The following is a 72,089-nucleotide window of genomic DNA, read 5'->3' on the forward strand; positions in this document are numbered from 1 at the left end:
CACAAAACCGAGTCATAAAATTTAGTTAAAATTTTATTTGCATATCTTATATGTGTGATAGTACTTGTATAAAAATTTGATGTTTTAATTTTATCTTAGGAATGTGAATTTTGCTTGAAAGGATCTAGTTGAGAGACTTAGAAAATTATGATAGGTAAATAAGTAAGGACCAAATAGTATTAAAATAGGAAAGTTTGGGTTTGCATGTCAAAGTGCCCAATTCATGTTAAGTGGCCGGCCAAGCATGGTTCCATTCCTCCAAGTTTATGTTGTTTATTATTTAATATTGGTAAGTAAATTAGAATAAATTAAAGAAAGGAATGAAAAAGGAAAAAGATGAATAAAATAAGGGAGGAAGAAGGAGTGTTCATCCTTTTCCTTGTTACAATTGCCGTGAGTAAAGAAAACAAAGGTGAAGGAAGGCTCATCTTCCATCTTCTTCATTTGCCGAAATTGAGAAAGGAAAGATTGAAAAAAAAGAAACCAAGGCATTCGGCCATGGCTATTTCAATGGAAAGGTATGCATTGTGATTTTTATTCTAATTGATATTGAGATTTAGTTGATATGGGTATAGTCTAGTTAACCCATGGAAAAATTCATGGATTCATTGTTGGGAGAAAAGAATGGAAGTTGCCGTATGTATGGGTATGTATGTACTTTGGAAAGGAGATTTTTGTGTCATTGAGTTCTTGTTGTTATGTGTGTATGTGCATGAGTATTCGGCCATGCTATAGAATTCATGTTGCAAAATGATTAATGCTTAATGTGATATATAATTGTACGTGTGAATGAACTTGAGAATATCTAAATTATTGGTTGGAGGTGCCGAATGTGGTCTTGGATGAGTTTTAAAGAATAAAAATTTAGGTGACTAGAGGTTAAGGACATTCGGTCAAAGGCTTGTGTGCTAGCAAAATCGGCCTAAATGTTGTGTTGATATGTTGAATTGAGTAAGCTAGATGTTGGAACACATAAGGATTCGACCTTCTAAAACAATAGAGATAAGTGTATGAAAGGCTAAGTTTAAGTAGTAAGGCCGAATAAGTTGTAGATAAGGCACTTGTGAGTTCTTGGCCAAGCAATTGACAAATTAAATTAGAGTTCTTGTGACGTATAATGTCAAGTCTAACTTGGTATATTCGGCCACCTAATTAAGTACATAGGTGGTGTTGAATTTAATCTTGCACATTCGGCCATATGGGGTAAAAATGGGTCAAGTGTTCATGAGATGAAATTTTGTGATTTGATGAATTATAGGTGATAGTATAGATATACATATTCGGCCATCACTTGGGAGCTTATGTGATGTTGAGTTTAAAATTAGCAAGGTGATTGCCGAATGTCCAAGTATGCATATGCATGTGTGATTAGGTTATTGAAAGTATGGTAATTGCATAAGGTTATTAGCCGAATAGCTAAGAACATGAGGTAGCAAGATAAAAATTTTACCATGCCGTTCCGTATGTCATAAAATCATTAAAATGTGAATATCAATATATGTAGCAAAGCGGTTGAATGAGTTAATTTATTTGTTTAAGCTCAAGATCCAAAAGGAGAGGCGTCCAACAAGGGGAAATCGAAGGTCATCGAGTAGCCAACTTGGAATTATTTTACCCAACACAAGGTAAGTCATTAAGCATATAGTTGGTATTGATTTAAATGATCGTAATACCTATGCAATTGTGTTTAATGAGATGAAATGTATACAAATGTATATGTATGTAGAGATAAAATTGTCGAATGTAAAAAGGCAGTGAAGCGTATAGAGTGGTTGGTTTTCGGCACTAAGTGTGCGGGCAATAAGTGTTCACGGTTGTGAGATTGGCACTAAGTGTGCGGGCTTGAAATGCATGGCACTAAGTGTGCGAGTTGAAAGTACATGGCACTAAGTGTGCGTGGTTGATTATTAAGCACTATGTGTGCGAACCCACTATATATATATTTTCTATCAATTATTTATATTAAGGGTGCGACCTTACCGAGTCGATTTCGGACAGCGGAAAGGGGTAAGTGTCTTGAGTTCATGGCTAATAGGCGCTATGTTTATATTTGGAGTTGAGCTTGGTAAGTTTTGAACCTATGTGACAATTATAATTGAAGTCACGTGCATAAGGTTCATCTTGGAATAGGTGAAAGGTTATTTAGTTGTATGATTGTAACGAAAATAAAATGATGTATGAAAATGCCTCAAATATCCTATTGATTAGTATATGGAATGTGAATGTATGACTTGGTATGAGATTGAACCGAAAGGTCTAAGGAACTATGGTATAGTTCGGTTTGGATGGAGTAATTAGCCTCGTTCCATTTTGTTTCCACTTGTGATAATGTTATTAATGGATGGTAGTGCATTTCTTATGACTTACTGAGTTATATACTCATTCGGTGTTTGCTTGTCACCTATTTTAGGTTTCTTGGACTCGACTTTTTGCGTACTCGGGACCGTCATCGAAGTCATCACACCGGCTAGCAACTTTTGGTATTTTCTTCTTAGTTGGTCTAGGAGAACATTTCGGCATGTATAGGCTATTATGTTTTGTTGAAATTTGGTATGTAAACTTTTAGCCATGCGAAAATGGCATAAATGTTCAGTTGGATTTGGTTCTATGATGTTTGGACACAAGTCTTGGTAATTCGGTTTTGGTTGAGTATTGGTTGAGGCCTACTCGGTTATTATGCCATATGTCATGGCTGATTATTTTCGGTGTTAAATTCATGATTTGGTAATAGTGTAGTAGGGAGACGCTCGGTGATGATTAGCCTTTGGCATGGCTAGTCATGGTCATAAATTGTGACATGTATGATGAATTATTAGTTAGATCAAGGAGAAATCATGAAATAGGCATAGTTTGTTTTAGTAACAGATGCTGACAGCAGCAGTGATGTGAGATTGAAAAATCACTAAAAATAGTACAAATGGAGTTAAATAATGAATAAATTATGAAATCGAAGCTTGATGAGTCTGTTTTCATATGGAAGAAACGAAACGACCAGATGAGCTGTATGTTAGGAGTTAATTAAATTCTTGTGAAACAGGGCCAGAGCGATTTCTAGATCCCCTGTTTTGACTTAGAAAATTCACCATAAATTTTATCGAGATAATTAGAGGTCGTATCTTATATGTACAAATTCATTATCGAGTCTAGTTTCATTAGAGACAAACGGCATAGGCATTGAAGCCCTGTACAGGGAGATATTTAAATCGTAAATTACAGAGGTCAGTGTAGTCGAACCTTGAAACAGGGGAGACTTTAACAAATAAAAGTACTAATTTGCCCAACCAAAAATTCTAAAAAAATTCCCCCAGAAATATATATGAGTCTAGTTTGGGGGAAAATTTATGGAATTGGATTTGGAGTTTCATAACTCAAAATATGATTTTTAAAGCGACCACGATACAGTAGCCAGCTTGCCTGGAACAAAAAAAATATAGGGGGAAATAAATGAAGTAAGCCGGTAACACCTCGTGTTCGATTTCCGGTAACGGCCATGAGTTCGGGGTGTTACATGCATGTAATATGTCCGATAAATTAGTTGTTGTGGTAGAGGAAACCATTATTGATGTAACCATAGTAAGCCCCTTAGGATAATCAGTTATTATAAATAAAGTCTATAGGAGATGTCCATTAGAGGTTTAAGGGGTAGTGTTTCCAGTAGACCTTATGGAGTTACCATTTGGGGAGTTTAATTTAATTATAGGTATGGATTGGTTATCAGAACACCAGTTTCCTTATTGGTTGTTACAACCTATAAAAATACCTTAGTGGAAGTGGGAGCGAATAACGATGGACTTTGTTAGTGGGTTACCCTTAACACCCACTAAGGAAGATCTAATTTGGGTAATAGTAGACCGATTGACTAAGTCAACACACTTTTTTCCTGTTCGTAAAGATTACTCATTGAAAAACCTGGTTTAGTTCAATATTTCCAAGATAGTGCGGTTGTATAAGGTGCCCATATCGATTATGTGACAGCCCTAAATTGACCCTAGTCGGAAAGTGGTTTCGGGACCACAAAACCGAGTCATAAAAATAATTAACCATTACATTTGATGCTTATTATATGTATATAGGCATGTGTGAAAATTTCATGTTTGAATTTTGTTAATTGTAAGTGAATTTTGCTAAATAGGACTTGTGTGAGAAAATTTAGAAATGTGCTAGGCAAATGTTAAAGTGGCCTATTGATGCATGTTAGAAAATGTTGTCCTTGCATGTCAAAATACCCAAAAGATGAACTAGTGGCCGACCATGCTATGGGATTAACCATATTATAAACACTTTGTGTTAATGTGGTATGTAGGAAACAATAAAATAAAAAAAAGTTAGTAATAAAGAAAGGGAAAAAGGAAAATGATGAAAAAAAAAAGAAAAAAGTTATCATGTTGCTCAAGTTGGCCGAATAGAGGAAAGAAAGGAAGGGAAAAAGCTTGGAGAAAATCGGCTATGGTGGTTCACTAGATTAAGGTATGTTTAGTGTTGCTTTGAAAGTTCATACATCCCTTGGATGATTAGTCTAAATTCTAACTATCTTATGGATGGATTTGGGGTTATTAGAGAGTTAGTATTCGACTAAGAGGCTTCAAAAGTTTTAGTTGAAGCCTTGATACCATTAGCATGTTAGCTATATGGATATGTTATGATGCTTGAGGTGTTAGATAAATTTGAACTCATCACCAAGTTCTTTAAGCAACCCAAGTTAAAAGTTTCGGTATTGAGGTATCTTGAGCATTCGGCCATGGTAGGAGGTAGAAGAGAAATATGGTTGTTGTTAGATGAAGTAGAGTCTAACAAATGAGCTCATATGTGCATTAGTTGCTAGATGGAGAAGAATCGGCTAGCAAGTTGTGTGCTAAGGCCGAATATAATTTTGAACATTATTGAGTAATGTATGTGTTTTGAAATTCATGGAATGGAGAGTATGCTTAAATTGTATTATGAAAAATTATATGTTAAATCAAGGTTTGCTAAGCTAGCTATTAAGGTGAAGTGCAAATGTTAGTATTTGATTACTAGTGTATATATATGTGTATTAGCCGAGTTTTGAACTTGAAACAAAATGGTACTTAGTCAATACAAGTGACCATATTTGTAGAATGTATTAAGTATACAATCGGCCTCAACATAGACATGCTTATTCGGCCACATGAATGAGTACATAGGTTGATGTGTATGTTCGGCCATAGGTAAGCATATTGATGGCTTTATCTCAACTTAGAAAATTCGGCTAAGGAGAATATTGGCTAATATGTTGAATTTGATTCGTGATTTCATACATATATGACTCTAATGCCTAATATATAACGGCTAAGTACCTTGAATTCCTCTTTGATGTTCAAAATGATTAAATCAATTTATTTGTTGATATTAAGCTCAAGAGCAAAGGGGAACTAAATCCGATAAAGAAAAGGGAAAGGGTGATCGAATAGTCGTTGAAATCGTTCAACAGCATCCGAGGTAAGTTTTAAGTGATTAAACGTTGAGTAAATTCAGTCATAATAGGACATAATGAGTTGATTTAATAAGATATGATGTGGCCATGATATGTCTTAAACTCAAATGGTAAGTTCATAAGTATTTGGACTTGGAAATTTAAGAGCAAATTGTAATAATTTGCTTAGGACAGCAGCAGTAACATGATTTTAGAAAATCACTATAAATTGTTGGTGTGGAATTATAGGCTGAATAAAATATGTAATCAAAGCTTAATTAGTCTAGTTTCTTATAAAAGAGACCGTGTAAGCAAAGAAACTTCCTCTAAAGAGATATTTAAAGTTGTGTGAGACAGTGTCAGAATGACTCCGAAATCCCCTGTTCTGTTTTTAGAAAATCATTATAATTTGTACAAAAATGGTTATAAGATAAAATTTATGTGCTTAGACTCCTTAATGAGTCTAGTTTCAAATGAAATCAAATAGAACATATTTTGAATTCTGTACAATGAGAAATTTGATTCGTAGTGAAGAGTGGTCAGGTTAGTCAAACAGTGAAATAGGGGAAACTTTAAGAAAAATCTGGTATTGATTGGCCAAACCTAAAATTCTGTAAATTTTTAAAATGGACTGAGAAAATAAATGAATTAAGTCTGTTAGCACCTCGTGTTCGACTCCGACAACGATCTCAGGTACGGGGTGTTACAAATTATCTCTGATCGAGATCCCTATTTTACATCTCGGTTCTTGAATAAGTTATAAAAGCCACTAGGTACTCATTTGGATTTTAGTACTGCTTTCCACTCGCAATCTGACAGGCAATCCTAATGGGTTATACAAATATTCAAAGATATGTTTAGAGGCTACATTATTGAATTTCAAGGAAGTTTGGAATAGCATTTGACTTCAGCCAAATTTTCCAACAATAATAGCTTCCAATCGAGTATCCTTATGGCACCTTATGAGGCCTTGTATGGTTGTAAATGGCAAACACCTTTGTGTTGGACCGAACTGGGTGAAAGGAAAGTTTTGGGTCCTGAGCTAGTGCAAGAGTTTGAGGGGAAAATCAAATTGATTCAGGATAGACTAAAAGTGGTTTAAGATAGACTAAAGTTATATGCAAATTTTAAAGGAAAGACATTGAGTACAGTGTTGGGGATCAAGTCTTCTTAAAAGTGGCCCCATGAAAAAAGGTGCTAAGATTCTAAGGAAAAGGTAAGTTCTAGGTTCATAGGACCTATAAAATCCTTAAAAGATTCGGTTCAATTGCGTATCATTTAGAATTACCTCCAGAGCTGGATCAAATTTATGATGTCTTCCATGTCTCCATGTTGAGACATACAGATCTGAGCCTTCCCACATTATTCCAATCGATGAGAATGAGGTATGACCAAATTTTCCTTTTGAGGAGGAACCTGTGCAAATTCTAGATCGTGATGTAAATATTCTAGGAAGGAAACAAATCCTTCTTGAGAAAGTACTATGGTGGAACCATAAAACGAAGGACACCACATGAGAATTGAAAGACATATTTCGTAAATAATATCCTCATCTATTCGAACCAAGTAAAATTTTAGGACTGTAACACCCCAAAATATATAGGGTTGGATGAAATAAATAAGCAAGAAATGGCTTAGTCTTGGTGGTTATGTAGTTAATGCACACCCTAGAGACCCTCAGTTCTATCCACTCCTCTCTCATTTCTTTTCTTTTTATTTTTAGCAAACTAGGATGAAAGCCACTCTAAAATAAATATTAATTGGAGAAAAAACTTAACAAGTATGGGTAGAAGCCCAATGGTTAAGCCTTTGCATTTCCCCCTTATATTCCTAAGTTCAAGTCACGCCAATCTTCATTTTTCTTTTAATTTCGGTAGCATGGGTAAATTACCACGCAACCTCTTTAAGGTTTGTAAAACCTAGCTACTTAGTTCAATCTTTCTTAATTAGGCATAGTTTTTTTTATTTCTTTTCAAACCCTAATTGGAATTCTTTTTCCCTTCCCCCTGTTTCTATCCTCTTTCTTTTCCATTCTTTTCTTTGCAAATATTTTTCCCTATTGTTGAAATTTACTATTGCTCTTGAATCAAGACCAGTCTCTGATTTCAACTTGTTTTCAACCGAAATTGTTATCATTGTTAGAAACCCCCCAATCTTCTCCAATAAGAGGTAAGTATGCTTTAAATCCTGAAGTTAATCTGTAAACTTTATAGATTTTCTATCTAACGAAAATCTTGTGATCTATTAAACGATCGTTCTCAATTTTTCCTCAAAACTCTTGATAATATTGAAGAATCTCGAAATTCATTATTAATTACAACATAAATTTTGTTTGAAGGTCCCATTTAGGTACCACGAATCATAGTTGAGCATGAGGAACGTTGCTCGAGATCTTATGTAACGCCCCGAATTTGGGCTTAGAAGTATTGGGCCTTGAGTATGGGTCCATAAGGAGGTTGTATATAAGTATTTAATTGTATAAGGAAATGACACAATTGAATGTCTACTTTGGTTGTTAATGGCCCTGAAAAGTGTTGGAGAAACCTTGGGTTCAAACCTGGGCTTTAGCAAAAATTTTGGTTTTAAGTGAATAAAACCCTAGGTGCTTGGATGAAGGCCTTTTAAATTATTGTGGTAAATAAATGTCACAAGGAAGCATGTGGTCTAGTGGTTGTGGCGTCATTAAGGTTGCAAGGGAGCCTGGGTTTAAGTCTTGGCTCTTGCAATTTATTTTGGTTTTTCTTTTAAAGGAACCTGGACTTTGGCCTATAGCCTTATAATTAATTGAGGCTAAACTGGTGACACAGGAAGAGCCTATGGTGGAGTGGCAAGGTGGTGTGTTGTGTAACTCTGAGGTCTAAGGTTCAAGTCTTGTGATGCGCAATGAGGTATTTATTTTGCTGTTTGAGCTATGTAGGAGGTGGAGTTGGACTGGAACTCTGTGGTTGAAGTGGTCATAAAAAAATAAGGAATTTTCCTAATGGTTGAAAGTAATCCCACATCGGGAAGCTAACAGGGAATTGGTGAGAAGCTGGCTTTAAATAGAGCGAACAAGATGAGTTGGTGATCACTGGTTTTAGAAGGGATTATTTCATACCTACTTAACTAAGGTTGGTCATTGTGGACTACGACGCGTTCTCATAAATAGGTGTGTATTCACGCCCTTATTTGTTGGAAGTCAACAAAAGCTGAAAAGCCGAAACCTCGATATTTGGGGCATCACGAGCGTGCAAAGGCACATGTGGCGAGCCGAGCCCACAAATCATAGGTGATAGACTGTAGAGGCCGCCACGAGCGTTTTTGTGTGCTGGGGCTGTTCTGGGCTTCGATGGGCCAAATGGGCCCAATAGGCCCCAGGGGCCCGCTTGTGAAAATCTAACTGTTAGGTGGGAAGTAGTTGGGCCTGTCATGTCATGTGCATGGCATGGGTCGTTAAGGGCTTCATTAGGCTGAAACGGGTCGTGTGGGCCAAATGGGCTCTGGGCCCACACAGATTAAATCTGCGGTAAGTGATAAATATTGGATTGGGCTATGTAGGTCGCATAGTCGTATCTAAATTTGGGCTAAACGGGCCACACGAGGGTGTGGGCCCACTTGGGCCGAGTAAGGGTCTTAGGGCCATTTGCACTGTTAGGTCTGTTTAGGTTACTTAAGTCACTCGAGGCGACGGTGGACCTTCTATTGGGCTGTTAAGACCCCAGTTTGTAAAATCACCGAAATACACTTGTAGTGTAAAATTACCGTAATACCTCTGTATGGTGGAATGACGATTATGCCCTTATGTTTCGTATGACTGATGTGCCTATGATTTACATATATGATTGTGATGAGTATGACTTTACATGCATGTAATATTTATGACATGACATTTTGCATGGGGTTAGGTTATTATGGACGGAGGAAGTGTACGGCCTGTAGCCATCCTGTATAAGGCTTTCAGCCTTTCTGTGATACTTTTGGCTTATAGTCGTTCTGTTAACTGGCAGTGTTACTGTGATATTTACGGCCTTTAGCCATATTGTCTACGACGTTAAGTCATCCTGTCTACAACATTGAGCCGTCATGTCTACGGCGTTGAGCCGTCCTATTGACTTAGTGTCGCAACAGGTGCTAAGCTTGGTGTGTTGGCTGGGTGGGTTTTTTATCCTCACATGGTGAGTTGGTTGGTACGGGTGATGTGTTGGTTGGACTAGGCAGGGAATCTGTCTGCAAATCTGCATCTGATATTGATTATATATTGCGCTTAGGTACACATAATTCTATTAATGGGCTAGGCCCAACTATTACTGATATTGAGAATGGGCTAGGCCCAATTGATTCTGATGAGGGCTGAAACCCAAGTGAAATTGTACTGGGCTTAGGCCTACACACATTGTTCTGTTACTGTAATGGGCTCCAGCCCAGACTGATTCTAAATTCTGTTTGTTCACGAACTATTTTAGTTTAGGAGGGGATTACACACTGAGTTTTCATAAACTCAACCCGTTTATAACTGTGCAAATAATCCCCAACGTTAGGTGGATCGGTGTCATAGAGGAACTCGGAGACGACCACACAACTGCACATGTTTTTTTTATTTCGTTTATTTAATTAAGAACATTGGTTTTTGATTTGGGTTGTAAAAGGCCTCTTTATTTCCTTAAATTTTTATTTGGGAAGTTTATTTAGTATGTTTAATATTTGTTAGAAGCAGGACATGTTTTTCCAAAACAATAACTATTTTCAAACACTACGTTTCCGCAACACTTTCAAAATGCTTTCGCAACTTAAATTTTAAACATCAAGTTTTCGTAAATCGATTAATTTTAAAATTAGCTTCCCCAACCTAAAAATAATTTTGGGAATAATATTAATAAGTTTACAATATACTGCGTTTTAAATAAGAAGGGTTTTTAATGAAAACATGGTTTTCAAAAAACACTTCAATGTGACACGCCAGATTTGGGCATAACGTCTAGGCCGGGTTTGGGGTGTTACATCTTGGTGATAGGTGTGTGTTATTTTACAAGTGAATTGAGGTAAAACCATGCCTAGGATAGGGCACACGGATTTCCACACTGGCGTGTGGGCCATATGCATGGACCATACGGCCATGTCCCCTTTGTTATTTTGATTCTCACACGGCTTAGGACCTTCCACACGGCCTTCCACATTGTTGTGTCTCCCCTGTGGTTAAATTTGCAAATACCACAATCTGTCACATAGCCTAGCCACATGGTCCAGGGCTTTCCACATTGCTGTGTGTCCCTTGTTTCTCAGATTCTACTATTTTGCCTACAAATTTTAAGATTTGATCAATTTAGTCCCTGAATTATTTTTGAACTATTTTTATCACTTTAATTTCTTCAATTGAGCCCCTAATAGTATGAATTATGTTAGAATCAATTATTTGATGGACTGATTTAATATGATATCTATATATATTTGCATGAATTTTGAATAATACATATGTTTATTGATTCAGAGTTTGTGATTGTATGTATAGTATGACGTATGTCACCTTTAAATTGAACACATAAATATCATAATTTTTGCTACCAAATTGATCTGTCATAAGCATATTAATTACTACTAAATCGAATCATTATGAGCATATTGTTTGCTACTGTATTGTTCTACTAAAAGCATATTAAATGATATTGTACTGATTATTAGAGTATGCCATATTGCATTGCATGGGGTGGGATGTAATGAACAGAGGAAGTGCTGACATTTTATCTGTATTTATTTTGTTGTATACTCACAGCCATAGACAGATTCCACCTGTAATGTTTTTGTTGTGCATCTACAACCCTTTGGCAACTATTACCTGTAAACATGTTGTGAGGCCATGGCCATTGGCAGATTTTACCTGTATCATTTTGCTATCTACCCACAGCCATGGTAGATTCCATTGCTGTGTTTTTGTTGTGTGTCCACAACCATTGGCAGTTATTTTGCAAATCATTGGTGGTTAATCCACAATCAAATGTGTTGGTGGTTGGAGTTTTGGGGAATTTCAATTGTCATGTGTAGCGGTGGGGTAGGATCTTTTATGTTAAAACTGAAAATGTATGACATTTATGAAAACATGCGCATACTCAACTGGAATGTCTGAGATGACTTAAATACATATATATATGGATGAGTAAACTGTGAGATTGATATTTTGAAATTGCTAATGTGAAATGTGTAGTACTATTGATGTATATTTTGAAAAATCAATACTTGGAATTGTTAGTTGAATGCAATTATTGTAACTCCCCAAACCAGGCCTGGACATTATGGTGAAATCTGGCGATGTCACATTAAAGTGTTTTTCGTAAAATACGACATCATTGAAAAACCCTTTTCCATAATTACCCTTGTTGTGTATTATTATTGATGATTTAAAAACATGTCATTTATTTCCCAAAATTGGGAGTCAGTTTTTGAAAGTTAATAAACTTAAAACGTCTTTACTTTTTAAAACGATGTTTCTTGCGGAAGCTCTTAAAATCGATTACTTACCCGTGGTATTTTTGAAAAACATTTTTCTTTTGAAAAACTGCGTCGTATCCTACTGCTAGCGGTTATAAATCAAAACAAATAAACCCAAAATAAAGTAAAAATCCATAAAGGCCTTATTACAATAAAAATACCCAAAAAATTAAATCGAAATCATACAATCCTATTTAAAATTAGACAGGTTGTATGGTCACCGCTGAGTCCTCCGCTGCACCGATCCGTCTATAACTGGGGATTACCTGTACAGATAAACAGATGGGTGAGTTTAGAAAAACTCAGTGTGTAATCCTATGTAACATCCTGAATTAGGGCCTAGTCAGAATAGTGGTTTTGGGACCACAAATCTGATGTTAAAATAATTATTTCATGATCATCATGAGGTCTAGGATATGAAAATGAGTGTGTTAAAGTTTCATGCAGAAATTCTATGTGTAAGGTGTCTAATTGGAAATTAAGGACAAAATTGAATAAATTGTAAAACTTGGGTTCTAGAAGCAATTTGTATGAAATTGCTTTGGATTGTTAATTAGAGGTCCTTAAAGAGTAAATTGCCTAATTTCTAAGTTTTTGGACAAAATTGGGCATGCATGGAAAATTTTGGAAGTTCAGTAAGGAAGGGCATTTTGGTCATTTGATAATAAACTAAATAAAAAGGGAAAAATAAAGCTAAAATCAGCTCATTTTCTTCTCCCTACTGCCGAAATTCTAAAGGTCTCCATAGCTAGGCTTTCAACATTTTCAAGCTCAATAGTAAGTGCTCCCTTGCCCCGTTTTTAACGTTCTTCGTATCTTTTAGATCTTTGTAACATGCTCTCTCTATTTCTACCCATATTTCAAGCTAGGGTTCATGTCCAAAAATTAACCATGCATGAGATGTTTGTGTTTTGATGATTTATGGAGGGATATGAGAGTTTAAAGGATGGTAAACAACTTTTACTAAGTGATTTTTCATGGAAATGGCATAAAGGACTAAATAATTAAAGTTGTGGAAATGGGTAGAAAAATATAGAATGAAGGAAAAACACGGGCTGTTATGAGTGTGAATAACATTCGGCTAGGCTTGGGTAGCCAAGGAATTACATGCATTTCATTATACGAGCCTTACGACTAGATTGTAAATATTGTGAAAGGTTAGGGGCAAAATGGTTATTTTGCCTGGGGGTGAGTTTTAGGCATAAAATGAATAATGTGATGTATTAATAATCTAATTTTATTAATATAGACCCTGAGGAACCGATTTCAGAGGTTGACCGTGGAAAACGAAACGTTTCAGAATAACCGAGACACGAAACCAAAACAATTACCAGGTAAGTTCATATAACCCGAAGTAAAATCTTTATTTACTTAAACATGCAAGTTCTTGAATATATGAACATTTAGATATTCATAGCATGATAATTCATGAAAAGTGCTTGTGTAAAGGAAAGATGATAAATGTCCCGGTTGAAATAGAAAAGGGAAATCTGATGGGTAAATTATGGCTTACATGACATGAGATCCTGCATGTGTTGTAGAAAAGGATTTAGCCTAGACGGGTAATCCGATGATCTCAAAATAGAAAGGATCTAGCCCAAACGAGTGTTCCTTAAGTGATCGAGCCTCTCGAAGAATATGGGTGCATTAACGATTTAGCTCCAATGGGTAATCCGATTGAGGACTGAATTTAGCCTGGACTGGCAATTCAGATCCGAGCTTATGAGAGCAATTGTTATGGAAAGGGATTTAGACTAGACTAGTAATCCTGAAATTGCTTTATGAGTCACTACTATGGGGGATTTAGCCTGGACTGGTAATCTCACCGTAAGATATAAGGTTCACGGGAGTGCGTACTTGAGATGATCACTTGTATGACTTGACAGTAAATTACTATCCATCGAGCTTTCTGAGAAATTGAACGAGATTAACATGCTAAAATAAAGAATGGAAATATTGAATTGATGAGCTCATCTAATACTAATGACATGATGTATTGTTATGAGGCTAACTTGATGATTGAGTACATGTGATAGGGAAAATATTTCATGCTTGTTGGAATTATTGCTTAATATGGTTATATACAAATTAATCAGTAAGTTTACTTTCCAGTTATCCGAACTTACAAAGCATATAAGTGCTTATCCCCTTCTCTTTTCCCTGTCTTACAGAGCTCGTGGACTCGTGAAGATTGAAAGGCGGTTGGAGAATCAACACACTATCGACTAGTCTTGCTTTGGTATTTAGATACTTTCATTTTGTTTAATGGCATGTATAGGGTTTTTGGTTATTTTGTTATATGTGTCATTTGGCTAGCCAATGTAAGGGCCTAAATGGTATACTTATTCTTTTGTATATGGCCATGAGATATGACTCATATTGATGTCGGTTGTAAACCTACTAATGATGCATGTTTTATGTTTAAATGTTTCATGACATATGATGATGAGGTTTATCATGAATGGATGCTTGAAATGGAACCTAATAATTTGAGAGCGGACATAACATACAATGGTATATGGTTATAATATGGCCTAAGTATAAAATGTGCTATGTTAATCCCTAATGCGAAAAGGATAATTTAGCATGTACTAAACCGATGAGATGAGGTTAACATGCAATGAGTTATGTCAAGGTTGTTTAATAGCATAATTAGGCCATGTTACATACCATTTAAATCTCTAAGTGTGTATGGATGATAGAGGGTGACCAAAGGCTTGGAAAATAGCCCTAATAAGGTCCACACGGGTAGACACACGGGCATGTGTCTAGGCCGTGTGTGACACATGGTCAGTCCTCAAGGGCGTGTTGCTTGGCCATGTGTCCTCCACACCTAAAATTTTAGGTCAATTTGCATCGTAGTAAACACACAGCCAGAGACATGACCATTTGTCTCAACCGTGTGGGGGACATGGCCTAGCATACGGGCGTGTGCCTTGGCCGTGTGCCTCAAAATGAATGATGACATCATAAATAAAATGTCCGGGTTTTTGGACACAGGCGTGTCTAGGCCATGTGAGGGACACGGGTATGTGTTTGGCCATGTAAAAACCACTGTAGGTTCGAAGTGAAAAAAATAAATCCAAATAATTCAACACAAGCGTGTCCCTAAGTACACGGGCGTGTGCTTTACCTCCACACGGGAGTGTGAGGCATAACCCTAGAAATTTTATTAAATTTTTTTGTAGTTCTCAGTTTAGTCTCGAATCACTTTTAATGTATGTTTTGGGCGTCGTAGGCCCATAATAGGGACACTACGATGTTGTTTGATTCGTTTTAAATTAGAATGAAATTTTATAACCCGTATTTTTCGAAAGTGTCTAGGTATATGTCTGGTAACGGCTCATTCCTTATCCCGGCCTCGGGTACAGGTAACGAGTGTTACATTTAGTGGTATTAAAGCTACGATTTAGTCGATTCTCGGACTAACGTAGTATGTATTGAGTATAGCTATACATGCCATTATACAAGTTATGATAGTGTGACATTTCCTAACCATTTTTAATTATATTTGAATATAGTAAATATCTTCCAATCAAGCTCAAGATAAGTCTAAGGGAGCCGAGAGCCATGCTCCAGCTTCGATTCAGCGAGCTATTGCTAGTAGTAGTAGAAGGCCTATGTCTGAAGGCCGGGAAGAGGCAAGAGCTGCCATTTTCGAGATGATGGATGAATGGTTTTGGGATTATTTGAGAAATCGCCCTAATATACCACAACCTCCTCCACCCCCTGCTCGACCTGAGGAAGAGGTACCACAAGGTATGGCACCCACGAGAATTGGTAAAACCCCAGTGGACAAACTTAGAAAATATGGGGCTAAAGAGTTTAGAGCTAAACTTGATGATGATACTGAATGAGCCAAGTTCTAGCTTGAGAACACTGCGCAAGTTTTGGACGAGTTGTCAGGTACTCCTGAAGAGTGTTTAAAGTATGCTGTATCTCTTCTAAAAGATACTATATACCATTGGTGGAAGACTGTATCCTCAGTTGTACCGAAGGAAGACATTACAAGGGAGTACGAAAGGAGTTTGGACTCGAAGCAAAAGGAGTTCTTGTAACTCAAATAAGGAAATAAGACTGTGTTAGAGTATGAAAGGGAATTCATAAGGTTAAGTCAGTATGCAACAGAGTGGATCCAATCAGAGACAGAAATGTGTAAGCTCTTCAAGGAAGACTTGAACGAGGAAATTAATTTGTTGATCGGGATCCTTGAGATACGAGAATTTGCCACATTAGCTGATCGAGCCAATAAGGCCAAAGAGATAAATAATGAGAGAAAGCAAGCTAAAAGAGAAGCTCGAGTTTCAAGTAAGAGGTCTAGCGGCAGAGCACACTCCTTCCCCATAAAGAGATCGAGAAGTTATTAAGAATGCTCCACTTCATCAGTGGGATATTCGGGTAGAGCAATGAGCTCCAAGCGACATAACCCGAAGTCTTCTTCCCCTATGGTAACTAGTGTGGGAAGCATAGATGATCAAAAGCTGAAGTGTAAAAGTTGCAACAAATTCCACTTTAGAGAGTGCCAAATGAAGAGCGGTGCATGTTTCAGATGTGGGTCTCTTGACCATTTTCTCAGAGACTGCCTGGAGCGAGCTAATAAAGAGGTTGAATTAGCCCTGCAGCCAAATGCTCCTATTTCTTGAGGCAAACCTCTGAGACATCCCCGAAGTGCAAGTGGTAGTCGAACTGTTGCCAATGATGCTATTGCAAAATTAGAGGCTCGAGCCCCGACAAGAACTTATGCAATACACACTCGAGAGGAAGCCTCTATTCCCGATGTCATCACGGGTACATTTTTTATTTATAATACTCATGTCATTGCCTTAATTGATCTAGGACCAACCCATTCATACATTTGCATGAAATTGGTGTCTAGCATGGATATGTTTGTAGAGCCTATGGAATTTGTGATTAAGGTGTCAAACCCTCTAGCCAAGTCAGTCCTAATTGATAAAGTCTGTAAGAATTGTCCCTTTACGATTCAAGGTCATTGTTTTCCTGCTAACTTTATGTTATTTCCATTCGATGAGTTTGATGTAATACTTGGCATAGATTGGCTAGCTGTGCATGATGTGATTGTAAATTATGGTAGCAAGTATATTGAATTGAAATGCTCAGATGGTGAGATTCTCTGGATGATATAGGTGAGTTGGATACTCCACCGGTTGTGATTACCTTAGTAATGGCTCAAAGGTACATGAGAAAAGGATATGAAGCCTACCTTGCTTTCGTGTTGAATAATAAAGAATCTGAGTTGAAATTGGAATCGATATCGATAGTATGCGAGTATTCGGATGTGTTTTCGAAAGAGCTACCTGAATTACCTCCCATTAGAGAGGTAGAGTTTGGTATTGAACTGGTGCCTGAGACAACTCCTATTTCTATTGCTCCGTATAGGATGGCACCAATTGAGCTGAAAGAGTTAAAAGCACAGTTGCAAGAACTGACAGATAAAGGTTTTACAAGACCAAGTTTTTCACCTTGGGGTGCTCTAGTTTTATTTGTAAAGAAGAAAGATGGTTCTATGAGGCTATGCATAGACTACCGACAACTTAATAAGGTTACCATCAAGAACAAGTATCTGTTGCCAAGAATCGACGACTTGGTTGATCAATTGAAGAGAGCAACTGTGTTTTCTAAAATAGATCTGAGATCCGACTACTATCAGTTGCGAGTAAAAGAGTGAGATGTGCCTAAGACTGCTTTCAGGATGAGGTATGGTCATTTCGAGTTCCTGGTCAAGCCTTTTGGTCTAACGAACACCCCAGCTGCATTTATGGACTTAATGAATCGTGTTTTTTGACCATACTTAGACAAGTTTGTTGTTGTGTTTATTGATGATATATTGATTTATTCTAAGGATGAGACTGAGCATGCAGAACATTTGAGAACAGTTTTACAGATATTACAGGACAAACAGTTGCATGCTAAATTTAGCAAGAGTGAGTTTTGGCTCCGAGAGGTTGGATTCCTCGGTCACATTATGTAGGGTGATGGCATCCGAGTTGGTCCAAATAAGATATCTGTTATTTTTGAGTGGAAGCCGTCGAAGAACGTAAACGAGGTTAGAATCTTTTTGGGCTTAGCCAGTTACTATCTATGCTTTGTAAATGGATTTTCGATGATTGCAACTCATTTGACGAGATTGCTGTAAAAGATGTTAAGTTTGAATTGTCAGAGAAGTGTCAGCAGAGTTTTAGAAATTGAAGACGTTGCTAACCAAAGCTCCAGTTTTAGTGAACCCGAGCTGGGAAAGGAATTCGTGGTCTATAATGACACGTTCTTAAATGGACTAGGTTGCATGCTTATGCAAGAGGGTAAAGTAATAGCATATGCTTTTAGGGAACTAAAGCCGCTCGAGAAAAATTATCCAATACACGACTTGGAGCTAGCTACCATTGTATTTGCCTTGAAGATTAGGAGACACCATTTGTATGGTGAAACTTGTCGTATATTCATAGATCACAAGAGTTTAAAATATTTGATGACTCAAAAAGAATTAAATTTGAGACAATGGAGATGGTTAGAGTTAATTAAAGATTATGAACTGATCATTGACTACCACCTGAGCAAGGCGAATGTAGTCGCAGATGCACTAAGCAGAAAATCCTTGTTTGCTTTGAGAGTCTTGAACACGCAGTTGGCCTTGTTAGATGATGGTTCAATTTTGGCAGACTTAAGAGTCAGACCAATGTTTCTACAAGAAATTTGTGCAGCTCAGATCAATGATAGTGACTTGTAGGCCAAGAGAGCACAATGTGAGATGGGCGCTGAATCAAATTCCTGGGTTGACTTTAATGATTGTTTGATGTTTCGAGATAGGGTTTGTGTACCCAAAGATGATGAGCTTATTCAAAAAAAATTTCCAGAGGCGCATGATAGCCGTTTTTCTATTCATCCAGTAAGTAGCCAGATGTACAATGATTTGAAGAAAATGTACTGGTGGAATGGCATGAAAAGAGACATATCTGAATTTGTATCAAAATGCTTGATATGTCAGCAAGTCAAGGCTGAACACCAAGTACCTTCAGGTTTGTTACAGCCTGTGCAGGTTCCCGGATGGAAAAAGGATAGGATTACTATGGATTTTGTGACAGGATTGCCGTTAACACTAAAGAAGAAAGATGCCATTTAGGTTATAGTTGATAGACTAACGAATTCGGCTCACTTTATTCCAGTACGAACTAACTACTCACTTTACAAATTGGCCAACTTATATGTATCTGAGATTGCGAGATTACATGGGGTACCATTATCGATTATTTCAGACAGGGACCTGAGATTCACTTCGAGATTTTGGAAGAAGTTACAAGAAGCCTTGGGTACAAAGTTGAGTTTTAGCACGGATTTTCACCCACAAGCTGATGGTCAATCTGAGCAGACGATTCAGACTCTTGAGGACATGTTACGGTGTTGCATCCTTGAATTTCAGGATAGTTGGGAAAAATACTTACCATTTGTGGAATTTGCCTACAACAATAGTTTACAGACGAGTCTGAAAATGGCACCGTATGAGGCATTGTATGGCCAAAAGTGTCAGAAGCCATTGTTCTGGGTAGAACTCAAACAACACCAAATTCATGGGATTGATTTGATCAAGAAAAGTGAAGAAAAGGTTAAAGTGATACATGATTGTTTGAAAGCGGAATTGGATAGGCAAAAGTCATAGCTGATTTGAGAAGAAAAGAGATTGAATTTCAAGTTGGAGACAAAGTGTTTTTCAAGGTATCTCCACGGAAAAAGGTCTTGAGATTTGGTCGAAAAGGAAAACTGAGTCCAAGGTTTATTGGACCCTACGAGATTACAAACAAAGTTGGATCGTTAGCCTACCGTTTAGCAAAGCCACCCGAATTGGAAATAATTCATGATGTATTCCATGTATCCATGTTGTGACGATATCGATCAGACCCCTCCAATGTGATTTCACCTACGGAAGTTGAAATTAGATCGAACATGACTTATAGTGAAGAACCAGTCAAGATTGTGGCTCAAGAAGTCAAACAATTGAGGAATAGGAATATAGCCTTGGTGAAAGTTTTAAGGCAACAACACGGAGTGGAAGAGGCTACATAGGAGCCCAAAAAAACCATGAGAAGTCAATATCCGAACCTGTTTACTGGTAAGACTTTCGAGGAAGAAAGTCCCTGAAGGGGGAGAAATGTAACATCTAAATTAGGGCCTAGTTAGAATAGTGATTTTGGGACAACAAATCTGATGTTCAAATAATTATTTCATGATCACCATGAGGTCTAGGATATGAAAATTAGCATGTGTTAAAGTTTCATGAAGAAATTCTATATGTAAGGTGTCCAATTGGAAATTAAGAACCAAATTGAATAAATTACAAAACTTGGGTTCTAGAAGCAATTTGTATGAAATTGCTTTGGATTGTTAATTAAAGGTCCTTAAAGAGAAATTTTCCCAATTTCTAAGTTTTTGGACAAAAATGGGCATGCATGAAAAATTTTGGAAGCTTAGTAAAGAAGGAGATTTTGGCCAATTGGTAGTAAACTAAATAAACAGGGAAAAATCAAGCTAAAATTAGCTCATTTTCTTCTCCGTGTTGCCGAAATTCTAAGGGTCTCCATAGCTAGGATTTTCAACGTTTTCAGGCTCAATAGTAAGTCCTTCCTAGCCCCATTTTTAACGTTCTTCTTATTTTTGAGATCCTCGTAACATGCTCTATCTATTTCTACCCATATTTCAAGCTAGATTTCATGTTCAAAAAATTAACCATGCATGAGATGTTTGTGTTTTGATGATTTATAGAGGGGTATGAGAGTTTAAAGGATGGTAAACAACTTTTACTAAGTGGTTTTTCATGGAAATGGCATAAAGGACTAAATTGTAAAAGTTGAGGAAATGGGTAAGAAAATATAGAATGAAGGGAAAACATAGACTGCTATGAGTGTGAATAACATTCGGCTAGGCTTGGGTAGCCAAGAAATTACATGCATTTCATTATACGAGCCTTAGGACTAGATTGTAAATATTATGAAAGGTTAAAGGCAAAATGGTTATTTTGTCCAGGGGTGAGTTTTAGGCCTAAAACGATTAATGTGATGTATTAATAATATAATTTTATTGATATAGACCACGAGGAACCAATTTCGGAGGTCAATCGTGAAAAACAAAATATTTCGAAATAACCGATACACGAAACCGAAGCAATTGCCAGGTAAGTTCGTATAACCTGAAGTAAACTCTTTATTTACTTAAACATGCAAGTTCTTGAATGTATGAAAATTTTGATATTCATTGCATGATAATTCATGAAATGTGCTTGTGTAAAGGAAAGATGATAAATGTCCCGGTTGAAATAGAAAAGGGAACTCCAATGGGTAAATTATGGCTTACATGACATGAGATCCTGCATGTGTTGCAGAAAAGGATTTAGCTCGGACGGGTAACCTGATTATCTCAAAATAGAAAGGATCTAGCCCGAGCGGGTGTTCCTTGAGTGATTGAGCCTCCCAAAGAATATGGGTGCATTAACGATTTAGCCTGGACGGGTAATCCGATTGAGGACTGAATTTAGCCTGGACTGGCAATTCAGATCCGAGCTTATGAGAGCTGTTATTACAGAAAGGGATTTAGCCTAGACTTGTAATCCCAACATTGCTCTATGAGTTACTACTATGAGGGATTTAGCCTGGACTGGTAATCCCGCCGTAAGATATAAGGTTCACGGGAATGCGTACTTGAGATGATAAATTGTATGACTTGACGGTAAATGGCTATCCATCGAGATTTTCGAGAAATTCAACAGGATTAACATACTGAAATAAAGAATTGAAATATATAATTGATGAGCTCATCTAATACTAATGACATGATGTATTGTTGTGAGACTAACTTGATGATTGAGTACATGTGATAGGGAAAATATTTCATGCTTGTTGGAATTATTGCCTAATATGGTTATATACAAATTAATCGGTAAGTTTACTTTCCAGTTATCCGAACTTACAAATCATATAAGTGCTTACCCCCTTCTCTTTTCCCTATCTTACAGAGCTCGTGGACTCGTGAAGATTGAAAGGCGGTTAGAGAATCAACACACTATCGACTAGTCTTGCTTTGGTATTTAGATACTTTCATTTTGTTTAATGGCATGTATAGGGTTTTTGGTTATTTTGTTATATGTGTCATTTGGCTAGCCAATGTAAGGCCTAAATGGTATACTTATTCTTTTGTATATGACCATGAGATATGGCTCATATTGATGTAGGTTGTAAACCTACTAATGATGCATGTTTATGTTTAAATGTTTCATGACATATGATGATGAGGTTTATCATGAATTGATGCTTGAAATCGAACCTAATAATTCGAGAGTGGACATAGCATACAATGGTATTTGGTTATAATATGGCCTAAGTATAAAATGTGCTATGTTAATCCCTAATGCGAAAAGGATAATTTAGCATGTACCAAACCAATGAGATGAGGTTAACATGCAATGAGTTATGTCAAGGTTGTTTAAGAGCATAATTAGGCCATGTTACATACCATTCAAATCTCTCAGTGTGTATGGATGATAGAGGGTGACCAAAGGCTTGGAAAATATCCCTAAAAAGGTCCACACAGGTAGACACACGGGCATGTGTCTAGGCCGTGTGTGACACACAGTCAGCCCCCATGGGCGTGTTGCCTGGCTGTGTGTGCCCTCCACCTAAAATTTTAAGTCAGTTTCCATGGTAGTAGACACACGAACAGAGACACGATCATGTTTCTCAACTGTGTTGAGGACACGGCCTAGCAAACGGGCATGTACCTTGGCTGTGTGCCTCAAAATGAATGATGACATCTTAAACAGAAAATTCGGGTCTGATAAACCATAATTTAGACATATTTTTACCCCATGCTTCCATATTTATGGATGACTTTTCCTTGGTTCTATTGAATTTGATGCTCCTAATCCTTTAAATTCATATATTTATACTTAGGTGAGCATAGCAAGGCGAAAAGAGCAAGAAACGAGGCAAAATCAGACATAAGGTTTTTGATAAATACTTGTTCTTATTTTTAATTGTGAATTTAACCCTTGCTTTAATATTCCAGGATATTAGTTTAGGTTTTTGATGTGCTTATTCAGTGGAGCAAAAGTCCCTATTTAAGAGTAGATTATTCATAATTAAGCGGAGTTGCATGCAATCCTAGAGATAGGATGACATAAATCTACCAGATTAGAGTCAAATCTAATAAGGGAATCCATAGATCGAGTTAATGTGACAATACAAGTTTTAATTAGAAAGAGATTTAAATTAATCAACCTAGAGTCAGTTGTTTTTGGTCTCAAAAGAGATATTAACATAAATCAGGGATTTCTACAGATTAAGTCAAGTGAATAAATCGTTTAACTCAAAGGTAATAAGTGAAGTCTAGGTGGATTCTTCCTTAGGTATTGTCTTCTCCATCAGTTTTCTAAAACTTATTCTCCTTGGTTAATTAGTTTTAATTTTAAAAACATTCTTTAATTCTTAGGCTAGATAATAAAAAGATAGTAATTACTAGTACTTTTAGTCCTCATGGATACGATATTTTCGGTCTCACCATAACTATACTACTGTTCGATAGGTGCCCTTGCCTTAGTCGAATTTTGAGTTAGTTTAGCGACCATCAAGTTTTTGGCACTATTGTCGGGGACTAAGATATTAGGAACACTTAATTTTTATTACTTTAGCCATTTTTACCTTTATTGCAATTTACTTCTTCTTTTTAATTTTAATTTTTCTTTTCTAAAATTTCCTTTTCTTTAACTCCTGATAGGTTTTTATAGTTTATGACTAGAAGAAACCTGTTAGGAACTCTACTTTTTGATAGCAAAATTGAAAGCACAGCTCGTAGAAACCAAAGAGAAATAAGGCGAAGCCTACAATACATAGAGGAAGAGCGAGTGGTCGATATCCATACCACAACTGAGGAGATGGCTGATAATCAGAATAATCCGTTACCTCCTGTGGTTGATGCAAATCTAGTTAATCAAGATCCTGTTCCTCGTACTATGTATGATTATGCTAAACCTACTTTAACAGGAACTGAATCGAGTATAGTTAGACCTGCTGTTGCTATAAATAATTTTGAACTGAAACCTAACATAGTTCAAATGATACAACAGTTTGTTCAGTTTGATGGTTTACAAGACGAGGATCCAAACACTCATTTAGCAAATATTTTGGAATTCTGCGACACCTTTAAGATTAATGGTGTTTCTGACAATGCCATTTGCCTTCAGTTATTTCCCTTTTCATTAAAGAATAAGGCTAAACATTGGTTGAACTCGTTACCCACAAGGTCAATCACCACTTGGGAACAAATGACCGAAAAATTTTTGCTTAAATATTTTCTACCGGCTCCAACGGCTAAATTAAGGAATGATATTTCTTCTTTTGTACAGATGGATTTAGAAACACTATATGATGCATGGAGAGATACAAAGATCTATTGAGAAGGTGCCCTCACCATGGATTACCCCTTTGGCTACAAGTTCAAACTTTTCACAACGGTTTGAATCCCTCGACCAGAAAAATGATTGATGCAGCTGCTAGTGGCACTATTAATAATAAGACACCTGGAGAGGCTTATGAGTTCATAGAAGAGATGTCACTGAATAATTATCAGTGGCAAGTCATAAGGACAAACCTGACAAAAGCATTCAACGTTTTTAACGTTGACTCAGTTACTATGCTTTCAAATCAGGTAGAACTTCTGAATAGAAAAATTGATGGTTAACTTGGTTCTACGCAGGTACATCTAGTAATGCAATGCGATGGAAGTGGAGGTGGATTAAACAATTTAGAATATCCACCCTATGGCCCCAACATGGAGAGCTAGCAATTGAACTATATGGGTAATAATCCTCAACCTCAAAATAATCCTTAAAGTAACACTTACAATGCAGGTTGGAGGAACCACCCAAAAGTTTCAAGTGGAAGCCAAGGAAATCAATGACCACCACCCCTTCCAGGCTTCCAGCAACAACCTTACCAGCAAGAGAAAAAGCCAAACCTTGAGGAGATGATGAAAAAATTTATTTCAGCAGCAGAGACTCATTTTTTAGAACACTAAAGCTGCACTTAAAAATCAGAAAGCATCAATTCAAGGGCTCGAGAATCAAATAGGACAACTGGCTAAGATAATTTCAGAAAGACCACCAGGGAGTTTACCTAGTAACACCGGACCCAATCCAAAAGAGCATGTGAAAGCAGTTAAATTAAGAACTGGGAAAGTGTTAGCTAAATCTGAAAAGAAGCTGGTACCAGAAGCTGACAGAAAAGAAGATGAGGAAGAAAAACCTGAAAACAATAAAAAACCGATGTTGAGGGAATATAAACCATCAATCCCATACCCATAAAAGTTGAAGAAAGACCGCATTGACCCACAGTTCGATAAATTTCTTGAACTTTTTAAACAATTACATATTAACTTACATTTTGTTAAAGCTATCTCGCAGATGCCTACATATGCAAAGTTCTTGAAGGAGCTTTTAACAAGTAAAAGGAAGTTTGAAGAATTATCTACAGCGAAACTTAACGAGGAGTGTTCGACCATACTCAAAAATAAACTGCCAACCAAACTAAAAGATCCAGGAAGTTTTACTATTCCCTACTTAATTGGTAGTTTAAATGTTGAGAAGGCATTAGCTAATTTAGGCGCTAGCATTAATCTGATGCCCTAGAAAATGTTCAAGCAACTTGGTCTTAGGGAACCTAAACCTACTAGGATGAGTATTCAACTAGCTGACAGATTTGTAAAATATCCTAGGGGTATAATAGAGGACATACTTGTAAAAGTAGAAAAAATTATATTTCCTATTGATTTTGTTGTGCTTGACATGGATGAAGATGTTAAGGTGCCTTTAATTTTAGGTCATCCTTTTTTAGCCACTACTAGTGTAACACCCCGAACCCGAGACCGACACCGGAGTCGAACACGAGGTGTTAACAGACTTTAAACCCCTTATAAAAAATATTTCCCAGACACTGCCAATCTGCGTACTAGTCGCTTTAAAAATCATATCTTGAGTTTCACAACTCGAAAATCAGTTTCGTGATTTTTCCCTGAAACTAGACTCATATTCCCATCTACATATTTTTTTCTAGAATTTTTGGTCGGGCCAATTAGTACAGTTTATTAGTCAAAGTCTCCCATGTTACAGGGATCGACTACCCTGACCTTTGCGCATTACGACTTGGATATCTCCTTGTACAGGGCTCCAATACTGATGCCGTTTGTTTCTACAGAAACTAGACTCAGAGAGGAATCTATACATATATGGTATGACTCCTAATTATCTCTGGTTAATTTATAATGAATTTCCAAAGTCGGAACAGGGAATCCAGAAACCGTTCTGGCCCTGTCTCACGAGAACCTGAATATCTCTTAACATACTGTCCGTATGATTGTTTCGTTACTTTCCTATGAAAGTAGATTCATCAAGGTTTGTTTACATAATTTATTCACTATTTAATTCCATTCCTACTATTTTTAGTGATTTTCCAAATCTACATCACTGCTGCTGTCAGCATCTGCCTTTAAGGTAGACTTTACCTATTTCATGGTTTCCATGATTCAACTAGCCCTTTTTGCATAAATAGCACAATTTATGAAAGTGATTAACCATCCCCGTGGCCAATCCTTGTCAAGCATATCCACACCAAATGATTATAACATTATACTCAAACACATATAAGCCATTTTCGCATGGCTATCGAAAATTTATACAAGTCCAAAGGGTCCACGACCCACAACAAACGGGTAGTCCTATACATGCCATTTCGAAGTTCAACCAAAATTGTACCAAAAGGGGGGCTTTGATAGTGTGGGCGACTTTGACTTCAAGATCCCGAGTCCGATAGCTGGAGAACCAAATCTATAAAACAGAGGAGCAATGAAACGGAGTAAGCAATTTATGCTTAGTAAGTTTTGAGCAAGGAATTCCAGCACAACAAAAGTATAGCATTCATATAGCTAAACGGATAATTTCATATGCACAAATTTACGATATCGTAGTTGCTTCACATTATCAACCCTTATGTACATACACAAAAGATCAACTCAGCCAAAGGCCGGTAGCTCGTATATCAACTGAGCGAATACTTATTTGTAAGGGCTCAACTAAATTCAAGCACATACGAAACATACCTCAATGTTGGGATGTTTCGAGAGTATTAACTGGAATTTTACAGCAAGTTCATTCATTCCCAAATCACGTACCTTCGGAATTTAACCGGATATAGCTCCTCGTTCAAATGCCTTCGGGACATAGCCCGGTTATAGTAATTCGCACAAATGCCTTCGGGACTTAACCCGGATTTAGTAACTCGCACAAATGCCTTCGGGCTTAGCCCGGAATTAGTATCTCGCACAAATGCCTTCGGGCTTAGCCCGGAATTAGTATCTCGCACAAATGCCTTCGGATCTTAATCCGGATATTGTCACTTAGCACAAGCCTTCGGGACTTAGCCCGGACATCATTCAAATAACCATGCACATTTAACAATAAATCATGGCCCATTCGTATTTCATTTTCGTTATCAAAACTCAAACACAAGACATTTATCATTCTTGCAAATTCGGCTCAATAGCCACACAAAGAGCATGATTTTAATTTGCTTAAAACATGATCTAATCACATCATAATTTAAGCTCTCTTACTCAAGAACTTACCTCGGGTGTTGTCGAACGATTCTGATAGCTATTCGACCACTTTTTCCTTCCCTTTATCGGATTTAGTTCCCCTTTGCTCTTGAGCTTAATTAAACAAATAAATTGATTTAATCATTTGAGCATCGAAAAGAGGAACACAAGGCACTTAGCCCATATTTATACATTAGACATTAAAGTCACATATTTACGGAATCATGAATCAAACTCAACATTTTAGCTAATTTTTCCCCCTTGGCCGAATATGCATGTCTATTTTGGGGCCGATTTCAACACTTAATACATTCTACAAGTATGGTCACTTGTATTGACTAAACACCCTTTTGTTTCAAGTTCAAAACTTGGCTAATACACACATATACACACTACTAAAGCATCCTCTCCCTTTCCATCAATTTAACACATGCATTGCTCATTAACATGCAAAAGTTATATTCGGCCTTAGCACACAACTTGCTAACCGATTCTTCTCCATTTAGCAACCAATGCACATATGTGCTCACTCAAAAATGCTAAAAAGGAGGTTCAAGAATCATCAAGCCGCCATCACATGCATCATTAACAAGCTTTATATTTAGCATGCAATGGCATTAACACAAAATCCACCTAGGCCGAATCTTAACTCATCCTCATGCCTCATCACCACAACATCAAACATCAACCAAGAATGATGCATCCATGGCCGAGTGTCATTTCCATCACATAGCAAGATTTAGACCATGGGCTAGGTAGAACTCAAGCTAACAACTAAAACATGCATGCATCTCATGGAACATCATCAAACATACCTTAGCCTAGCTACATGCATGGCCGAACCTCTTCAACCTTTCTTCTTCCTTCCTCCTTAAAATTTTTGGCCAAGGATGAACCAAAGGATGAGCATTTTTTTTTCTTTGTTTTTTTCTTTCTAGTTTCGGCTAAATGAAGATGAGAAAGGATGAACAAAAATTTTCTCCTTTCTTTTCTTTAGCTCACGACAATGGGGGGGGAAAACAACTACACACATTTTTTTTTGTATTCATCATACTCCTTTTCATTATTTTATGCCCATGCCCCTTATTTTATTTTTTTCCTACATACCTCACTAGGCCAACATATTCCCAACATGTTTCCACCCATAGCATGGCCAACCACTAGCTCAAATTTTGGGTAATTTGACATGCAAACCCATCATTTTCACAACATGCATTAATAGACCATTTTAAATTAGCCTATCATATTTTCACCATGTCTCATATCAACCCCTATTTAATAATTTCTCATGCAATTGGCAAAATTGGAGAATGAAACTTCCACATACTCATGTACACACATAATAAGCATAGAATATGGAAATCAATTATTTTTATGACTCGGTTTTGTGGTCCCGAAACCACTTCCCGACTAGGGTCAATTTTGGGCTGTCACAACTCTCCCCACTTAAGAAATTTTCGTCCCCGAAAATCTTACCGGTAAATAGGTTTGGGTATCGTTCTTTCATCGAGCTCTCGGTTTCCCAAGTAGCTTCCTTGATCCCGTGTTTGAGCCATAACACCTTCACTAACGGAACCCTTTTGTTTCGCAACTCCTTCACTTCACGAGCTAGGATATGCATCGGCTCTTCTTCATAACTCATATCGGCTTGAATTTCAACCTCTGATGGGCTAATTATGTGCGATGGATCAGATCGATAGCGTCGAAGCATCGAAACATGAAAGACGTCGTGAATCTTTTCAAGCTCAGGGGGCAAAATCAATCTATACGCAACCGGACCAACTCGTTCGGAGATTTCGTACGGCCCAATGAATCTCGGGCTCAACTTGCCCTTACGGCCAAACCTGAGTACCTTTTTCCAAGGCGAAACTTTAAGGAACACTTTATCTCCCACCTGATATTCAATGTCCTTTCGTTTCAAATCCGCACACGATTTTTGACGATCTGTGGCTGCTTTCAGACTTTCACGGATTACCTTTACTTTCTGTTCAGCATCCTTAATCAAATCAACTCCGAAAATTTTACTTTCACCGAGCTCAGTCCAAAACAACGGTGTACGGCATTTACGACCGTACAAAGCCTCGTAAGGTGCCATCTTAATACTTGATTGAAAAATATTATTGTAAGCGAATTCAATCAAAGGTAAATACCGTTCCCATGAACCACTGAACTCGAGGATGCAACATCTCAACATATCCTCAAGTATCTGAATTATCCGCTCAGATTGACCATCGGTTTGGGGATGAAAAGCAGTGCTAAAATGCAGCTTGGTACCCAAAGCTTCTTGCAATTTCCTCCAAAATCGCGAGGTGAATCTCGGATCTCTATCCGACACGATAGAAATAGGTACCCCGTGTAATCTCACAATCTAAGAAACGTACAATTCAACTAGTCTATCCAATGAAAAATCCATACACACGGGGATAAAGTGAGCCGACTTAGTCAGTCTATCAACAACAACCCAAATCGCATCCTTCTTACTTGTTGACAATGGCAGTCCGGACACAAAGTCCATTGTGACTCGATCCCATTTCCACTCGGGTATCATGATCGGCTGAAGTAATCCTGAAGGCACTTGATGTTCCGCTTTCACTTGTTGACATATTAAACATCTCGAAACAAAGTCGGAGATGTCTTGTTTCATACCATGCCACCAAAACCAACGTTTCAAATCGTTGTACATTTTCGTACTCCCCAGGTGACTTGACATTCGGCTACAATGGGCTTCGTTCAGAATCATCGAAATGAGTTCCGAACTCCTTGGAATACACAAACGACTTCTGAACCTCAAACAATCATCATCATCAATTTGAAACTCCGATTCCTTGTTCGGAGCACACTCAGCCCGTTTTGCAACCAATTCATCATCAACTTTCTGGGCTTCACGAATTTGATGAATCAATAATGGTTTGGCTTTTAATTCAGCTATTAACACATTGTCGGGTAGAACAGACAAGTGCACATTCATCGCTCGTAAAGCAAACAGTGATTTCCGGCTTAAGGCGTCCGCAACCATATTAGCCTTTCCCGGGTGGTAATCAATGACAAGCTCGTAATCTTTCAACAACTCAAGCCAACGTCTTTGTCGCAGATTTAAGTCTCTTTGAGTCATCAAATTTTTGAGACTTTTGTGATCCGAAAATACATGGCACTTCTCACCAAATAAGTAATGTCGCCATATTTTTAAAGCAAATACGATGGCAGCTAGTTCAAGATCATGGGTCGGATAATTTTTCTCATGTGGCTTTAATTGTCTCGACGCATAGGCCACCACTCGACCTTCTTGCATCAATACGCAACCCAACCCAAGTAGGGATGCATCACTATAAATGACAAACTCTTTGCCTGATTCGGGTTGCACTAAAATTGGAGCTTCAGTCAAATAAGTTTTTAGTTGATCAAAACTTTTCTGACATTTCTCCGTCCATTCGAACTTAACATCCTTTTGAAGTAGCTTCATCATTGGTGTGGCTATCATCGAGAAACCTTTGACAAATCGTCAGTAATAACCGACGAGTCCCAGGAAGCTCCGAACTTCGGTAATATTTCTTGGAGGCTTCCAGTTAAGTATGGCTGAAATTTTGCTCGGGTCAGCTCGAATACCCGATGCGGATACCACATGACCCAAGAAGCTAACCTCTCTTAACCAGAACTCACACTTACTGAACTTAGCATATAACTGCTTATCCCACAAAATTGCAACACTAGCCTCAGATGCTCAGCATGTTCGGTCTCATCTCTTGAATAGACCAAGATGTCATCAATGAACACAACTACGAACCGATCCAAATATGGTCTGAAGATCCGATTCATCGAATCCATAAATACCGCAGGGGCATTTGTGAGCCCAAACGGCATCACTAAGAACTCGTAGTGACCATATCCCGTTCTGAAAGCAGTTTTGGGTATGTCCGAATCTCGAATTCGCAACTGATAATAGCCCGATCTCAAATCTATTTTTGAGAACATTGAGGCTCCCTTCAGTTGGTCGAACAAATCATCGATACGCGGTAACGGATATTTGTTCTTTATCGTCACTTTATTCAGTTGACGATAGTCAATGCACAACCTCATGGTTCCGTCCTTCTTTTTCACGAACAATACTGGTGCACCCCAAGGTGAGAAACTTGGTCGAGCAAAACCTCTATCCGTCAATTCTTGCAACTGAGCTTTCAACTCTTTTAACTCGGTTGGTGCCATACGATACGGAGCTATCGAAATCGGCGTAGTCCCAGGTACAAGCTCAATACCAAACTCTACCTCCCGAAAAGGTGGTAAACCCGGTAATCCTTCAGGAAAAACATCCGGGTATTCACAAACCACCGGCACAGATTCGGGTTTCTTGTCTAATTCTTTGTCATCCAGTACATACGCAAGGTATGCTTCGCACCCTTTTCTTACATATTTCTGGGCCAACATTGCTGATATTACAGCTGGCATCCCCTCCAAGTCCGTAGACTCAACTCGGATTACTTCGTTATTTGCGCACCTCAAATCAATAGTCTTGCTTTTGCAATTCACAACCGCATCATGCGCGGTCAACCAATCCAAACCAAGAATAACATCAAATTCATCAAACGGCAAAAGCATCAAGTCCGCCGGAAAATAGGAACCTCGAATTTCTAGGGGACATTTCTTACACACTTTGTCGACAAGCACGTAACGACCCAAGGGATTTGACACCCGAATTACGAACTCAGTAGACTCAATAGGTAAAGTCTTACTGGATGCTAAGGTTTCACATATGTAAGAATGAGTAGAACCGGGGTCAATCAAAGCAATTACATTAGTATCAAAGAGAGTAAAAGTACCGGTAATAACATCAGGCGAAGAAGCATCCTCGCGGGCATGTATAGCATAAGCTCTAGCAGGCGCACGAGCCTCGGATCTGGTCGTAGCATCTCTAGATCCTCTCTGACCACCACTAGCATTGCCCGTATTTCCAGATGGTCTACCTCGAGCAGTGGTAGCACCCGGTTTCCCACTCTGATTTTCATTCTGTTCAAACAACCTCGGGCAATCTTTAATGAAGTGGTCAACTGATCCGCACTTGTAACAGGAGCGGTCAGGGAATCTACAACTCCCCGAATGCCATTTACCGCAATATCGACATTTCGTTCTATCTCGACGTTCATTCCCAACACTAGCGACCGAAGTGCCTCGTGTACCCACAGGGGTCGATCACGATCTCGTCTAAAAAGGCCCGAAGTGCCTCTAAACTGGCCCGCATCATCTCGAAATTTCTTCGATGCCTGTTGAAGAGACTTTCCCGAAGATCTTTTACGAAACTCTCCAGTTCCCACATCAACTTTTTGTTTTCTTTTCTAAGCTCTTCGGCTTTACAAGCTCGCTCGACCAGTACTACGAACTCTCGTATTTCAAGAACGCCAACGAACATTTTTATATCTTCATTCAGCCCATCCTCGAAGCGTTTACACATGATAGCCTCGGACGAAACACATTCCCGAGCGTATCTACTAAGTCTAACAAATTTTCGCTCGTAATCAGTAACTGACATGGAACCTTGCTTAAGCTCAAGAAATTCCTTCCGTTTTTGATCAACAAATCTCTGACTGATATACTTTTTCCGAAACTCAGTTTGGAAAAACTCCCAAGTTACTTGCTCTCGGGGCACAACAGAAGTCAGAGTACTCCACCAATAATAGGCAGAATCACGTAGCAAGGAGATAGTACACTTTAGGCATTCATCCGGTGTACAAGATAGCTCATCGAGTACCCGGATAGTGTTGTCCAACCTAAATTCAGCTTGCCCGGCATGGTCGCTATCCGTAGCTTTAAATTCAGTAGCCCCATGTTTTCAAATTCTGTCAACTGGGGGCTTATTTGACCTTATTTGGTTAGTTACCGGAGGTATTGTAGGTGCGGGGGTGGTATTAGTTGGGAATGGAGGTTGTGGGACAGCCGTATTAGTTCGAATGTATTGGTTGAACCAATCATTCATCACGCTATAGAAAGCTTGTCTAGTTTCATCATTCGAGTTACTAGCATTAGGTTGAGAGTCCGCCGATGCTGTCCCTTGTGCGGGAGTAGGCGCTACACTCTCAAGATCATCAGCTACCTCTCGGTTGGGATCGGGATCCATTACTATAAATAAACACATTTACAATTGTCAGAAATCACCACACTATCAAGTAATCACATAAAACGGCATGTATAGCTAGACCCAACGCATTACGGTAGTCCTAGAATCGACTAAACCGTAGCTCTGATACCAATCAAATGTAACACCCCAAACCCGAGACCGACACCGGAGTCGAACACGAGGTGTTAACAGACTTTAAACCCCTTATAAAAAATATTTCCCAGACACTGCCAATCTGCGTACTAGTCGCTTTAAAAATCATATCTTGAGTTTCACAACTCGAAAATCAGTTTCGTGATTTTTCCCTGAAACTAGACTCATATGCCCATCTACATATTATTTTCTAGAATTTTTGGTCGGGCCAATTAGTACAGTTTATTAGTCAAAGTCTCCCATGTTACAGGGATCGACTACCCTGACCTTTGCGCATTACGACTTGGATATCTCCTTGTACAGGGCTCCAATACTGATGCCGTTTGTTTCTATAGAAACTAGACTCAGAGAGGAATCTATACATATATGGTATAACTCCTAATTATCTCTGGTTAATTTATAATGAATTTCCAAAGTCGGAACAGGGAATCCAGAAACCGTTCTGGCCCTGTCTCACGAGAACCTGAGTATCTCTTAACATACTGTCCGTATGATTGTTTCGTTACTTTCCTATGAAAGTAGATTCATCAAGGTTTGTTTACATAATTTATTCACTATTTAATTCCATTCCTACTATTTTTAGTGATTTTCCAAATCTACATCACTGCTGCTGTCAGCATCTGCCTTTAAGGTAGACTTACCTATTTCATGGTTTCCATGATTCAACTAGCCCTTTTTGCATAAATAGCACAATTTATGAAAGTGATTAACCATCCCTGTGGCCAATCCTTGTCAAGCATATCCACACCAAATGATTATAACATTATACTCAAACACATATAAGCCATTTTCGCATGGCTATCGAAAATTTATACAAGTCCAAAGGGTCCACGACCCACAACAAACGGGTAGTCCTATACATGCCATTTCGAAGTTCAACCAAAATTGTACCAAAAGGGGGGCTTTGATAGTGTGGGTGACTTTGAATTCAAGATCCCGAGTCCGATAGCTGGAGAACCAAATCTATAAAACAGAGGAGCAATGAAACGGAGTAAGCAATTTATGCTTAGTAAGTTTTGAGCAAGGAATTCCAGCACAACAAAAGTATAGCATTCATATAGCTAAACGGATAATTTCATATGCACAAATTTACGATATCGTAGTTGCTTCACATTATCAACCCTTATGTACATACACAAAAGATCAACTCAGCCAAAGGCCGGTAGCTCGTATATCAACTGAGCGAATACTTATTTGTAAGGGCTCAACTAAATTCAAGCACATACGAAACATACCTCAATGTTGGGATGTTTCGAGAGTATTAACTGGAATTTTACAGCAAGTTCATTCATTCCCAAATCACGTACCTTCGGAATTTAACCGGATATAGCTCCTCGTTCAAATGCCTTCGGGACATAGCCCGGTTATAGTAATTCGCACAAATGCCTTTGGGACTTAACCCGGATTTAGTAACTCGCACAAATGCCTTCGGGCTTAGCCCGGAATTAGTATCTCGCACAAATGCCTTCGGGCTTAGCCCGGAATTAGTATCTCGCACAAATGCCTTCGGATCTTAATCCGGATATTGTCACTTAGCACAAGCCTTCGGGACTTAGCCCGGACATCATTCAAATAACCATGCACATTTAACAATAAATCATGGCCCATTCGTATTTCATTTTCGTTATCAAAACTCAAACACAAGACATTTATCATTCTTGCAAATTCGGCTCAATAGCCACACAAAGAGCATGATTTTAATTTGCTTAAAACATGATCTAATCACATCATAATTTAAGCTCTCTTACTCAAGAACTTACCTCGGGTGTTGTCGAACGATTCCGATAGCTATTCGACCACTTTTTCCTTCCCTTTATCGGATTTAGTTCCCCTTTGCTCTTGAGCTTAATTAAACAAATAAATTGATTTAATCATTTGAGCATCGAAAAGAGGAACACAAGGCACTTAGCCCATATTTATACATTAGACATTACAGTCACATATGTACGGAATCATGAATCAAACTCAACATTTTAGCTAATTTTTCCCCCTTGGCCGAATATGCATGTCTATTTTGGGGCCGATTTCAACACTTAATACATTCTACAAGTATGGTCACTTGTATTGACTAAACACCCTTTTGTTTCAAGTTCAAAACTTGGCTAATACACACATATACACACTAGTAAAGCATCCTCTCCCTTTCCATCAATTTAACACATGCATTGCTCATTAACATGCAAAAGTTATATTCGGCCTTAGCGCACAACTTGCTAACCGATTCTTCTCCATTTAGCAACCAATGCACATATGTGCTCACTCAAAAATGCTAAAAAGGAGGTTCAAGAATCATCAAGCCACCATCACATGCATCATTAACAAGCTTCATATTTAGCATGCAATGGCATTAACACAAACTCCACCTAGGCCGAATCTTAACTCATCCTCATGCCTCATCACCACAACATCAAACATCAACCAAGAATGATGCATCCATGGCCGAGTGTCATTTCCATCACATAGCAAGATTTAGACCATGGCTAGGTAGAACTCAAGCTAACAACTAAAACATGCATGCATCTCATGGAACATCATCAAACATACCTTAGCCTAGCTACATGCATGGCCGAACCTCTTCAACCTTTCTTCTTCCTTCCTACTTAAAATTTTTGGCCAAGGATGAACCAAAGGATGAGCATTTTTTTTCTTTGTTTTTTCTTTCTAGTTTCGGCTAAATGAAGATGAGAAAGGATGAACAAAAATTTTCTCCTTTCTTTTCTGTAGCTCACGGCAATGGGGGGAAAACAACTACACACATTTTTTTTTGTATTCATCATACTCCTTTTCATTATTTTATGCCCATGCCCCTTATTTTATTTTTTTCCTACATACCTCACTAGGCCAACATGTTCCCAACATGTTTCCACCCATAGCATGGCCAACAACTAGCTCAAATTTTGGGTAATTTGACATGCAAACCCATCATTTTCACAACATGCATTAATAGACCATTTTAAATTAGCCTATCATATTTTCACCATGTCTCATATCAATCCCTATTTAATAATTTCTCATGCAATTGGCAAAATTGGAGAATGAAACTTCCACATACTCATGTACACACATAATAAGCATAGAATATAGAAATCAATTATTTTTATGACTCGGTTTTGTGGTCCCGAAACCACTTCCCGACTAGGGTCAATTTTGGGCTGTCACAACTAAAGCTATTATTGATGTGGGTGATGGTAAACTTGTACTTAGGGTAGGTGACGAAAAGATTATTTTTAAAATTTATGATGCCATGAGATTTTCTAAGGAACAGGATGACTCATGTTATTTTATTGACTTTATTGATCATGCTACTCAAGATTCTTTAGAGGAAATCGTACATAAGGACACGTTGGAACTGTGTCTTACCCAAGGAGAGGAGGTAGATGATGATGATTCTACGATAGGTAAGATAAAAGCTAAACTAAATTCCAATGAGCCTTCACTGAGATAGAAGAACTACGAGGGTATTGAGGTCAACAATGAATTAAAATTAAAACCCTCTATTGAAGAACCGCCTAAATTGGAATTAAAGCAACTACCAGATCACTTAAAATATGCATTTCTTGGAAACAATTTCACATTACCAGTGATTATTGCTTCAGATTTATAGCCAACTGAAAAAGATGAGCTACTCAAAGTATTAAAGGAGCACAAAAGAGCCATAGCTTGGAAGATTTCTGACATAAGAGTGATCAACCCTTCTTTTTACACACATAAAATTTTAATGGAAGATGAATATAAACCCTGTGTGCAAGCTTAAAGACGATTGAATCCTAATATGAAAGAAGTCGTAAAAGCTGAGGTAATTAAACTTCTAGATGCTGAAGTTATTTATCCTATTTCTGACAGTTCTTGGGTGAATCCTGTGCAGGTCGTTCCTAAGAAATGAGGCATGACTGTTGTGGCCTATGAGAAGAACGAATTAATTCCAGTGCGAATAGTCACGAGATGGAGAGTTTGCATTGACTATCAGAAATTGAACGATGCTACAAGAAAATGTCACTTTCCCTTACCATTCATTGATCAAATGTTGGAAAGATTATCTAGGCATATGTATTATTGCTTCCTAGATGGACTCTTTGGTTACTTCCAGATCCCAATAGCTCTTGAGGACCAAGAGAAAAAATGACCTTTACATGTTCATATGGTACGTTTGCTTGTCGACGAATGCCTTTGGGTTTATGTAATGCTCTGCTACTTTTCAACAATGCATGTTGGCAATTTTCAATGTTCTCGTGGAAAACATTATGGAGGTATTTATGGATGATTTATCGGTATTCGGTAACTCTTTCCATCTTTGCCTTAAAAATTTAAGACGAGTTCTAAAGAGATCTGAGGAAATGAATCTTGTGCTAAATTGGGAAAAATGCCATTTCATGATTCGTGAAGGGATTGTGTTAGGCCATAAAATTTCTAGCAAGGGAATAGAGGTTGACAAAGTGAAAGTTGAAACTATTGAGAAATTACCTCCCCCTAGTTCAGTTAAGGCTATTCAAAACTTTTTAGGCCATGCTGTGACTTATAGAAGATTTATTAAAGACTTTTCTAAAATAGCTAAGCCTTTAATAAATTTGCTAGAGAAAGATGTACCTTTCAATTTCGGTCAGGATTGTTTAAAACTTTTTTTGGGAAGATCCCTTTCTATTTCATATATGTACGGATCAAGTTATTAGAAGATGCGTCACGAAGTTAGAAGAAATTAAGATATTGGAACATTTCCATTCAGGACAAACTGGAGGACATTACAGTGGAACTAGGACCGCACATAAAACACTCAAACTGGCCCACACTATTTAAAGACGCCAACAATATGTTGTTACTTGTGATAAATGCCAACAAACAGGTAATATCTCTAAACATGACGAAATGCCCCAAATGTACATGCTTTCATGTGAAATATTTGATGTATGGGGTATTGATTTCATGGGACCATTCCCTAGCTCATTTGGGAATAAATACATCTTAGTAGCTGTTGATTATATGTCTAAATGGGTGGAAGCCCAAGCCTTACCTACTAATGATCCTAGAGTGGTGGTGAAATTTCTTAAAAAACTTTTCTCTCGATTTGGAACACCTAGAGAAATTATCAGTGACAGGGGTACTCATTTCTATAATGCTCAATTGGATAAAACCCTTAAGAAATATGGAGTTTGCCACAGAACAACTACACCTTACCATCCCCAAACTAGTGGACAAGTCGAAGTCGCTAATCGAGAGCTTAGACGTATTTTAGAAAAGACTATAGAATCAAATAGAAAGGATTGGGAAAAGAAAATATATGATGCTTTATGGGCCTATAGAATTGCCTTTAAGACCCCCATAAGAACATCTCCTTACAGACTTATTTATGGGAAGAGCTATCATTTACCATTTGAACTAGAACATAAAGCATTTTGGGTTATTAAATTTCTGAACTTTGATCCTAAACTCGCAGGAAAGAGACTGATGCAGCTGAACGAGTTAGATGAATGGTGAGCTAATGCATATGAGAGCTCACGATTATATAAGGAAGCAACAAAGCGCCGCCATGATGCTCATTTAAAACAACACAAGCAGCTTGAAGTCAGAGATCTTGTCCTGCTATACAACTCAAGGCTCAAATTGTTTCCTGGGAAGCTTAAATCACTATGGACAGGTCCTTTCGTAGTCTAAATCGTCTTTCCATATGGCATAGTAGAAGTAAGTCACCCAAACCAAGGCACTTTCAAGGTAAATGGACATGGGCTTAACCTTTATAACGGTGAGGATTTCAAAGATAAAGGAGAGGAGCTACGGCTCCGCAAACCTGAATAAACTTACCTACCAGGTAAAGTCAAGCTTAGACTCTAAATAAGTGCTTCTCAGGAGGCAACCTGAGCACTAACCTCACTAAATAACTTTCATTTGTTTTTGTTTCGATTTTTTATAATCTGATTGTTGGTATTTTCGGTACACACAGCCTAGCACATAGGTGTGCTTTAGGCCATGGGCTCCCCACGGGCAGAAGACACAGGTGTGGCCATGGCCGTGCTAAAATAGGAGAAATATTTTTCCAAGACAGGATGACATACGGGCTGCGATAAATAGCCATGGCTGTGTGACACAGCCGTGTGCACCACACGGTTAAGGGACACAGGCGTGTCCTGGACCGTGGTAAAACTGCACCTTAATTTCCAAAAAGATCAGCAGAGACACGGCCTACGATAAATCACCATGGCCGTGCGAGGCAGTCATGGACGTCACACGGGACTGAACACAGGTGTGCTTGAGGCCGTGTGAGAACTTTCCCAAAGATCGAAACATTCAACAAAGTCAGGATAGAACACAGGCTGATGCCATAGTCGTGCCCGAAAACCTTGTGCAATCTTGCTTACTAGACACGAGCATGTTGGACCTACCACGGGCATAGGATAAACGAAGGAAGCACCACACGGTCATGCGATACGGCCGTGTGACTAGACACATGGGCGTGTCTGCAGGCCGTGTGAGATACTGACTTAAAACATCAACCCATATGCATAAGCCATGAATACGGGCGTAGAGAACCTAACACGGGCGTGGGAGAAATGAACGAAAGTGTACATGGCCATACGACGCAACCGTGAGTACCACACGACTTTAGGACACGGGTATATCGAAGGGACCGTGTGTGACACTAACTATGATTTCATGAAAAGCACGGGCTAGGAGACTATCAAATGGCGTGGGCCACGACCGTGTGACCCAAAACGGGGCTTACACCACCGTGGCCCCCGATTTATTCCCTACCTAACCCTAATTCCCCTTTTCCTATTTAAACCCCCTAGCACTACTCATCATCTTCCCCACTATTCATCTCCCTAATCTAGGCACCACTCTCCGATGAACTTTCAATGACCAACACTCTACTTTAATTCCCTTTATTTCTTCCTCTCTTCTCTTTCCCCATCCTTGCTCAACCCCATAACACCCTCTTTTTTTTCCCCTCACACAAACCTCAGCCCCCGCTCCTACCTTGACCTCTATTCTAACAACCCCTTACCACCACTAACCTAGTCAACCACCTAGCCGCTGTTCACTCATCCTGGCATCGGTTCACCATCTTTCCCCCATTTCCTCTAATGTATTTTATTTGCTAATAGTTTATTTTATTTATTTTCTATTTTCCTTTTTATTCTTGGCATTTTCATTATTATTATGATTAATTTTTGTAGTTTTAGATTCAATATTATATTTCTTTGGTCATGTTTGTTTTTGGTTTTATTCTTACTCTACCTTCGACCATGATGTTTCTAATTATTTTACTTATCGTAAGATGTTCCTTCGTTTTCGCTTATTAGGTACAATGGGTTGTCTTGATAGCTTAGTTGCAATTTCTCTAATTATGACCACTTAGATTCATATGCTCTTAATTCAATTCCAATACTGTCAATTTTTTGTTTCCACATGTTTGGTTGATGGTGCATATAGGACTAAATTTCTATCTTGCATTTTCTAAGTTTTTCTGTCTTTGATTGGGTGTCACTTATGTCAAATCTATTCATACAATGTTTTCTATTTCAAATACATCATGACAAATACTCAAGGAAAGAAAACTTTCGTCTCTGCCTCTAAAAAGCGAAAAGGAGTGGCATCCTCCTCGGGTCCCCTACCGAGAAAACTTTCGTCTCTGCCTCTAAAAAGCGAAAAGGAGTGGCATCCTCCTCGGGTCCCCTACCGAGATACGACACCCATTCTTCCAATTCCCACCAGGGCCCCAAGAAGAACTATTTTAGATTCTACGTGCCCGACCCCTTGGTGTGGGGCGTTGCATCGATTGGGCTGCACTAGAGCAGGTCCACCTAGCTGATTCGATTTGGGCACTCCTTGCCACCACTCTGTGGGACTGCTTCTTTGATATCATCGAGCCGACATATTTGGAGTTCACCTTAGAACTCGGATCGATTTTACAATTACAGATAGTGATGGTGGAGTACGATGACCCAGGAACAGTTCAATTTTGCCTTGGCGGTCTAGTACATCAGTTGAGTGTCCCAGAATTTGGAGCTGCCTTGGGACTCTATATCAACGAGTTTATGGAGGCCGACAATTTTCCCCACCTCCACCGCCAAATCCATCATTCACCTTCATCGTGTTGGATAGAGCTCATGCCTGCTACAAGCATTTATGATCCTATCCGTTCAAAGGCATCGGCTCTAGCTCCAGCTCTACGCTATCTCCATGCCCTTTTGGCACACACATTAATGGGGAGGCGAGAGAGCACTGGCATCGTCAACACTCACAAACCATAGTTCCTGTGGAGCATGAGGCAAGGGCATATTTTTTATCTCGTATACTTCGTCACCCTTGCCTTTCGCCATCAAACAAAATAACACTGAAAGGGAGTCATCAACATTGGCCCATATGTAACTCATCTAGCGCGATATTTTGGGCTCTTAAATACAGTGGCACAGTCTTCATCGCTCACTCTCATTGGCCAGATGTACCCATAGGGCATCCAAAGTATGCTCCCTATGCTAATGATTGAGCATTGTCGTGGGTTCAACCCTCCTCAGTACCGACTTGCACGAGCTACCGATGTGGATGACGCTGAGGATATTCCGGATGATATCCCTGCATTTGAGGAGAACCCACCTTCTCAGCCACCATCGAGTCACCGACCAGTTCATGCGGCTGCTTCATTGTCTGAAGTTTCTAACCACCTTAATCGCTTTGAGCAATATTGCAGTCAGCGATCAACAGCATCGAGGCGACTCTATAAAAAATTTGCTAACATTTTCGCATATCGCCTCCAGCACCACCACCTCATGATCAGGCTGTCGACGAGGACTTTTGAGTCCATTTAATTTTCAATTTGTTTTTCTTTTCATTTTATTTTTATTTTAGCGTTTCTTTTTGTCTTTATTTGTCATTTTCTTAAAATACTTTTATTAGTATAATTTTATTTTCCTTTTATCTAGATATTTCATTATTATCAACCATAATAACCCTATCGATATAAATCCCCTAAACATTACTGATGGCATCGTAATTTTACAAGGTTCAGTCGATGGGTGCTACTAAGGAATAAACAAACAATCCTCCACGACTGCCATGTCCTGGTCGACCACGACCATAGCCACCACAACACCGACCACCACGATAACCTCTTCGCTGGACACTGTGATTGTGGAACCCAACCTCTACCACCACCTTCACCTCTGTCTACATGTCACATACATATCACTTTCAATGTCTCTAAACCTGTTTCTGCTATTTCAAGGATTACATCCAAAAATTCAGGGAAGTTTCGCTTCTCTCCCTCTCTTTTGATATTATGATTATATTACTCTTATCAATCTTTATACCTTGAGAACAGTGTACATCTTAAGCGCGGGGAGGTTATTTATGTGATTATTAGAAAATCCCTGAATTTTTATCTTGTTCTCAAATAATTTTCTCTTATCATTATTAGAGTAAATTCGGATTGATTTATGATTTTGATTGATATGTCTTGAATTAAATCATAGGTAACCGTGCATTGATTGTTCAAACTTTAAGACATTAGGGGATCAAGCATGATAAGTTGACTTTTGAGAATTAAAATTGCTAGGTTGTTTCCCTAAATTGAGGTATTATCTTGAAGTTTGAATTTACAGGATTGACATCAAATACCCATAATTTTCATGAGACTTTGAGCCTTTTAGAGCATATATCTTTCTTGCTCACTATTTTATTGGTTATAAGTGTGTCAACGTTGAATTGCTATTCTAGAACTTGCATCGATTATACATGTCAAGACCACACCTTTGATTTGATATACTAAAATGATAAAGGCACTTAGGGTTAACCCATTTACCCCATAAAAATCCTACCTACATAATTGACCTCTAGTGAACCCCTTTGAGCCTTCACTAATATTTCTTGATTTTCCCCTTAATAGTAACCCTCAACTTAACCCTTTTTGATTCGTTAAGAATTTTTCCCTTCTCATTGACTCCGTTTTTATCAAGATTTGATTTGATTAGTTACCTAACTATGTTCGTTCATTCCAGTTGCTGAATTATTTCTTATTATTTACTTTCCATTAGATACTTGTTCTTGCTTTAAAAAAAATCGTGTATTCATTCAATTACATATTGGTCTAAAGAGCTTGGATAAGTTAAAGTCATTATATTAAGAGAAAAGCTCACTTCATTAGTTTTGCTTAGTGTTAATTCTAGCACTTGTTTGTAACTCAGTGATTAGATTTATTTCTTTTGAAGTTTGGTAATTTATTTAAATTAATCTCGATTCTAACCTTCTTTTTCAGCTTTTACCACACCTTTAACCCAAGCCCCATTACAACCCTGTTAAAGACCTTTTGATTTGTGTATCATCTCATTTATAGTGGTGGAGATTTGATTTTCATGCGAGCCTATGGTAATAACTTTTCATGTTTGACTATTGAGTCTTAATTATTGAACCTTAAACACTTTGAGTGATTTGAGTGAGGATGTCAACCTTGTCAATTTGGAATTAAAGGTGATTACTTAGATAAAGAGGGATACCTATGATTTTATGATTGAAATGCTCAATTTGGATTGTTTGAAACTTTAATATTCTTATAGTTAATCTCTTAACATATGATTACTTGTGGATTATTTCAAACATTATTGATGAGAATTATAAGTTGAGAAGGATTTGTTTTAATTGTGAGTTGAGCATTTTGCTTGAGGACAAGCAAATGCTTAAGTGTAGGAATATTTGATAAACCGTAATATATACATATTTTTACCCCATGCTTGGCATATTTATGGATGATTTTTCCTTGGTTTTATTGAATTCAATTCTCCTAATCCTTTAAATTCATGTATTACACTTAGGTGAGCATAGGAAGGCGAAAAGAGTAAGAAACGGGCCAAAATCAGACAAAATGGGCCTAATTTAGTATGGCACACGACCTAGGCACTTCCACACGTGTGAGCCACACGTCCGTGTGTGACACACTGGTAGACCAAACGCCTATGTGTCATGGCCGTGTCAACATTAATCCAAGTCAGAATTGCACACAGCTTAAGCCCCTTCACACGGGCGTGGCACACGGCCATGTCCCTGTCGAGCCTAAGTCTAATTCTACTCAGAAAAAGGCTTATTTTGGGTGAATTTGGGCATTCCAAAGTCTATTTAAAGACCCTAGAAGAGAATTAAAGACACACGGAGGGTTGAAGGCAGAAAATACTCAAGGACAGCCATCAGAATCACTTCAGAGGCAGGATCTACATCAAGACTAAAGATTTCCATCCAATTTCCTAGAAGTTCTTTGGGTTTCTTCATGCTTTGTCATTTTCCAAACTTTGAGATGTTTTCCATTATTATTATGAACTAAACTCCCTAAATACCTAAGGGAGATAAAACCTAAGACGGATCTTAGTATTTGAGTTATGTGATAAATACTTGTTCTTATTTTTAATTGTAAATTTAACCCCTGCTTTAATATTTCGGGATATTAATTTAGGTTTTTGATGTGCTTACTCAGTGGAGAAAAAGTCCTTGTTTAAGAGTAGATCATTCATAATCAAGCGGAGTTGCATGCAATCCTAGATAGGACGACATAAATCTGTCAGATTAGAGTCAAATCAAATAAGGGAATCCATAGATCGAGTTAATGCGACAATAGAGGTTTTAATTAGAAAGAGACTTCAATTAATCAACTTAGAGTCAGTTGTTTTAGTCTCGAGAGAGATATTAACATAAATTAGGGATTTATACGGATTAAGTCAAGTGAATAAATCATCTAACTCAAAGGTAATAAGTGAAGTCTAGGTGGATTTTTCCTTGGGTATTGTCTTCTCCATCGGTTTTCTAAAAAGTATTTTCCAACTTTAATCTCTATCGTAATCTTAGTTAATTAGATAATTAGTTTTAATTGAAAAAATTCTTTAATTCTTAGGCTAGATAATAAAAAGATAGTAATTACTAGTACTTTTAGCCCTCGTGGATACGATATTTTCGGTTTCACCATAACTATACTACTATTTGATAGGTGCGTTTGCCTTAGTCGAATTTTTAGTTGGTTTAGCGACCATCAGGGTCTTTGGACACGGGCGTGTCTAGGCCGTATGAGGGATGCGTGTGCTTGGCAGTGTGAAAACCCCTGTAGATTCGAAGTGAAAAACATAAATCCAAATAATTTAAGACGATGGGACACAAGGGCATGTCCCTAAGCACATGGGCGCGTGCTTTGCCTCCACACGGGCGTATGAGGCATAACCCTAGAAATTTTACTAAAATTTTCTATAGTTCTCAATTTAGTCCCAAATTGTTTTTAATGTATGTTTTGGGCCTCGTAGCCCTATAATAAGGACACTATGATGTTGTTTGATTGATTTTAAATCAGAATGAAATTTTATAACCCATATTTTTCGAAAGTGTCCGAGTATATGTCTGGTATCGACTCATTCCTTGTCCCGGCTCGGGTATAGGTAAGGGGTGTTACATTTAGTGGTATCAGAGCTACAGTTTAGTCGATTCTCGGACTAACGTAGCATGTATTAAGTATAGCTATATATGCCATTATACAAGTTATGATACTGTGACATCTCCTAACCATTTTTAACTGTATTTGAATATAGTAAATGTCTTCCAATCAAGCTCAAGATGAGTCCGTGGGAGCCGAGAGCCATGCTCCAGCTTCCATTCAGCGAGCTACTGCTAGTAGTAGTAGAAACCTATGTCTGAAGGCCAGGAAGAGGGAAGAGCTTCCCTCTTCGAGATGATGGATGAATGGTCTAGGGATTATTTGAGAAACCGCCCCAATATACCACGACCTCCTCTGTCCCTTGCTCGGCCTGAGGGAGAGGTACCACAAAGTATGGTATCCACGAGAATTGGTAAAGGCCCAGTGGACAAACTTAGAAAATATGGGATTGAAAACTTTAGAGCTAAGGTTGATGATGATGCTGAATGAGCCGAGTTCTGCCTCGAGAACACTGCGTGAGTTTTGGACAAGTTGTCATGTACTCTTGAGGAGTGTTTAAAGTGTGTTATATCTCTTCTAAAAGATACTGCATACCATTAGTTGAAGACTGTATCCTCAAAGGTACCGAAGGAAGACATTACATGGGATTTCTTCCAAGCCGAGTTTAAAAAGAAATACATAAGTTAATGGTTTTTGGACTAGAAACGAAAGGAGTTCCTGGAACTCAAACAAGGAAATAAGACTGTGTCAGAGTACAAAAGGGAATTCGTAAGGTTAAGTCAGTATGCAACAGAGTGGGTCCAACCAGAGACAAAAATGTGTAAACGCTTCGAGAAAGGTTTGAAGGAAATTAATTTGCTGATCGAGATCCTTGAGATACCAGAATTTACCACATTAGCTGATCGAGCCAAGAAGGCCAAAGAGCTAAATAATGAGAGAAAGCAAGCTAAGATAGAAGCTCGAGTTTTGAGTAAAAGGTCTAGCAGCAGAGCACACTCCTTCCCCACAAAGAAATCGAGAAGTCATCAAGAATGCTCCACTTCATCAGTGGGATATTCGGGTAGAGCAATAAGCTCCAAGCAACATAACCCAAAGTCTTCTTCCCCTATGGTAACTAGTGTAGGAAGCATAGATGACCAAAAACTGAAGTGTAAAAGTTGCAACAAATTCCACTTCGGAGAGTGCCGAATGAAGAGCGATGCATGTTTCAAATGTGGGTCTCTTGACCATTTCCTCAGAGGCTGCCTGGAGCGAGCTAATAAAGATGTTGAATTAGCTCCGTAGCCAAATGCTTCTATTTCTTAAGGCAGATCTCTGAGACATCCCAGAAGTGCAAGTGGCAGTCGAACTGTTGCCAAGGATGCTACTGTAAAATCAGAAGCTCGAGCCTCGACAAGAACTTATGCAATATGCACTCGAGAAAAAGCCTTTGCTCCCAATGTCATCACGGGTACATTTTCTATTTATTATACTCGTGTCATTGCCTTAATTGATCTAGGATCAACCCATTCATACATTTGCATGAAATTGGTGTCTAGCATGGATATGTCTATAAAGCCTATGAAATTTGTGATTAAGGTGTCAAACCTTCTAGGCAACTCAATCCTAGTTAATAAAGTCTGTAAGAATTGGCCCTTTACGATTCAAGGTCATTTTTTTTTAGCTAACCTTATGTTATTTCCATTTGATGAGTTTGATGTAATACTTGGCATGGATTGGGTAGCTGTGCATGATGTGATTGTAAATTGTGGTAGCAAGTATATTGAATTGAAATGCTCAGATGGTGAGATTCTCTGGATTGATTCAAGCTGGTTGGATCCTCCGCTAGTTGTGATTACCTCAGTAATGGCTCAAAGGTACATTAGAAAAGGACATGAAGCCTACCTTGAAGAAAAGGATACTCTGCCAGGTGTGTCTAAGCCGTGTGAGGGACACGGGCCAGGGACACAGGCGTATGCTTGGCCGTGTGAAAACCCCTGTAGGTTTGAAGTGAAAAAAATAAATCCAAATAATTCAACACGAGTGGGACACACGGGCGTGTCCTTAAGCACACGGGCGTGTGCTTTGCCTCCACATGGGCATGTGAGGCATAACCTTAGAAATTTTACTAAAATTTTCTATAGTTCTCGATTTAGTCCCGGATCGCTTTTAATGTATGTTTTGGGCCTCGTAAGCCCATAATAGGGACACTATGATGTTGTTTGATTGGTTTTAAATTAGAATGAATTTTTATAACCATTATTTTTTGAAAGTGTCTGAGTATATGTCTAGTAACGGCTCTTTCCTTGTCCTGGCCTCGGGTACGGGTAAGGGGTGTTACATCTCATATATGCAACTAGTCAAAAAACAAGCACATTCTGGGCCTAAGCCCTTTTTAGTAATAGTGACAATCTCAGATTGGGCTTTAACCCATCTCAATACAGAAACAGTCATGTGTTTGGGCCTTGGCCCATTACAGTGACAGTAATTAGTGCAATAACAGTAATCAGTGTAGTAAAAGTAATCAATGCAGTAACAGTTTAAACAGCATATAAGTCCTACCCATCCAGCCTCTACACTCCACTCCATCCAACCCTACACTCCATGTGGGGATATAATCAACCCACCCTTCCCTACACTCTAGAATTAGCACCGGTTGCGGCACTAAACAGTATTTGTAGTAGAGCTACTAGTAATTTAGTCTCAAAGCCTTTCAGTACACTTCCCTTGATCAGTATAAACCCATCCCCATGCAATGCATCATACAAACATGTCATGTCATATCATAGAATCATACATGAATCCATTACAATATAAATAGCATGCTAAAATATAGCCATACACCACATAGAGGTAAAACAGTCATCTTACCATATAAGGGTAAAATAGTCATTTTACCTCATAAGAGCATAATAGTTATTTCACCAAATTAGGGTTTAGGTATACTTACCGACCAAACAGTAGGTCTACAGTCATCACAGGCAACCAGTGCAACCTTAACAAACAGTGAAAGTAGGCCCAGGGCCCATAATGCGGCCCGTGTAGGCCCACTTAGCTCAGAAATGGCCTTGGCCATGTGAACTAAACAGCCTGGCCCAATATTCTCCACACGTCCGTGTGGTTTACCCATGCGGGGGCCCCAAGCCCTTGAGGCCCACACGACCCATTTCGACCCAATGTGGCCTAAAGCGGCCTAAGCCCATGAAATCGTTCATGGTGGCCTCTATGATCAAACACCCACATTTATGTGTTTAGATTACCACACGAGCGAACGCACACTCATGTAGTGTTGATGGTCACCTATTCCAGTTTTTTCCGATTTAGTATTATGGCAGTGTGATTACACACCTGATTACAGAAACACGCATGTAGCCCTTGAGCACTCCAAACGTTGATCCAATCCACAAACATTCAATTAGTCACGAGGTAATCAAATAATACTACTCCTTTCCAAAACACTTATCCCAGATCAATTGTCACATACCTTGATTCTAACCCCTAAGCCCTTACATACACCTAAACCTTTGATGAAGAATGATTTTCCCCCTTCTTCGGTTATTATCTGCATACCAACCAAACCTATTAACCTTAATCATATTGCTCGCACAACCGTTTGAACCCAGCGTAAACAACTTACTGAAAACGTAAAGCTAATTATAGAGACGGGAAGTAAGTGGTCTATTACCACAACGATCATCCTAAGCGACAGAGGCAGAAGCTTAGCACAAACGGCCCCTAACAAATATCGGTAGCAAAGAAAACATTTGATGTAAACTATTAACACGGTAGAAAGAGCACAAAGGAGAGAATAATTGTGTGCACTCAAACCAGATTAGTCAAATAATAATAGCCAAACCGACAGGATATATGTGAAGTATTCGGCCAAACCACCAAGAATAGAAATGAGATAAGAATCGACAATAAGAGCAAAAGAGGAGAAAAGCTAAAATTAGACAAGCAAAATAGGGAATTACCTATCAGTATTCGGCCAGCACACACCTGTTTGAGGAAAAGAGGAAGAATAGAGGAGAAAAATCAATAGAGAACAAGCAAAGAGACAAGAAGAATTGCCCAAAACCGAAAGACAAAGAGGGAGAGAAAAGCAATATTCGGCCAAAGTAAAAGGATAAAAAAGGAAGGAAGTTGTTTAATCCCAAAAGAACAGAGAGAGAGGAGCAGAGAGCATTCGCCTAAGGAGGGAAGTGAAAACCCGAAAAAATAAGCAAGGACGAAAGCTACTGCCAAACTCCCTAGCACTATCGACCTCCAAAGAAAAAGATAAGATCCAAGATAGGCCAATACGAAAAGATCTCGAATTGTCTATAGCAATATTTGACCACCCAAAACCAAGAGTCAAAGGAACCCCAAAGCAATTGATAAAAGCCAAAAATGAAGAGCGGGAGCAACCCAAAGCCGAACTCTTGTGTGCCCACATTTTAATTTCGGCACAACTCTACCTCTCCCCTCAACTCCCCACGATTTCCACCCCAAATCCCTCCTAAAATCCCTCCATCAATATCTCCTCAATCACCAATTCAAACTCCACTCAACTCAGTAGAGTTTTGATCAAACTAGAACACTCCCATGGCTAATAGCAAAATAAGACACCCCACTAGCTTCACCAAGATTCAAACCTCAGTCCTCTAGCACAGATAACACGCCACTTACCCCCTAGACCAGCAGACCCTTTATGTCATGCTTCACCCATTTTTATTTAAAAGCCTACTAACTAGAGACAGAGTTTATTCCTTAAAAAAATAAATTTTTTTGCACATGCCCAAGCTTGAACCCAAGACTTCTCAATCACTTCCTAGAACACTTAACCACTGAAACAGATACACAGTTGTGTCACTTTCTTGCACAACTAAATATTTCTACGTCACCTCCTAACTGTTCCCATGCTCAAGACATAATACTTCTAGGCCCAAATTCGGGGCGCTCCAATTATTCTATGTGTTATTGTTTAATATGTCTTAATGACAGTTTGCTCCAATTTTCTTATGAAATGACTCACACTAAGCGTCATAGCTCAATCCCCCATTTATTTCCATCCTTATAGTTAACCCACCAAGTTAAAATGTGGACGCGACATCTAGAGGGTCTCGGCTCAGTTTTTATTTATTGAATTATTTACGCTTATTATTCAATTTATTTAATTATACAAAGTTTGAATATATTTTATTATCAACTATGGCATGGAATTTAGGGTTTAGGATTTGTTTTTTACATTGCATGACTCGAAAATAAAATTTAAGGATGCCACTATATAGTTAAGTATAAACCCCTAGTTTTTTTTAAAAAATACATACAATTATCACTTTTCTTGTAACAGCACGATTTAGGGCCTAGCTGGAATAGTGGTCTCGGGACCACAAATCCAGATTTGACTATAATATTTTATCATTATTTTGAAGTCATTGGATGTTCATATTAGTGTACGAAAAATTTGGTGAGTTAATTTTGACGTTGTGAGCCCAATTGCAAAAAGAGGACTGATTCGCATAAAGTGTTAAAGTCCTAATTTGATGGCTAAAGGTGTTATTTTATTAGAGAATCAAAATTGGCAGATTTTAAAGGGCAATTAGAGCCTTAAAAGAAAGCATAGCCGGCCATAAAGTCAAAGAGGGGACAAAATTTTCAAATTTAATGAGTTAGGTGGCTTATTTTTTATTAAAATAGAAATAAATAAAGGAAGGATGATATCATCCCTTTATCATCTTTTTTCTCTACCAAAAATTAGCCATTAAAGGCTGTTTGAAAGCTTAAAATTTTCAGCAACTTGAAGCACTCATAAGTAAGTGATTTCCATGTCCTTTATTGATGATTTTTGCACTTTTGAGACCCTTGATTCATGAGCTTTCAAATGAGTGGTCTATTTTGCAAAATTGTTAAAAGTCTAGGGTTTTTCCATGAGAGCATCGAGGGTGTTTTCTAAAATTTTTTGAAGAATATGAGTCTTGGGTGTGACATAAACAACTTTTGTGAAAGGTGTTAGCATGAAAACACCTAAAGGGACCATTTTACATAAGTTGTAAAATAGATGAAAAATGTGTGAAGTAGTAGGATTTTGGTGTTGATATAAGAGTCAAAGAGGTTCAGCTACTCTTGAGAAATAAAGAAATTGGATAAAAATTGATTTTTGGACCTATAGGTTACCAAAAATGCAAATTTTTGATTTCTCAATTCTATTTAGAGACTAAATGAGTACATTTTGCTAATATAGATCAAGAATCACTGATTCTGAGCCTAAATCAGGGAAAAGCCAAGAAAATCAACTAAATCGACTAGTTGCCACATTTTGTAATCCGGGATAAGTTGTATGTAAATAATACAACTACATTATGTATGTTGAATTGTATTGAATTATTATAGTATGAATTGCTCGATTGTGGAATTGAGAAAGTATGATGATAATAGAGATAGTAAAGTTCCCGTTTGAACCTAGGACATAAATTGGATATTCATGCGATGACGATTGGGTCACTCGTGTGAGCTAGTGTAAGACATGTTTGGGACATGCATCGGCCACATTACGAAAGCCAGTGTAAGACCATGTCTGGGACATGGCATCAACATTGAGACGAGTGCTAGTGTAGGACATGTTTGGGACATGCATCGGCCACATTATGAAAGACAGGGTAAGACTTTGTCTGGGACATGGCTTCGGCATTGAGACGAGTGCTAGTGTAAGACATGTCTAGGACATGCGTCGATTATGACATGACAGTCAGTATAAGACCATGTCTGAGAGATGGCATCAACACCTTACCCTATGCATGAGGCCTATGAAATATCTGATAGAATTCCAAATTGTTCAATGGTGAAAGTTATGATTTCTAGTTATTGAGGAAAGTATGACCGAGTTATGAGTGATACAGGTGCCTATTGGGTATGTTTGAATTGTAAGTTCAATATATACTATACGAAGTGTATGGAATATTGATGAGTAAGTTTTACTTATGCCCACTTGTGTACTTTGAGTTTGATGATGAATGGTAAAGTTGTGTTGTATATTTATTTCTGCCCAACTTACTAAGCTTTATGCTTTATCCCTCTCCTTTCTTTTTCTTATAGTGCCGCCTAGTTAGCTCAAGGATCAAAGAGAGTCAGAGATATTGATCACACTATCAATCGAAGCATTCGGTATAGTTTAATTAATATTTTTGAATATGGTATGTATAGAGGATTAGACTTCTATTTTGTGTGTTTGTAATTTTGCCAAATGTATTGGCTTAGGATAAATCCCTCACTTTGAATTAAGCCTTGAATGAAGGCTAATATTTATTTTGATATATGAAAATGGTGTTATGTTCATGGATGAGTAAAATGCACAAATGAAATGTTGTCTATTGTGGCTGATTTTATTGGATGAAGTAGTCTTGTACTGGTTTTAGTTACTTTTGTGTAGATTGTGTAAGTCAGGGTGGCAAAGAGGCTTAGTAAATAGCCTGATTTTTGTCAACCTGGGTAGACACATGGCATGTGTCTAGGCCGTGTGTGACATACGGCCAGTGCCATGGGCGTGTGGTTCAGCCTTGTGTCCCCTACACGTAAAAATTTTATGTTAGTATGCATGATAATAAACACATGGGTAGAGACACGGCCATGTGTCTCAGCCGTGTGAAGGGCACGGCCTAGCACACCGGCGTGTGCCTTGGCCGTGTGACATTTTGGGGTTGCTGACGTCAGAAACAAAATGTCTTTTTTTTTTTGCACATGGGCTAAGACACAAGTGTGTCATGGCCGTGTGAAGAACACGGGCCAGGCACACGGGCGTGTGCCAGGCATGTGAAAACCCCTGTTGGTGTGCATTTAAATTAAATCCCACACAAGTGGAGGACACAGGTGCGTCTCTATAATTCTTAGGCCGTAGAAGCTACACGGGCCATCAGCACGACCATGTTGAATTGGCCACACGGGCGTGTGCCCCTATGTCAAGTGACATTTTTCTATAGTTGGTAGAAGTACCCGAGTTGGTTCCGAGTGGTTTATAACGTGTGTTTTGGACCTTGAAAGCCCATATTAAGGATATGTTGATAACTTTGAGAAAGTTTTAAATTTTTCCAAGTCTTGAAGATTCGGAAATGGCTGTAAGGATGTGTTTAAGTGAGGTAATGCCTCGTATTTCACCGTGGTGTAAGATACGGGTATGGGGTGTTACTGTAACGCCCCCACGCCCGAGACCATCTCCGGAGTCGAGTATGAGGTGTTACTAAGCTTAGTTTAACATTTTTAGAACTTCGGATTATTTATTTCTACATTCACAGCTTTTAAGCTACTTGCGTCACAGTCACAAGAAAAATTATATCTCGAGTTAAAAAACTCGAAATTAAGATCTGTAAATTTTCCCTGAATCTAGACTCATATACCTATCTAATAATTTTTTTATAGAATTTTTGGTTGGGTCAATAAGTACAGTTTATTAGTTAAAGTTACCCCTATTTCAGGACTCGACTGGTCTGACCTCTGTTTACTACGAACCAAATTTATCACTGTACAAAATTCATATGACTATGAGATTTGTTTCTACTAAAACTAGACTCAATAAGGATTCTTAGGATATAAAATAAACCACCTAATTATATCTTTAAAATTTATGGTGAATTTCTAAAGTAGGAACAGGGGATTCAGAAACTGCTATGATGCTGTTTCACTAAAATTCAAATATCTTCTAACCTATAATTCCTTTACTTGTTTCATTTGTTTCATGTGAAACTAGACATAATAAGCTTCAATTTGATATGTAGTTAATCACCAAATTCAATTTCTATGATTTTTAGTAAATTTTCAAACTCGCGTTAGTGTTGCTGCGGTATTCTGTTTATGGTAAATTTCATCCTTTTTATGAGTTTTTATGCACTAAGTATCTTAATAGTTTTCCTTAACATCAAACATAATCTAAACTAACCATTTTCATAATTTATCACTATCAAGCATTTCCTCAACAATTTCACAACCATACCATAAGATCATTTACACAAAATAGGTATATTGCTATACATGCCATACTTAAATTTATAAGCCATTTACCAAAAGGCTTCCGGATAGTGTGACTGAGCCTTCGATCTATCCCGACTCCTGAGCTGGCTTGTCCAAAACTACAATGAGTAAGAAGGAGGGAGTAAGCATAAATGCTTAGTAAGTTCATATGCAAATAATAAGTAACATAACAAACAGTTATACCAATCAACATTAGCATACATCACTAAAACACATATCACATTTTTAATCATTCTTCATCATCTTATTACCTTATCGTGGTTGTATCAATACTCAACCCGAGGGTTAAATACAAAAATGTCCAAAATATCCATTTCATATCACTTACCAATATGTCTCTTTACATCTCGAATATTCCTCCATTTGAGTAGAACTTTACCCGTTGAACACATCGGAATATAATTCGGATACATGGATAACTTGCACATAAGTGCCATATATACAATCAAGCAATCATGTAACCCGCCCATAAGCAAACTCGGACTCAACTCAACGAGCTCGGGCGTTCGCATCCATAAGTGAACTCGGACTCAACTCAACGAGCTCGGATGCCTAGTTACATTTCACGAACTCGGACTCAACTCAACGAGTTCGGACATTCGCATCCATAAGTGAACTCGGACTCAACTCAACGAGTTCGGATGCTCAACCATCCTAGTGACATGTCACTTGTATCCTAATCTATTCCTAAGGTTCAAACGAGATTTTTCTCGAACACTTATCCTTGCCGTCTTCCGTAGAATGCCGAAATCAATACTCGGTAACAATTATATTTAACAAGTAACTCACATAATTTACATATTATTTGAAGTTAACCACAAAGCATACATTTCATAATGAAATTCAGCATAACACATAATTAATATCAATAACTTAAAAAAAAACAATTATGCTACATTATTTACACATGAACTTACCTTGGTACCAAAATACAAGGATTTTGACAATTTAGTCCACAATCTTTTCTTTTCCTCGATCGAGGTCGATTCCACGTCTTTCTTGATCTAAAATAACACATTTAGCTCATTTAATACTCACATTATCAAATTAATCCTTAACTCAAATTTTGGAAAAATTACAATTTTGCCCCTAAACTTTTGCATATTTACATTTTTGCCCCTAAGCTCAGGATTAAACTTTAATCCTTATTCTTATGTTTTACAACATGCTGATCACTTTTCTCTTCTATGGCAACATCAAATTCTCACTCTAACATGTACTTATGACTATTAGGTATTTTTACCGATTAAGCCCTTTTACTCGTTTTCGCTCAAAACCGAGTAGCACAAGTTGTCTAACATAATTTAAAACCCCATATTCTATCATAAAACATCAAAATACACAAATTTCACCTATGGGTATTTTAACAAATATGAAACCTAGGTTGAATTATTGTTAGCATAAGCTTAATCGAGCTACCGGGATCTCAAAAACGTAAAAATCATTAAAAACGGGGCTTAGAATCACTTACTATGGAGCTTGAAAGTTGAAGAAACCCTAGCTATGGTGAGAGTGAAGTTTCGGCAGCAACTAAATGGGGAAGATGACTATTTTGTGTTATTTTTCCCATTTTATTTCATTTAATATCAAAATGACCAAAATACCCTTACTACTAAACTTTCCAAAAATTCCTTCCATGTCCTAAATTTGTCCATGAACTTAAAATTGGTAAAATTGCTATTTAAGACCTCCGAATAAATATTTCAAAGCAATTTCATACTAAAAATTTCTAGAATGCAAATTTTGCATCTTATTCGATTTAGTCCCTACTTTCAATTTAAGCACTTTAGGCATAGAATTTCATCACGAAATTTTCACACAATCATGCAATCATATCATAATCATCAAAATAATTATAAAATAATTATTTATATCTCGGATTTGTGGTTATGAAACCACTATTTCGATTAGGCCCTGATTCGGGATATTACAACTCTCCCCCTTTAAGGATTTTCATCCTTGAAAATCTTACCTGTAAACAGATGTGGGTATTTATTTCTCATAGTTTCTTCGGATTCCCATGTAGCTTCTTCTACTCCATGCCTTTGCCACAACACCTTCACAAGTGCAACATTTTTATTCCTTAGTTGTTTGACCCCTCGAGCTAAAATCTTAATCGGTTCTTCTTCGTAGGTCATATCTGATTGTAGTTCAATTTCTATCGGTGAAACTACATGTGAAGGATCCGAACGATACCGACGTAACATAGATACGTGGAACACATCATGAATCTTCTCTAATTCAGGTGGTAATGCTAGCCGATATGCTACCGGTCCAACTTTTTCAATTACTTCATACGGCCCAATATAACGCGGACTTAATTTGCCCTTCCGTCCAAATCTAAGGACTTTCTTCCATGGAGACACCTTTAAAAATACTTTATCACCAACTTGAAATTCAATGTCCTTTCGTTTTAAATCTGCATAAGATTTCTGTCTATCTGAAGCAGCTTTCAAACAGTCTCGAATTACCTTCACTTTTTCTTCAGTTTCTTTTATTAGATCAACTCCATAAATCTGATTTTCCTTGAGTTCAGTCCAATACAAAGGCGTTCGACACTTGCGACCATACAATGCTTCATAAGGTGCCATTTTCAAGCTCGTCTGATAACTATTGTTGTAAGCAAATTCTACCAACGGCAAATATCTTTCCCAACTTCCTTGAAATTCCAATACACAACATCTGAGCATGTCTTCAAGAATTTGAATTACTCTCTCTGATTGTCCATTAGTTTGTGGATGAAAAGCAGTACTGAAATTTAACTTTGTACCTAACGCGTCTTGCAACTTTTGCCAATACCGGGAGGTAAACCTTGGATCTCTATCTGAAATAATCGACAATGGTATTCCGTGTAATCTAACAATTTCTCTAATATACAGTTCAGCCAACTTGTTAAGAGAATAATCCGTACATACCGGGATAAAATGAGCCGACTTAGTTAATCTGTCAACTATTACCCAGATGGCATCTTTCTTTCCTGGAGTCAATGGCAATCCTGAAACAAAATCCATAGTAATCCGATCCTATTTCCATTCAGGAACCATAATAGGCTGAAGTAATCCCGAAGGCACTTGGTGTTCAGCTTTCACCTGTTGACAAATTAAGCATTTGGACACAAACTCTGATATATCTCTTTTCATTCCATTCCACCAATACATTTTCTTCAAGTCATTATACATTTTCGTACTACCCGGATGAATCGAGAAATAACCACTATGTGCTTCCTATAGGATCTTTTGAATCAATTCCTCATTCTTTGGTACACAAATCCGATCTTTAAACATTAAGCACCCATCAGAACCAATTTTGAAATCTACTCTGTATCTACTTCACACTGTTTTCTCTTGGCTTGCAAATCTTGATCATCTTTCTGAGCTTCAGAAATCTCTTGCAAAAACATTGGTTTTGCTCTTAACTCTGCTAGAATCGAGCCATCATCTGACACTTTCAACTGAGTGTTCATAACTCTCAAAGCAAACAACAACTTTCTGCTCAAAGCATCAGCAACCACATTCGCTTTTCCTGGATGATAATCAATAACAAGCTCGTAATCTTTCAACAACTCCAACCATCTTCGTTGTCTCAAATTCAAGTCTTTTTGTGACATCAAGTACTTAATACTTTTGTGGTCGGTATATACCCGACATTTTTCACCATACAAATAATGTTGCCAAATTTTCAAAGCAAACACCACCGCAGCCAATTCCAAATCGTGAGTAGGAGAATTCCTCTCATGAGGTTTTAACTGCCTCGAAGCATATGCCACCACCTTTCCTTCTTACATGAGCACACACCCCAAACCATTTAGAGAAGCATCACTATACACCACAAATTCTTTACCTGATTCGGGCTGTACTAACACTGGTGCCTCTGTTAATAACTTTTTCAATTCTTCAAAACTCTGTTGACATTCTTCCGTCCATTCAAATTTAACATCCTTTCGGAGTAATCTAGTTATAGGAGCAGCAATTATAGAAAATCCATTTACAAACCGCCGATAATACCCAGCTAGCCCCAAGAAACTTCTAACTTCAGTTACATTTTTCGGTGGTTTCCAATCAACAATGGCTGAAATTTTACTAGGATCAACCCGTATACCATCACCTGAAACAATATGACCCAAAAATCCAACTTCCCAGAGCCAAAATTCACTTTTACTAAACTTAGCATACAACTGCTTATTTCTCAAAGTTTGCATAACTATCCTCAAATGCTCAGCATGCTCTGTCTCATCTTTTGAATAAATTAAAATATCATCTATAAACACTACAACAAATTTGTCCAAGTATGGCCGAAATATGCGATTCATTAAATCCATAAACATAGCAGGAGCGTTTGTCAATTCGAATGGCATAACTAAAAATTCATAATGACCATACCTTGTTCTAAAAGCAGTTTTAGGCACATCCGACTCTTTTACCCGCAGTTGGTAATACCCAGATCTCAAGTCAATCTTTGAAAACCATGTCGCTCCTTTTAGCTGATCAAACAAATCATCAATTCTTGGCAACGGATACTTGTTTTTGATTGTCACCTTGTTTAACTGCCGATAATCAACACACAACCTCATAGAACCATCCTTCTTTTTCACAAATAACACGGGAGCACCCCAAGGTGAAAAACTTGGTCTCACAAAACCTTTATCAGTCAACTCTTGCAACTGCGACTTTAATTCTTTCAACTCTGCTGGAGCCATTCTATACGGAGCAATCGAAATCGGAGCTGTTCCCGGTATCAAATCAATACCAAATTCTACTTCCCTGACTGGAGGCAAACCCGGCAATTCTTTTGGAAATACATCAGCAAATTCACACACAATCGGCACTGATTCAACTTTCTTTTGTATTAATTACATACGCCAAATAAGCTTCATAACCCTTTCTCAGATATCTTTGAGCCGAAATTGAAGAAATCACACTAGGCAATGCCTCTGATTTATCTGATTCAACCCGCAGAGTTTCACCATTTCCACACTTTAATTCTATAACCTTTTCTTTGCAATTTACTATAGCATCATGCAATGTCAACCAATCCATACCCAAAATAACATCAAATTCATCAAACGGTAACAACATCAAGTCGGCCGGAAAGTAATGACCCCGAATCATTAAAGGGCATTTCTTGCTTACTTTATCAACTATCACGCATTTGCCTAACGGGTTCGACACTCTAATCATAAATTCTGTGTTCTCAACAGGTATATTCATACTAGACACCAGTTTCATGCATACATATGAATGAGTAGAACCGGGATCAATCAAAGCAATAACATTAACATTATAGAGGGAAATGTACCGGTAATCACATCAGGTGAGGAAGCATCTTCACGTGCTTTAATAGCATAAGTTCTAGCCGGAGTCCTTCCTTCAGGTCTAACTGGTGCATCCCTAGCTTCATTCTTACTGCTTGCTTCGCTCCCAGCTTTTTAGATATCTTCCTCTCGAATCTGCCCCACTTGTTTTTGTATTCTGAAATTTTTTCTTTTTCAGCTCTCTTTGGGCAGTCTCTAATAAAATGATCCGGAGAACCACATCGAAAACATTCATTTGCTCTACACGGACCAAAATGATTTCTACCACACCGCTGGCACTCAGGTTTAACAAATCTCGAGTTCCCTACGCTGGCTGCCGAAGTAGTCTGGGATTTAGGACCCACATTTTGCTTCCTATAATTCCCATATGATTGCCCAGCTAAAGCTTGGGAATGAGGATCCATATTCCTTGACTTTCCAGGTTGCTGTGAAAATGAACCGCTCATCGGTCTTTTCTTCCAATTTCTAGTCTCAGCCTCTACCTTTTTCTTTTCTTTTAGTAATTCTCCGGCCTTACAAGCTCGATCAACCAATACTACCATTTCTTTTAATTCAAGAATTCCAACAAATACCTTGATGTCTTCGTTGAGCCCGTCTTCAAATCGTCTGCACATCTTGGCCTCTGTAGGAACATACTCTCTGGCATACTTACTTAATCGAACAAACTCTCTTTCATATTCTGTAACCGTCATATTACCTTGCTTCAGCTCAAGAAATTCTTTACGCTTCTGATCAATAAATCTTTCACTAATATATTTCTTCCAAAACTCTTCTTGAAAGAATTCCCAGGTTATTTTCTCTTTCGGTACCACCGAAATCAAAGTCTTCCACCAATTATAAGCTGAATCCCTCAATAAAGATATAGCGCATTTCAAACATTCTTCAGGTGTACAAGATAATTCGTAAAATACCCGAATTGAATTTTCAAGCCAGAACTCTGCTCTCTCGGCATCATCATCAATATTTGCTTTAAATTCTTCGGCCCCTTGCTTGCGAATTCTATCAACTGGAGTTCTATGAAATTTCATCAGGTCTACACCCTGAGGCATCAGGGGTACAGGTTGAGGAATTGGGGGAGGTGGGGGAGGTTGTACATTTGGGTTCGTACGAACGAACTCAGTGTACCATGCACTCATCATTTGGAGAAAGGCTTCCCGACCCCTTTCTCCTCCTCCCTGACCAACAGTAGGAGGTGGATTTTCAGTCGGCGCTGCTCCTTCAGCCGGAGCTGGCGCATTACTCTCTACTTCATCTGCCACAGCTGGATCGGGATCCATTTACTATAAAAAAATCATTTAAAAAGGTCAGAAGTCGTCACACTATCACAATTTATACATATGGCATGTAAAGCAAAATCCGTACATAAAACACGTAGTCCGAGAACCGACTAAACCTGCTCCGATACCAATAAATGTAACGCCCCCACGCCCGAGACCATCTCCGGAGTCGAGTATGAGGTGTTACTAAGCTTAGTTTAACATTTTTAGAACTTTGGATTATTTATTTCTACATTCACATCTTTTAAGCTACTTGCGTCACAGTCACAAGAAAAATTATATCTCGAGTTACGAAACTCGAGATTAAGATCTGTAAATTTTCCATGAATCTAGACTCGTATACCTATCTAATAATTTTTTTATAGAATTTTTTGTTGGGCCAATTAGTACAGTTTATTAGTTAAAGTTACCCCAGTTTCAGGACTCGACTGGTCTGACCTTTGTTTACTACGAACCATATTTATCCCTGTACAAAATTCATATGACTATGAGATTTGTTTCTACTAAAACTATACTCAATAAGGATTCGGAGTATATAAAATAAACCACCTAATTATATCTTTACAATTTATGGTGAATTTCTAAAGTAAGAACAGGGGATTCAGAAATTGCTATGACTCTGTTTCACTAAAACTCAAATATCTTCTAACCTATAATTCCTTTACTTGTTTCATTTGTTTCATGTGAAACTAGACATAATAAGCTTCAATTTTATATGTATTTCATCACCAAATTCAATTTCTATGATTTTTAGTAAATTTTCAAACTCGCGTTAGTGTTGCGGCGGTATTCTGTTTATGGTAAATTTCATCTTTTTTATGAGTTTTTATGCACTAAGTATCTTAATAGTTTTCCTTAACATCAAACATAATCTAAACTAACCATTTTCATAATTTATCATTATCAAGCATTTCCTCAACAATTTCACAACCATACCATAAGATCATTTACACAAAATAGGTATATTGCTATACATGTCATACTTAAATTTATAAGCCATTTACCAAAAGTCTTCCGGATAGTGTGACTGAGCCTTCGACCTATCCCGACTCCTGAGCTGGCTTGTCCAAAACTACAATGAGTAAGAAGGAGGGAGTAAGCATAAATGCTTAGTAAGTTCATATGCAAATAATAAGTAACATAACAAATAGTTATACCAATCAACATTAGCATACATCACTAAAACACATATCACATTTTTAATCATTCTTCATCATCTTATTACCTTATCGTGGTTGTATCAATACTCAACCCGAGGGTTAAATACATAAATGTCCAAAATATCCATTTCATATCACTTACCAATATGTCTCTTTACATCTCGAATATTCCTCCATTTGAGTAGAACTTTACCCGTTGAACACATCGGAATATAATTCGGATACATGGATAACTTGCACATAAGTGCCATATATACAATCAAGCAATCATGTAACCCGCCCATAAGCGAACTCGGCCTCAACTCAACGAGCTCGAGCGTTCGCATCCATAAGTGAAATCGGACTCAACTCAACGAGCTCGGATGCCTAGTTACATTTCACGAACTCGGACTCAACTCAACGAGTTCGGACATTCGCATCCATAAGTGAACTCGGACTCAACTCAACGAGTTCGGATGCTCAACCATCCTAGTGACATGTCACTTGTATCCTAATCTATTCCTAAGGTTCAAACGGGATTTTTCTCGAACACTTATCCTTGCCGTCTTCCGTAGAATGCCGAAATCAATACTCGGTAACAATTATATTTAACAAGTAACTCACATAATTTACATATTATTTGAAGTTAACCACAAAGCATACATTTCATAATGAAATTCAGCATAACACATAATTAATATCAATAACTTAAAAATAACAATTATGCTACATTATTTACACATGAACTTACCTTGGTACCAAAATACAAGGATTTTGACAATTTAGTCCACAATCTTTTCTTTTCCTCGATTGAGGTCGATTCCACGTCTTTCTTGATCTAAAATAACACATTTAGCTCATTTAATACTCACATTATCAAATTAATCCTTAACTCAAAGTTTGGAAAAATTACAATTTTGCCCCTAAACTTTTGCATATTTACATTTTTGCCCCTAAGCTCGGGATTAAAATTTATTCCTTATTCTTATGTTTTACAACATGCTGATCACTTTTCTCTTCTATGGCAACATCAAATTCTCACTCTAACATGTACTTATGACTATTAGGTATTTTTACCAATTAAGCCCTTTTACTCGTTTTCGCTCAAAACCGAGTAGCACAAGTTGTCTAACATAATTTAAAACCCCATATTCTATCATAAAACATCAAAATACACAAATTTCACCGATGGGTATTTTTCCAAATATGAACCCTAGGTTGAATTATTGTTAGCATAAGCTTAATCGAGCTACCGGGATCTCAAAAACGTAAAAATCATTAAAAACGGGGCTTAGAATCACTTACTATGGAGCTTGAAAGTTGAAGAAACCCTAGCTATGGTGAGAGTGAAGTTTCGGCAGCAACTAAATGGGGAAGATGACTATTTTGTGTTATTTTTCCCATTTTATTTCATTTAATATCAAAATGACCAAAATACCCTTACTACTAAACTTTCCAAAAATTCCTTCCATGTCCTAAATTTGTCCATGAACTTAAAATTGGTAAAATTGCTATTTAAGACCTCCTAATAAATATTACAAAGCAATTTCATACTAAAAATTTCTAGAATGCAAATTTTGCAACTTATTCAATTTAGTCCCTACTTTCAATTTAAGCACTTTAGGCATAGAATTTCGTCACGAAATTTTCACACGATCATGCAATCATATCATAATCATCAAAATAATTATAAAATAATTATTTCTATCTCGGATTTGTGGTTACGAAACCACTATTCCGATTAGGCCTTGATTCGGGATATTACAGTTACATTTAGTGGTATCAGAGCATGGTTTAGTCAGTTCTAGGATTAACCTAGTGAGAGTACGAGTCTAGCTATACATGCCATAACTGTCTATTGATAGTGTGACGATTTATGACAATCATATATCATATTTTTATATAGTAAATGGACCTTGATAGAGTTACGGTGGATGACATGGAGAGTAACGTACAGGCTCCCGCTAAAGGGACCGTGCCAGTTGAGAGTGAGCCCTTGACTATGGGCCAAAACGGAGGGGTTAGAGAAGCCTATCTCTGAATAATGGATGCTTGGTACACGAAGTTCATTCGTGCAAACCCGAACACTCCACCTCCCCTATCTCCTCCGATTCCTCAATATGCTCCGGTAGCTCCGCAAGGTGCAGACATAATTAGGAGGGAGAAGCCTCTGATAGACAAGATCCGAAAACAAGGGGCTGAAGAATTCCAGGCAAATCTCGATGACGGCCTGGAGAAAGCAGAGTTTTGGTTACAAAATACCATCAAGGTATTTGATAAACTGTCTTGCACGCCTGAGGAGTACGTGAAGTGTGCCATGTTCCTCTTGTGAAATTTGGCTTACCAATGGTGGAACACACTCGTGTCTGTGGTATCAACGGAGAGAATAACATGGGAATTCTTCCAAGAAGAGTTCCGAAAGAAGTAGATTAGCCAAAGGTTCATAGACCAAAAAAGGAAGAAATTCCTAGAGTTGAAGCAAGGCAGTAGGATAGTGACAGAGTACGAACGAGAGTTTGTGAAACTCAGCAAATACGCGTGAGAGTGCATGTCCTCAGAAGCCGCTATGTGCAAAAGGTTTGAGGATGGTATAAATGAAGATATCTGAGTGTTTGTTGGTATTTTAGAGATAAGAGAGTTTGTAGTGCTCGTTGAGAGAGTATGCAAACTAGAGGAGCTAGTAAAAGAAAGGAGGAAAATAGCTATTGAGTCGCGGGATTCAAAGAAGAGACAGATGGGGAAATCACATCAGTCCTCATCTAAAGATTAAGAGAGTTCACTACTCGATTGAATGCTTCGGTGGGGTTTTCTAATAGAAATAAGAACCGGTAGAACACAACCTCTAGAGCTCAGACTACTTCTGTCGCGAGTGTCAGTAGTGCTCGACCAAATAAGCCAGAATGTTCGTAATGTGGTACACACCATTTCAGCGAGTGACGAGGTAAAGAAAGAGGATGTTTTAAATGTGGGTCATTGGACCATTTCATCCGAGATTGTCCCGATTTAGAAGAAGGAGAGAAAAAGCAAGAAGTGAAGGCAAGTAGTGCTCTATTGAGGGGTAAACTGCAAAAGAACCCTGGAAGTGGGGCTAGTAGTAGGGGTGCACCAAGAGATGCTCCAGTGAGGTCCGAGGGCAGAGCGCCTACGAGGACTTACGCTATTCGTTCCCGTGAAGAGGTAGAGTCTCCCGACATGATCACGGGTACCTTTTCTATTCATGATATATCTATTGTTGATTTAATTGACCCGGGGTCCACCCACTCCTATATTTGTATGAAATTGATACCTTATATGAGTATGATAGTAGAGTCAACTGAAATTGTGATAAAAGTGTCCAACCCTTTAGGAAAACATGTGTTTGTAGACCAAGTGTGTAAAAGTTATCCTTTGGCAATTAAAGGTCATTGTTTTCCGGCTAACTTGATGTTATTTTCATTTAATGAATTTGATATAATCCTTGGGATGGATTGGTTGACTTCTCATAGTGTTGTAGTGGACTGTGGGAGAAATGTTATTGAGTTGAAATGTAAAGACAAAAATGTTCTTCATGTTAGACCAGATGAGTCAGATGGTTTACTTGTAATGGTAACGTATTTGACTACTGAGAAATATTTGAGAAAAGGATGTAAGGCATATCTCGCCTTTGTGTTGAACACTCTGGTGTCTGGGTCAAAGATTGAATCGATACCGGTAGTTTGTGAATTTATAGATGTAGTTCCGGAAGAATTGCCCGGACTACCTCCAGTGAGGGAAGTAGAGTTTGGAATCAAATTGGTACCGGGAACGACACCTATTTCTATTACTCCGTATAGGATGGCTCCTACAGAATTGAAAGGGGTGAAGGTACAGTTGCAAGAGTTAATAGATAAGGGCTTTGTGAGACCGAGTTATTCACCGTGGGGTGCCCCGATACCTTTTGTAAAAAAGAAAGATGGGTCGATGAGGTTATGTATCGACTATAGACAGCTGAACAAGATAATAGTGAAGAACAAGTATCCTTTGCCAAGGATAGATGATTTATTCGACTAGTTAAAGGGAGCCACGGTGTTCTCCAAGATAGACTTGAATTCTGGTTATTATCAGTTGAGAGTTAAAGTGCAAGATGTACCGAAGATTGCTTTTCGAATAAGATACGAGCATTATGAGTTCCTCATCGTGCCCTTTGGCTTGACTAATGCCCTGTTAGTGTTTATGGATTTGATGAACTGCCTTTTTTAACCGTATCTGGATAAGTTTGTAGTCATTTTTATTGATGACATATTAATTTACTCGCGTGATGAGGGTGAACATGCGGAGCATTTGAGAACTATGTTACAGAACTTGAGAGACAAGAAATTGAATGCCAAGTTCAAGAAGAGTGAATTTTGGCTTAAAGAGGTTGGATTTCTAGGACACATTGTGTTGGGTGATTGGATTAGAGTTAACCAAAGCAAGATCTCAGCTATTATTGAGTCGAAACTGCTGAGGAATGTGACTGAGGTTCAAAGCTTTTTGGGATTGGCCGGATATTATAAACGGTTTGTAAAGGGATTCTCTATGATAGCTACACCGATGACTAGGCTGCTACAAAAAGATGTCATGTTTGAATGGATAAAAAAGTGCCAATAGAGTTTCGAGAAATTAAAGGCTTTGTTGACCGATGCCCCAGTGTTAGTGCAACCTGAGTCAAACAAGGAGTTTGTGATATATAGTGACGCCTCCTTGAATTGTTTGGGGTGTGTGCTTATGCAAGAAGGCAAGGTTATAACCTATGCCTCAAGACAACTCAAGCCACAAGAGAGAAATTACCCAACACATGACTTGGAACTAGTAGCTATAGTGTTCGGATTAAAGATTTGGAGACACCATTTGTACAGTGAGGAATGCCGAGTATTCACCAACCATAAGAATTTTAAGTACTTGATGACTCAAAAGGAGTTGAACCTATGGCAACGGCGATGGTTAGAGCTATTAAAGGATTATGAGTTGATTATCGACTACCACCTGGGAAAGGTGAATGTGGTCGTTGATGCATTGAGTAGAAAATCATTATTTCCGTTGAGAGCATTGAATGCCAATTTGGCATTGTTAGATGATGGTTCGATTCTGGCAGAGTTGAGAGCTAGACCGATGTTTCTGCAAGAAATTCGTGAAGCCTAGAATAGTGACAGATTTGTAGGTTAAGAGAACTCAGTGTGAGTCGAGGATTGAATCAAATTCTTGGATTGGCACCGATGGACGTCTAATGTTCAAAGACAGAGTTTGTGTTGTAACACCCCTTACCTGAGACCGTCGCCGGAGTCGAGCATGAGGCGTTACCAAACTTAGCTTACTAATTCGGGGCATAAAAATTTGCTTTTAAAATTAATATAGTTTCATTCATTAATTATGTCCCTAAAAAGGGTCCTTGAGACCCTCAAATATGAAATTGAAATGGTTTGGGAACAAACCGGAATCAATAAAAATTTTCCGATCACTTAAACAAATCAAAACAATTTATTTCATCTTTCATAAATAAACTGTCCATCTGCGTCATATTCACTAAATAAATCATAAATCGAGTGACAAAACTCAAAATTCAAATCCGTAAATTTTATCTAAAACTAGACTCGTATATCTTCTTACTAATTTTTTTTCAGAATTTTTGGTCTAGCCAATTAGTACAGTTTATTAGTCAAATTTTCCCCTGTTTCAGTGTTCGGCTGCTCTAACCTCTTTTCACTAATAATTAATCTTCTCCCTATATAGAATTCAAATAACCATGCCATTTATTTCTCTTAAAATTATACTCAATAAGGAATATATACATATAAAGTATAACTCCTAATTATTTTTGTAAAATTTTTAGTGAATTTCTAAAATCAAAACAGCGGATTCAGAAATCACTCTGACCCTGTCTCACCAAAATTTAAATATCTCATAAAATACAACTCCTTTATTTACTCTGTTTCTTTCATATAAAAATAGACTCAATAAGATTTAATTCTAGATCTCTTACTATCTAAATCTATTTATACTCTTTTTAGTGATTTTTCAAATTCACGTCATTACTGCTGTCCGATACTGTTTTAAAGCTAATTTCACCTTTTTCATGATTTCCATAGAATAACTAGCATTTAGGCATACATAACACCAAACATGTCCTTGATTAGCCATTCCAATAGCTAATCATTATCAAGCATTTACATGCCATTCATTATTCATATCATAAGATCATACACACAAAATGGCTACTATGCTATACATGCCATACTCAAAATGAAACGTCCAACTATACCAAAATAATCCTTGTGAAGTGTCCCCGAACCTCCGATGTACTTTACGATCCCTGAGTTAGCTTGACAAAACTATAAAAAGAAGGAAAATAAAGGGGGTAAGCATTAAGCTTAGTAAGTTTGCATGCAAATAAATAACAACATTCATAAGAATTATCTTACTACTTGGCATGATACTACTTAATGAAACTTCATTAATTGTCATAGACATATTTAAACTTCTTTACTTACTTAAATACTTAGTTACTTAATCAAATTTATTAATACACTTTACTTACCTTTTTCCTTATCAAGCATACATGAACATTATATACTTACCTTTGCTCTTCTAGCATGAGCTTGTCTTACCCTTTTCAGTATAACTCGTCTTACCTTACCTTACCTTGATATTCTCTTTAAATTTTCCCTTGAACCACTTGGAATACTAAGGATGCACAGGTACCTTACCATTGCCATGACTTTTCAGGGTCTTACGTGGTATCCTTTTGAAGCTTACCATTGTCATGTCTCGACATGGTCTTACATGTTATCCTTTCCTTATGAACTCACCAATGCCATGCTTTGGCATGGTCTTACATGGGACCTTTGCCTTATAGAAACTTATCAATGCCATGTCTTGACATGGTCTTACATGATATCCTTGCCTTAGAAACCTTACCAATTGCCATGCCTTGGCATGGTCTTACATGGTATTCTTAAACCCTAATGTCATAACATTTGTATCCTACACATTCCTAAGGTTCAACCAAGACTTTCTGAAATTACTTCTCCGTCAATTCATGCTTGAGTCTTCTTTGAATAATTTCATAAAATACATTTACACATGCTGGAAATTAACAACATTAACATAAAATAATAGAGTATTGCATTTATTTACCGCAAACTTACCTCGAAACAAAATACGATCAACTATATCAATTTAGTCTACTATCTTTTTCTTTCCTCGGTCTAACTCTGGATTTTGTTCTTCTTGATCTATAATAGCAAATTTTGCTTATTTAATACTCACATTTATGAAAACAGTCCTTGACTCAAACTTTGACAAAATTACTTTTTTACCCCTAAACTTTTACATATTTACACTTTTACCCCAAGGCTCGAAAATTAAGCTTCATCCTATTTTATTATGTTTTATGACATGCTGATCATTTTTCCCTTTATGGAAACATCAATTTCTCACTCTAACATGTACTTATGAACATTAGGCATTTTTACCGATTATGTCGTTTTACTCGTTTTCACGTAAAATCGCTTAGCAAAAGTTGTTTAACACAATTTCAAGCTTTATATTCTACCATAAAACATAAAAATAAACACATGTCAGATATGGGTACTTTTCCAAATATAAACCCTAGGTTAAATTATTGCTAGAATAAGCTTAATAAAGTTACTGGACTTAAAAACGTAAAGAACATTAAAAACGTGGCTAAAATGGACTTATAGTCGAGCTTGGAAGCTTGAAAAACCCTAGCTATGTCTTCCTCATGTGAAATTTGGCCGAGGGGTTGAAGATGGACAAAAATCAGCTTTTAATTTTGTTTTTAATTCATTTTAATAACTAAATGACCAAAATGCTCTTAATTAAAAACTATGGTGTTTTATCTTCCTTTAGGTGTTTTTGTCCAAACTAGTATAATGGTCTAGTTACTATCAAAGGACCTCCACTTGAAAAATCCATTACTCACAAGTACATAGTACCTTTGTGAACTAGAACACACATTTTACAACTTTTGCAATTTAGTGCTAAATATCAAAGTGGACCCTCTATCGATAAAATTTCTAAAAGAATTTTTCACACAATCATGCAATCATGCCATAGACATTAAAATGATAATAAAATAAATTTTTCTACCTCAGATTTATGGTTTCGCAACCACTGTTCCATTTAGGCCCTATTTCAGGATGTTACATGTGTACCCAAAGACAATGAGCTTATTCAGAAGATTCTACGAGAAGCGCATACTTGTTGTTTGTCCTTCCACTCGGGTTGTGTGAAAATGTACAATGACTTGAGGAAAGTGTACTGGTGGTCGGGGATGAAAGGGACATTTCAAAGTTCGTTTCCAAGTGTCTAGTGTGTCTGCAAGTGAAGGCTGAACACCAAGTACCTTCGAGTCTACTTCAGCCTATCACGATCCCCGAGCGGAAGTGGGATCGGATTACCATGGATTTCATGATGGGTTTGCCATTAACCCCAAAGAAAAGGGATGCTATTTGGGTTATTGTAGATAGGCTAACAAAGTTGGCACATTTCATACCAGTGCGTACCGACTACTCCCTTCAGAGATTGGTTAACCCTTGTCAATTGTTTCGAATAGGGATCCGAGATTTACCTCAAGGTTTTGGAAAAAGTTACAAGAGGCTTTGGGAACAAAGTTGAGTTTCATCATGGCATTTCACCCGCAAATTGACGATCAGTAGAAAAAATTGATTCAGATTTTAGAAGACATGTTGCGGTGTTGTGTTCTTGAATTTCAAGGTAGTTTGGAAAGGTACATGCCATTAGTTGAATTTGCTTGCAAAAATAGTTATCAGTCAAGTTTGAAGATGGCACCTTATGAGGCATTGTATGGGTGAAAGTTTCGAACGCCCTTATATTGGACCGAACTCAGAGAGTGTCAGATTAACGGAGTCGATTTAGTTAAGGAGACTGAAGAGAATGTTAAAGTAATTCGTGATTGTTTAAAGGCTGCTTTGGTTAGACAGAAATCTTACAAAGATTTGAAGCGGAAAGAGATTGAATTTCAAGTCAGTGATCGAGTATTTTTGAAAGTATCCCCGTGGAGGAAAGTTCTTAGATTTGGTAGAAGAGGCAAGTGGAGTCCTCGTTTCACAGGACCTTATAAGGTTACCGAAAGAGTAGGGCCGATTGCTTATCGATTGGCTTTGCCACCAGAATTGGAAAGGATTCACGATGTTTTTCATGTATCCATGCTACGTCGGTATAGAT

The 72,089-nt window shown here is 37.8% G+C and overlaps 1 non-coding gene across 1 annotated transcript; it reads right to left on the reverse strand.

Annotated features, from left to right (window-relative positions):
- Positions 1-24,257: 24,257 nt before the first annotated feature.
- Positions 24,258-24,363, reverse strand: LOC121217125 (small nucleolar RNA R71). The gene has a single exon (XR_005913319.1). It is a non-coding gene; the product is annotated as a small nucleolar RNA R71 (small nucleolar RNA).
- Positions 24,364-72,089: the final 47,726 nt, after the last annotated feature.

This window comes from Gossypium hirsutum, chromosome A02 (genome assembly GCF_007990345.1).
Source record: "Gossypium hirsutum isolate 1008001.06 chromosome A02, Gossypium_hirsutum_v2.1, whole genome shotgun sequence".
Taxonomy (NCBI): Eukaryota; Viridiplantae; Streptophyta; class Magnoliopsida; order Malvales; family Malvaceae; genus Gossypium; species Gossypium hirsutum.